We start from the raw sequence: 72,089 nt of genomic DNA, 5'->3' as shown, positions 1-72,089 counted from the left end.
CTTCTACAGGAGGCAGGGCCAACCACCCAATGGCTGATGCACAAAGTGGAGCCACACACTCACAGAGTAGGGTTGCCAGGTCCCTCTTACCCTCCCAGCAGGGCAGGCACCTGGCGCTCACCTTGAGGAGATCTTTGCATGTGTGCTTTACGTGCATGTGCTCTTGATGGAGATGCAATGATGTCACTTCTGGGAGTGATGCCATCACTCAGGATCCGGGAACACTCCTGCGCTTCACATCCAGCCAATTCTCAAAGAACCAGCCCATGAGAGGCCCAAATCATCCCAGTGTGAAGTGCAGGAACGTTTCTGAGGCCTGCACAATTATGTCACTCCTGGGAATGACATCATCGAACTGCACTGGAAGTGCACCCCAGGAGGCCCATTCCCTTGCCTCCCCCCCTCCAGTGGCCAGGTGGGTTGTAGTGGGGGGTGGGAGGTGGGAGCGAGGGATCCCCTGCCCCCACTTGGGGACCCCTCTGCACAGGGGCCATGCTAATCTTCTCTGTATTGTTCCAAATAATTGAAGTGTTCCATATTTTTTCGCTCCGGCCCACTGGGGGACCAGTAACTTTATCACAGTGAGAAAGGCCGCATGTAGAGGAGAAGGGAGGTTAATCAAAATATATATACTGGGGGGAAGGAATGAGAGAATAAAACCAACACTATGGTGACAGGTGCCACAGGAATATCAGTCAATCAGATCTCCAATGACCAATCAGAACTCTTCCTGGGCAAGAGCCCCACCTGATCCCACCCACTTTCTAAAACACTTGGTGGACACCCAAAATGGCATTGGTGGGCCACATGGTGTCCATAGGCAGCACGTTCAGGACTCCCAGTATAGAGAGTTGTTCCCCTCATGAGACACCCACAACAGATACTTGCTGAACTAATGCTATCGGATCTCTTTCATTTATATAAAAGTATGCCACTGAATGGGAACAGCAGCAGTCAGAACACCTGCAAGCTTTCTCCAAATATTTACGTATCTCTTTAACTCCCTAATCTTATCCTTGAGGCACTGTTTAGTTGTGTAATTGAAAGAAAAGAACAGCTGCCTGTAGGGTTCATATTACTTAACGAACAGAGTTATCCAAAGTGTGGCCCTTGAGTAATTTGGAACGGATGACAGCCATTACAGTCCACTGGATGTATTTTGTCTCTTCTTAAATTGCAATCCAAGAATCCCTAATGGTTCCTGTGGTCTTGCAAGACATAACAAGACTCAGCAGACACTGCTGAAAAACAATACTGGGAGTCCCATTCAAGTTTTCACTCCATGCTATAGAGGCGAGCTGACTTTTTCAAAATTTAAAGTATAAAGGTTTGCCTAATTGTGATGGCCTTTGGCCGCACGCAATCAAACATCGTTCCGATTCTCATTTCTGAAATTATAAAGCGCCTTGTCTCTTCTGCTATGCAGTTAGGTTTATGGGAAACTTCAGAGAGCAGCAGAGTAATGAATGGACCCATATGGAGAAAACTGGATTCCTCAATGAAAAGCCACTGGGCAAGGTATCTGAGCTAAACTGTTAAGAAAGCAAGAGATCTTTAGGAATCTGAAATTAACTGAGCGCATGGCAAATATCTCAGTGACACAGAATCTGTAACTAACAACACCGACCCAGAGTGTGATAATGATGCCCTTTCTTTTCACTGTTTATACACTGTTTATAACATAGTGCACTTGCACTGGACCGCCAAAGGACCTGAGTTTTAATTGACAAGTGTTTCAAGAATCCTGCCACATGGCAGTCTTAGACAATGATGTGATCTGCAAAGAACAAGCAAGGAGAATAATTAGTGACCCTCAGGAGCAGTTGAAGAGAAACTTCAGCTCAAACGCTAATTTACCTATCTATTTATATAAAAGATTATTACCACACCTTTCCACCTAATATGGCTTTTGAGGCAGTTTATAAATCACTAAAAACAATGAGACAAGTTAGACAGACATGGGAAGGGAGAGAAAGGGGAAGATGGAGTGTCGCAGTCCAATTCTCAAGGTCTTCATCAGAAGTGGGCACGAACCAGGAAAATACCGAACCGTGCAATTCATGGTTTGTCGCATTTTACGAACCATGAACTTTCCCTGGGCCCTTTTCACACTACTTACTTGGTTCCGAAACATCGCGAAATGTAGCGCAAAAAACGCGGAAGATAACATCTTCTCGCGAGAGTTTTGCACGATGTTGCATGAGTTTTGCGCGATGTTGTGCAAAACTCTCACGAGAAGACACTATCTTCCGTGTTTTTTGTGCTACATTTTGCGATTTTCAGAACCAAGTAAGTAGTGCAAAAAGGGCCCTGGTTTGCAAAACAGTTCATTGAGTTTGTGAAAATATCACTTCCAGGGCAACAGAAGATCACTTCCAGGGCTGCCCCATTGCCTAGGAAACTGATTGATCAGCACCAGGCTATCTGCAGTGACGAGCTGAAAAACGAACCAAATGAACCGGCCTGAAGTTCATGGTAGTTTGTCAGAAATGGGCTCTGACAAACCGCTGGTTCACGAACCATGAACTGGCCCAGTTTGTGATGAATTTTGGTTCGTATTTCAGTTTGTGCCTGTCTCTAGTCTTCATTTCACTTCTGTTCCTTGTTTAAGCTGTGGCAGCTATGGTGGTGCAGCAATATGGAAAAGGCTGGTTATACTGTAATTCCTCTTAGTTTCTCTTCAGTTGGGCCTGAGCACAGCGAGAGGAGGCACAGGCTCAGACCGCTCTCATGCCAATCAGAACCGAAACATAACCCGATGCTCTCTACGTCGGCCAGAAGGCAAGAACCAATCCAGTCACTGATAGAAGTTGAATGCACACTTTCTTCACTTTTGGGACAGAAACAATGGTGTAGGTATATTTGCCCTAGATATTTCTGCTGAGGAAGCATCCTGTCAGAGAGCAGACCTTTCACATTGTAATGCTTTCAAATTGTGTATGTCTCTTAGGGGGAGAAAATGAATTTTACTACTATTTTGAGATGGGTTCTCAGCAATTTAAAAAAAAAATCAGCAAAAGGTCGTTTCTGTATTGGGAAGCAAATCTAAGGCTGCAATTGCCGCTCATATGCATTTTTACACATTTTGAGGGAGTAAGTTCTCCTCTTCAGTGAAAAATGGCAAACGTGGTTCCCCTTTTCTTTCTGTTTTATTTTCTGCCAGTTACATTGGAGGTGTGTGTATGTGTAAGGATTTAATCAGGCGCAGTTGTCACGCATACCTCCTTCTGCCCATCTTATGAAACACTTTTCATAGATAACATCCCCCTCTAGTTTATTTATTTATTTATTTATTTATTTATTTATTTATTTATTTATTTATTTATAGTCTGCCTTGCTCACTGAGACTCAAGGCGGATTACACAGTATGAGGTTAATACAATCAGTATCAAGTACATTTCAATACAATACCATAAGGTAAACAGATACAAGTTTAAAAGACATAGCATTAGCAAGGATCCAAGAAAGAGCAGAAAAAATACTGGTGCAAAACATAATAAATTCTAGGACTAACATTTGACAACATGGAGCGCTGGTTGTGCATAGAAGTACATATTTAAAGCAGCAGATAATATATGAGGCAAAAATGGTGATGAAGTCTATGGTCCCCAACTTGTTAGTGAAGCACCTGAGACCCCATCCCTACAATGCAGCCCTCCCATTTGAGTAAAAAGCCTTTTTGAATAGTTCGGTTTTGCATCGCTTACGGAAAGCCAGGAGAGTGGGGGCTCTTCTGACTTCCTCAGGCAGGTCATTCCACAGGATGGGGGCCACCACAGAGAAAGCCCTTGTCTACCCATCTGTCACTTTGGTATGGTAACAAAAATAAGTGAGGGAAGGCAGACTAGAAATGCTTTATATGAAATCAAATAACTTTCTCACAAAGGAAAAGACAAAATCGTCATGGGGATATTTTGAACCAATCAGCCAAATTTCCAAATTCAGTTGTGTCTTTATTGGTATCACCTTGGATGAAGAGCTTTTCCATGGAAGAAGTTCATACATTAGGAGGTACAGCCTGAGATATCCATCCCAATATCCGTGCCTGTCAGCCAGCTAGTACAAGCAAAGCATCTCCCTTGGTTAATAAGATTTAATCCCAGGCAACAAATCTTTTGCAAACTGGAAGAAAATGGAATCTTTTTAGAAGAGAGGCAATGGAGTTTTATGGCTCCCCCTGTTATGTCTCCAAAATTGACATATTATTTTTTTTCTTTGTGCAAACTGGACTTATGAATCTTCATTTATTCTGCCACAATTTTTATTCCCATGCACCAGATGTTCCCCGCTAAATTGACACAGCTGTTAATTTTAATTTTTCTTCTTCTTCAAAATGCAGAACAATGTTGGAAAAAATGGTGAAATGAAATAAACAAATCAGGAAAATGAGCAACAAAAAATGGCTGAAATGAAAAGACTTAACAATGACTTCTAAAAGTAATGGAAATGATATTTATGTAGGCTTGCCATTTGCCAGCACATGCCTGGCAAACCTGTGCCCTCAAGAAACTGAGGAGCAAGAGGGGGGAAATTGCCAGAAAATGGCCTCCATGGTGACATGCCAGGAATTTCCCACCATTTCTATGGTCTTTGCCATAGAGATTAGTGGAAATTCCTAGAGTGTCACCTAGAAGTGACATTGCATCCTCTAAACTCTGCCTTCCCCACCCTCAAAATCTCCCAGCATTTGCCAAAGCAGTGCAAGAAATTCTGTATCTACAGCCTAACTTTTGATGTGTCCTCTTAAACATTTCATTTAGGTATGTGGGAGAAGTTAGGTTAATAAAGTGGTGGCATGGAACTTGCAAGCCAAGCTTAAATGGGAGGGAGTTATGGAGCTGCTTTTGTGTCCCCAAAGTACAAAAGAAACAAACAATCCTCATTGGAAAGCAGAGCGCTCAGATGAAGTGTTGTGAATCTTGCAACTATATTTCCACTGCCAGAAAAGTGGCTTTCAAAGGAGTCTGCTGGGAGACAAGGAGAACAATGAATTATATATAATATAATGGCTGTGCTTCCACTTGAGGAAAAACACATAACCAAGGGCAAATTGATGCCTTCCTGCCAACAATGTAGATAGGATGATTCCAGCGGATAGACTGAGGCACAAAATTCTGTCCAGCCATTGGCTCGCAAACCCCAGAATTATGTTGTTTTGTGCCTATACTATTTCTTGCCCTCATTTAATGTAGGTATGAGCGAATTATCTCCAATTTCATTTCTTTTGATAATTCAGAACACTTTTGTTGTTCAGGGTTTGGGTCCACATTACACTGTTGGTTTTGTAGATTCATTTGTATGGCACAGAGGTAGGGTTACCAGCTCCCCAGAGGACTCCATCCTCTGCCACCACTCACTTGGCCAATGGGGAGGGCATCAAGAATGGGCCCAGTAGCTACAGAGCACATGAGAACGCTCACATACATGAGGTAAGTTCCCCCCACAAACTGCCGTGACTCCCTGTCTCCCAGGTTGGGCTCCAGAGAACCTGGCAATTCTACACGAATGCCTAAAAACATTGAAATTCACATACTTAAGGGGTGGGATGCAGCAGAAGGAAACAGAAAATGCTATACAAACAAAGAATTACAGATGTGTTTAATTCACAAGAGGGAGAAATAAAATTGAAATGGGTGGATATTAGGATTGAAAGATGAAGGATGAGAAGTCCAAACTCAGTCCTGATTTCCTGAGGATTTTTTCAGAGATGCCAACCTGCCCAGGAATAGCTGGCATCTCAGCTGCATGTCACCTGAAGGGCATGATTCTCCAGATACCAACCGTCTCTACGTTCCAGGGACAGACTCATTTTCTGTTCCCTGGTCTCTGAAAGATCAGTGTCCCTTTTCAATTTTGGAAGGCTCCTTGTTAAAATGTATAATGTAAATTATTTAATCTTTCAGTGTTCAGTCCATGCCCCACACTTTCTAAGTTAAGTTTTGGAGAGGATACACAGTCAGTAATATCAGTCAGTAGTTTTTTTTTTATTACAACTTTCTTTGATATAACAATAAACATAGAAACAGACACACTGTTAACAAACTTGTGTTTTTTTTGAGTAGGCATTTTCCCAGACCGTACATTTTGGTCCATAATTCGGAACCATTGTTCGGAAAAGCAAGATTTATGTCTTGGATTGGCCTAGTGAACTAAACGATCAGCTATTTTCTCCATTATAAAATAGTCCCAAATTCGGTTGTACCAGTCGGCGAGTGATGGAGGTGTCATCTGTTTCCATTTTGATGCAACTACTGACTTTGCTGTAGACAAAAGTATCCAAATTAATCCTGACTTTTGGTATTTCATTTTCTGACCAATGATTTAACAGTATAATTTCAGGGTTTAGAGGAATGTCATAATGCAATATGGATTTTATTTTCTTCGCTACTGACTCCCAGAATTTTCGAATATGTACACAGTCCTATGACCCCTTTTCACCGCAATGTTTCCAGCATTTAGGTGAGTTTGTTTTGTTTATGTGGTGCAACTTAATTGGTGTCATGTACCAGCGTGTCAATAACGTTATCATTTGTTGTTTTATGTTTATTATTTTTGTTGTGAAGCTGTAAGATTGCCAAATTTCCATCCAGTCGTCATCTGTTAAGTTTTAGTAATCAGTAAGTCAGAGACAGCTTGGTGTAGTGGTTAAACTGGGACCCAAAAGACCCTGATTTGAATCTCTTTTCTGCCATGGAAGCTTGCTGGGTGATCTTGAGTGACTCAGAGCGGGACCACAAGTGACGCCTGACACAGGTTGGACCCTTTTCAGCTTCCCTCAAGTTTTGATGGGAAATGTAGGCAGCTTGGCGGAATGTTGGACAAGTGACAGTTGAAAAGTCCCTTGGACAGCAGCAGTCAGAGAGCGAAGCTGCGAGACCAGGATGCCTACATTTCCCATCAAAACTTGAGGGAAGCTGACAAGTGTCCAACCTGTGTCAGGCGTCACTTGTGGTCCCGCTCTCATTCTCAGCCTGATCTGCCTCACTGGGTTGTGGTGAGGAGAATATAGAGAGGAGAACAACTTTGAGTGCCCACTGGGCAGAAAAGCAGGGTATGGATGAAGCACATGAGCACTAAGGCAGTAAAGAAGACAAGAAGCTCCAGGTCAGAGAAAGGACTTCATGGAGAGGTGAAGGATAGTAGATGCTCCCACCAAACTTGTCCTGCTATCCCTTTCATTCCTTCCGCTTCCACACAGAATATGTTAGGGTCCTATAGCCTGGCCATAACCTGCTATAGGACCTTTTCGAGGGGTTTTAATTCAGCAGTAGGGCACACAAATCCTCGGCATCTCCTGTTAAAGGACTAGCTAATGATAATGATAACAAAAATAAAGGGAAAGTAGGCCTCTGTGCAAGAAACGAGTCATTACTAACCCATGGGGGGACGTCGCATCACAACGTTTTCTTGGCAGACTTTTCCCGGGTTGGCTTGCCATTGCCTTCCCCAGTCATCTACTCTTTACCCCCAGGAAACTGGGTACTCCTTTTACCGACCTCGGAAGGTTAGAAGGCTGAGTCAACCTTGAGCCGGTTATCTGAACCCGGCTTCCACCAGGATCAAACTCAGGTCGTGAGCAGAGCTTAGGCTGCAGTACTGCAGCTTACCACTCTGCGCCATGGAGCTCCATGAATAACGATAACAATAACAATAACAAGTGATGTGAAAGATCTACATCTGAAACTCTGGAGAGATGTTGCCAATTGGAGCAGACAATACAGACCTGGGTAGACGATGGGACTGATTCAGTATAGGACATTTTCATGTGTTCATTTTGTTTTCCTCCATTGCATAAAGGAAAGCATTTCACTTGTATCATACTGATCCTTTCTCCACTCTGTGGGTTTATTGGCTTGTGTCCACCTTTTTTTGCCTTCCCGACTGTGATATATACTTTTCTACATCAGCATTTGATAACACTCTTTCCAGTATGGGTTACATTCTTCTGGCGATCATGTTCGGGAACCCTGGGGATACGGATTGGCGTAGTATTTTATTGTCCTTGCAAGTTCCTGTATCACTATTATCTACTTGTCCAACCTTTGAACCCTCCTTCCTAGAAACTCGAGAGAGGTAACCGCATGTCGGCATACATATACATCATTAGTTTAGAGAGAGATCGCAGAGAGAAGGGCTCAGAATGTCACACACTCCTGTGCCCTGTGCTTACACACTGACACCCTGATAGATAGAATCAGCTTGCAGGCAACTTTTAACCTGCTATTCGCAACAATGAAGTGTGACGTGCAAATTCCCTCCCTGACCGAGCATATCTTTTTTTGCTAAGGCAGAGAAGGCCTAGGGGTTGTAACCCTGAAAAGAACAGACAAAAGGCACAAAAGAAATGAACAGCTATTTCATCTTCCCCTAAAGAGCCCTTCTTTCCCCTGCGGACCAAGATGGCTCGGTTCAGGATTAGCTTCTGTGAACATTTCTCAGTTCTTGCTGTTCCTTGGCAAGGAAGAGCAGAAGATGTCTTGGTGAAAATATATGCGCTGAAAATCAGTGACAGGTCGTGCGGGGAATATTAAGAGTTATTAAACCACAGCAAATGGTAAATAGGGGTCAAACTAGCGTATGAAGTGTAATCTTCAGGTGCATGTGGCCCAAATCCAGGTTGAACTCTGAAGGGAGGGGAAAGGAGAGTTAATTATTCCAGTCCCACATGGGATTCCTTTACCTAATCACCATCTCAGCCCCGGAAGGGAAATAGGGTTGCCAATCTCCAGGTAAGGCCTGGACATTTCCTGGACTACACGGTCTCCAGACTACAGGGATTGGTTCCCCTGGAGAAAATGGCTGCTGTGGAGAATGGACTCTTTGGCATTATACTCCTGTTGAGCTTCCTCCTCCCCAAATCTCTCCCTCCCCAGGCTTCACCCCAAATCTTCAGGAATTTTCCAACCCATAGTTGACAACCCAAAAGGGAAAAGAGATTGATGCTCAGATTTTCTTCCTCTGAGGATTGGTAACAGCCCCAGTTGTGTGTGTTTATTTCAACTGGCAAATTGTCTTAGGGAAAAGAGCTCTTTTCCCCTTCAAGGCCCTGATCCTAACAGAGCCATCATGTGGCTCATACTTCCATTTTTATAACAATAACAACAAAAAAAATATTTGATTTATAACAACAACATTAGATTTATATACTGCCCTTCAGGACAACTTAACACGCACTCAGGGCGGTTTACAAAGTGTGTCATTATTATCCCCACAACAATCCCTCTGTGAGGTAAGTGGGGCTGAGAGAGCTCTGAGAGAGCCGTGACTGACCCAAGGTCACCCAGCTGGCTTCAAGCGTTGGAGTGGGGAATCAAACCCAGTTGTCCAGATTAGAGTCCTGCCACTCTTAACCACTCTTGCCACTCTTAACCACTACTCCAAACTGTTGCAAGTATCCAACCACAATGTTCCTTCTGTTTTGACCTTTAGATCAACCAACCATTCCATCATATTTTTATCCATACATGGTTCTTGCCCCCTTCAATTTTATCCTTACAATAACCCTGTGAGGTTAGCCAGGATCTGAGACACAGAGAGACTTAGTTCAAAGGATTTCATGGAGCCTGGGTCTCTCTAAGGCCACTGCAACAACCTAAGCATTACACCATACTGGCTGTCCAATGATGAGCAAATGTTTAGGAGACTAGAATGGAGGGCGTTGGTGTCTTGGTCAAAACACAGTAAAACAGAGCGAAGGCAAACAAGCAAGTAGCCTAGACTCTAATCCCACAATAATCAAAGAGATATGAAGGGAGAGAGAGGGGTATGCTATGATCTTGGCCTGCTCCCTGCTAAATAAGTAAGCCTGGTGCCGTGCATTCCATTAACGCTTACAGGACTTTGGACGTGCCTGCAGCTGCCTCTGCAATATGAATTGGCATGGGAGGAACGGGGCCAGGAACTGAGAAGATTTCTGGGGGGGTGTTGTCCATAGCTGAGGAGGCCAGGAGGAAGAAATCCTTGGGACCACAAGAGAAAGGAAGCAGAGTCCCTGAAGGTTGTCCCCCCAATCCTGCAGATGTCCATGGAGGCGGGTCTGGCAGCCGCCTCAAGCACTGAGGCATCGGAGGGGTTGCCAGGAGTGGTGGCGTGCGCTGCGGAGTTGGCAGTGGTAGCACTGGTGGCTGAGCAGAAGGGCTGGGAAGCCACCCGTGCACCACCCCGGCTGCCTGCCACGCCTGTCCCGCAGCTGCTGCGCCCAGCTGAGAGCGCATGCTGGCGATGGCAGTGTGGGGCACTCTGAGCAGGCAGCCTCCCAGCCCTCCTACTCGGTTGCCCTGTTCCGCCGCTGCTGCCTGCACACAGCTGCGGGCCCGGCACAGCGGGGCAAATGAGTGGGAGAGCTGGGAAGCCCCCCACATGCTGTCACAGCTGCCTGCCATGCCAATGGGGCTGGTTCGCAGTGGCATGCTGTGTGATGACGTCACATGCAGTGACATCATCATGAAGTCCACGTGCGCACGCGTAGTTGTGCGTGTGTGTGGCGGTGGCCACAGCACTGAAGTTGCCCCTGGCCTCAGGCACCAGAAACTCTGGCACTGGCCCTGTGTCTATGCAAGTGACTGTTTCTTAAGATGGTCCAAAGAGAGGGACTCGTTTGCCCTCAGACATCCCAAGACGCCTCCAATGCAGAGAGTTTGCATTTGCTACCCTATGCCAGGGGTGGGCAATTGTTTTGGCTCGGGGGCCACTTTGTGGGAGCAGAGGTTAGTGGAGGGCCGCACCTTTTAAAATGATTGCAATCATTAGTTAACTTTGCATTTCAGAAAAGGTATAAATTGTATCATGAAAATCAATAAATATAAATTAAATAAAATAGCGGTAGTTTTATTCAATTTATTTATTGTGCTAATTTCTTATCATCTATAGCTGCAAGCACATTTAATTTTAGAATCAGTTTAATCTCGGTTCAAGGCAGATTTTTCTGACTGTCTTGGTGGGCCACAAAAAAAACTGTAGCGGGCCGCATGTGGCCCGCGGGCCGCAATTTGCCCACCCCTGCCCTATGCCATTTTGGTATGTTTGGCAGCTATTAGAACATAAGAGGTGCCTTGATGGAGCAGAACAATGTCCAGCATCCTGTTTCACACAGTGGCCCACCAGACAGCCAGTTTGGTGTAGCTGTTAAGAGCGGCAGGACTCTAATCTGGAGAGCCAGGTTTGATCCCCCACTCCTCCTCTTGAAGCCATCTGGGTGACCTTGGGTCAGTCACAGCTTCTCAGAGCTCACCTCACAGGGTGATTGTTGTGGGAATAATAATAGCATACTTTGTAAACCGCTCTGAGTGGGCGTTAAGTTGTCCTGAAGGGCGGTATATAAATAGAATGTTGTTGTTGTTATTAACCAGGTGCCGCGGAGGGTCAACAAACAAGGTACAGAGTCCGCGGCCTTCCCCACTGTGTTACCTCTTAATACTGGGTTTCAAAGATTGATTGCCTCTGAATATGGAAGTTCCCTTTAGAGACCGTGGCAAGTTGAATTTTATATCTCCCATACAGGGCCGTCTAGTAGCCTTGAAGTCATCTGTCTATCTCTTCTCCTCTATAACAGTTTACTAACATTTTAACATTATAGGTTCAGATTGGAGAGTCACGCAGCTGGGCCTTACAGACGGTGCATAATTATGATTTCATTAGCCGTGCTCAGTGGATTTGTTGCCTGTCTTTACATTTTACAGCCCTGCAGAGACTAATGGCTGCAATAAATACAGCCACCTCCTGTCTTCGTGGCACTTCATTATCCTCTCTAGGAAACGGTGCTGTTGAAATGAAAGAGGAGGTCTTATTGGCCTCTCCCCTATGCAAAGACATAAAGAGAAGAGTGAAAGTTAGAGCTGCATTCAGACGTCACTTGTAAGTGTGATGTGCACAGAGCTGGCTCACTGGCAAGTGTGTGAGTAGAAAGTGAGATACTTGTGAACTCACCATTGAGTCCAACCCCTGGGCTACACTTGCATTTGTACACGATGGGTAACTAGAGACAGTTTCTAGCTGGGATTCTCTGTGGAAGAAGGAAGGAGGGAAGGAGGAATGAGTAAGACTGTGCGATGGGCTATGGCTTGGTGATACATCATCTGCTTGGCATGCCAAAGGTCACTGGTTCAATCCCTGGCTCATCCAGTTGAAAAGGCCAGATGCATGGTGAAGCAAAGAACCTTGTTCTGAGAGCTAAGCTACAAGACGAGGAGGAGCATGTGAAGGGAGTCGCACTCGCAATGTTAGCTGGGGAGCTGAGTTTTAAAAGAGATCGGAAGGCTTTGTCAATTTCCCCTCTCTACAGATCCCAGGAGATGGTTGCTCAGAGGGTTTATTTCCTCTTTGCCTCTTAGAAGGGGAGGTGAAACTGACAGAGCCTTGGGAGGCAAAGAGGAAATCAACAAAGCCGATCTCTTTTAAAACTCAGCTTCCCAGCTAACATTGCGACTCCCTTCACGTGCTCCTCCTCGTGTAATTCGTCTCTTGTAATTTGGCTCTGAGACTCCGAAGAGCCAGTCTGAGTAGACAATACTGACCTTGATAGGCCAAAGGTCTGATTCAGTATAAGCTGGCTTCATATGTTCAAGGTGCCCATAGGAGCCAGGTGGTTGTTTAATTAACTACTGGCTTTTTCTATTCAAGAAAGGGAGGGTGTCATTTTTTTCTCCTCCTTCCCAGAAGCCTTTAAAGCCACCTGAATATCATTTTCATACTCAGCACCCTCTAAGCCCATCAAATTTGCAGCCCGTCCCATATTTCTGCAGGGTGCATTGCAGACTAGGGGCATTTCCACCATGCTCTGAACCCTCTTTTGTACTGAACTTCCACCCCAAGGAAGGACTCAAAAGGTTTGCTCATTACTTCTGATCGTTTGACGGGTCCTAAGGAAAAAAAAAATGTCATGACTTCCCTCTTCAGAATTCTGTGGATCAACAAGCCTGCCCTATCATCTTTGACTACATGGTCAGCTTTCCCGCCGTAAGCCGCCCGAGGAAGCAGCTGCCGCGCCTCGCTCCGCCATGCCTCCCGAGGACGACAAGAAGAAGAAGGACACGGGCAAGTTGACCAAGAAGGACAAGGACCCTGTCAACAAGTCCGGCAGCAAAGCCAAGAAGAAGAAGTGTTCAAAGGGGAAGGTGAGGGACACACTCAACAACCTCGTGCTCTTCAACAAAGCCACGTACGACAAGCTGTGCAAGGAGGTGCCCAACTACAAGCTCATCATGCTGGCCGTTGTCTCCGAGAGGCTCAAGATCCACAGCTCCCTGGCCCGAGCGGCGCTCCAAGAGCTGCTCAGCAAAGGTCTAATCAAGCTGGTGTCCAGGCACAGAGCCCAGGTGATCTATACCTGCAACACCAAGGGAGAGGATGCACCAGTTGCTGGGGAGGATGTATGAAAAGGGTCACAAGTGCTGCTGAAACCCTGTATGTTCATTAATAAAAATAAGAAAATTGAATTGACTACACGGTCAGTCTTGCCATCTTTGACCACTATTAGGTCACTGCGGCTTCAGTTCAGAAAGTTCCTGATTTGAGTTGCTCGGGATGGGTTCACTGCCTAAGCAATGCAAGCAGTAGAATGGGGTGGACCAATCAGGAGGTGCCAAATGGGCTTGATTTTATCTAAGGCAGAATCTGTTCTTATTCTGAAGTTTTCATCTTGTCCAGACTTGAGTGTGTTGCTAAATTTGGTTCTGCCAGTCTTCTTCTTTTCTGGCCGAGCTGAAAGCACACAGCTGCGTATGGGGAGGGGCTGGGACTCTGCGGTAGAAGAACAGAAGGTCTTGAGTTCAGTCCCACTCGTCTCCAGTGAAAGGGCACCAGCTAGCCAGATCCTGAAGAGCCATGGCAATGCTGATAGGAGCAGACAAGTCCGAGCCAGATAAGGTCAATGGTTTGACTAGGAATGGCAGCTTCATGCATTTATATAGGGAAGAGATCAATAGCGGAAGACTTGGTTTGCGTGCGGAAGGTCCCAGGTTCAATTGTTAGCATCTCCAGTTAAAGGATTTCGGGTAGTTTGGGGAAGGATAATCTCTTCCATCCTGACTCTGAGCCCTGGGAGAGCTGCTGCTGTCAAAGTAGACAATACTAGGTCAGTCATTTATCTGACCTAGTAAAAGACAGTGAATGGAAGTACACAGGGGTTATCTCGTAGAAAAAGAGCTGGAGGAACTCATTAGCATAACCCATTAGCATAACTCATCATCATACGGCACATCCCTTGACATCACCGGAAGTGTGTCATTAGCATAACTGATTTGCACGTGCCACGCCCCCTGACATCACCTATCCTGGCTGTTTTGGACCCAATCCTGGCCATTCAGGGCTGGAATTGGGCCCAAAATGGTCAGGATTGGGCTGCTGAGTGGAAGACTGATCCACCACCTGTCAGAGGCCCGATCCAGGCCGTTTTGGCGCCAATCCAGGCTATAATGGGCCCAAAATGGCTGAGTCAGGTGGGCGGGGCCACCTGTCATATGACCTCTTTGGGAAACTGTTGGAACTGCAGTATGAGCGAGTGTATGGGAAGTTGGAGCAGGAACACTTGAAATGAGGTTCACTTGAGCATCTCTAGGTAATTAGAGCCAAGCTACAAGTGATACCTGACACCGATTGGACACTTGTCAGCTTCCCTCAAGTTTTGATGGAAAATGTAGGTGTCCTGGTCTTGCAGCTTGGCTCTCCATTTAATTGAAGTTTACAGAGTGGCAATCTATGGGAGGGAGAACATGCGGTTGGGAGGGGAGTGCAGGCATCGGGCTCTCGCTGGGCGCCCCCCTTCCCCTCCACTGGGTGTGTGTGGGGGGGCTTCTGTAAACTTCAATTAAATGGAGAGCCAAGCTGTAAGACCAGGATGCCTAAATTTCCCATCAAAACTTGAGGGAAGCTGACAAGAGTCCAACCTGTGTCAGGCGTCACTTGTAGCTTGGCTCTTAGTAACATGTATTTCCACCAAGTGTCACGCTCTAGAAGAAGGGACTCTGACTCGGCGGACGAGCACATGACTTGTCCGTGGAAGATCACAGTTTCAATCTTTGGCATCTCCAATTAATAGAATCTAAGGCAGTACAAACCTTTATATTTTTAATTCTTTAATATTATTCTTTAATTATTTAATACTATTCTTTATAATTTTAATTGTACTGTTTTTAATTTTACTATTGTAAACACCACGTAATAAATATTTTGAATATATTTTATCTGCTGTAGCTTGACCCTTGTAGCATCTTCTTTATTAAAACTATGCAACAGGTCCTGTCACACACATCCAAATGTACGCCCATAGGGCTCTTTCCATGTGACTCTCTGCAGAACAAGTGCCTGAAAATAGCTTCACCTTCCAATCTTAGTGATAAGAAATCCAGGGAAAGAGTTACCTATGACTAGACAAAAAGAGAAGGGAAACCAGGGTTATACCTAAGCCGTGAAGAAAGATAGTGGCTAATGCATCCATACATTGGGAAATGCTCTGATTTACACGAGGCTCTTGGCTGACCTTGTCAAATGTCTCAGGATAAAATCCAAATTGGGAAAAATTTTGGTTAGTCTCGCCGAGGCTTCAATACTCACTGAGTTCATTTTCATGCAAATTATTCATGCAAATTATTCATACTCTTCCTATGCATGCCCGAGGCTCCCATTATAAATACATATATAATTTTAGAAGAAATGATCCATCATTTTTTTTTAAATCTGAGGCAAAACAAGGGTTGCCAACTCCAAGCTGGGAAATTCCTGGAGATTTGGGAGTGGATCCTGGGGAGGGCGGAGTTTGGGAAGGGGAGGGGCCTCAGTGGGGTAAAATGCCATAGAATTCTCCCTACAAAGCAACCATTTTCTCCAGGGGAACTGATATTTGTAGTCTGGAAATCGATTGTAATTCCAGATCTCCAGCCTCCACCAGGGTGTAGGGAATCCTAGGCAAAGCACATGGTTTACATGCAGGGATTGGTCCCTGGCAGCTCCAGTTAAAGAATAATGGGATGAAGGTGATCGGTGAGGCCATTTCTGCTTGAGAATCCTACTGTCCATCAGAGTAGACAACAAGGAACAATATAGACAAATGCTTGGGCTTAGTACGACAACTTCGTACATCCAACTATTTTGAAAAAACAGTTTCAGAGCCAGAGGAGTTAGCTGTGTTAGTCTGTAGTTGCAAATCAGTAAAGAGCCCAGTAGCACCTTTAAGACTAACCAACTTTATCGTAACATAAGCTTTCGAGAACCACAGCTCTCTTCATCAGTTTTAAAGCAACGTCTTCGTATGCAGAAGATCCTTAGTTGGTTTCTTCAATTAAAGGCTCTCAGCAAGGGGTTTTTTTTCTGGGAAAAGAGGTGGAGGAACTCTCAAGGGGGAAATTTGGAAGAAGTACCCAGGATTCTTTGAAATAATATTATTGTCACGCACTACTGCCGAGTATTTCCAAGAGGTGTCGGAACTCTGTTCCACCGCATTTCCGCTGAAAAAAAGCCCTGGCTCTCAGATTGCAGGGGTTGGGGAATACCTTTCTCCACCTGAGATCCAAGAGAACATCTGCCAGTTAGGACAAGCAACACTGAGCTAGACAGACCAACAGTCTGACTTTGGTTCGGCAGCTTCAGATCTTGAGGGGCTCCTACATGTGTTTTGATGCTGCTGCTTCTTTGGGTGCTTATTGAAATCCCCTCGAGGTTTCTTAAGCTGATTCAACGAGAGAATCGGGAGGGGGAGGGGGTCCTTCACTCCAGTCAAACCTCTTGCACCGTATTTTGCAAATCCAATGATTTTTTTTTTCATTTTAGTCAAATCTAAGCCCCTTGGCTGAACCCAAAGCTATGTGTTGTTGTTGCTTTAAAGTCTTTGCTTGTGAATAAGATTCATCCTTGGTCAACATAAATTACATTTACAAGACATCTGACTCAAATCAGGACTTTCTACCAAGCCCTGCGTTTGCATATTAATGCTGCAATCAGCGCTCTGCACATTAATCTCCCCAGGATATGGATCATTCATATATAATTGCCTAATGTATCTAGTTTCAGGGCAAGCTAGATTTTTTTTAAAAAGGAAAGCAATGCTTAAGTAGCGTAATTGCCCTGTGATGGTTGTACAGTGTTATCACATGCAAACCAGGTCAAAGTGTCTACATTAATATCAAGATGAATGCCACTGTCTCACTATTTGACCTTGAGCCACCTCCTGAAGGACAGTAGCAAGGTTAATATGTCTCATGAGCAGGGCTTTTTTTCAGCTGGAATGCAGTGGAATGGAGTTCTGGCACCTCTTGAAAATGATCACATGGCTGGAGGCCCCGCCCTCTGATCTCCCAACAGAGGGGAGTTTAGATTGCCCTCCATGCTCGCTGGCGCAGAGGGCGATCTAAACTCCCCTCTGTCTGGAGATCAGGGGGCAGGGCCACAGGCCATGTGACCATTTTCTCCGAGGTCAACCCACTGAGTTCCACCACCTCTTTTCCCAGAAAAAAAGCTCTGCTCATGAGTATCAGTTCCCTGTGGACCAATCAGACATGGTTGTTTGCTAGACTTGTCTGCTCTCTTTTCTTTCCCCATAAGTTGTCTAGCTTCTTTCCCTCTTCTTCTCCTGTCCATCAAAGTCTGTTTATACTTCCTCTTCTGGCATTACAATTTTAACTTTTTTCTGGATTCACGTTCTCCCCTTCCCCTCTCCAGCAAATTCTTTCATCTTAATGGCAGGAACCAGAGAGAAGCAGTCTTCCCAGGGAATGTTGGAACATACACAATAAAAGAAAACACAATAAAAAAGCCCATGAGGATCTAAATGCCATATTTCATCCACATTTTTAGAAAAACAACATGTTGAAAAGCATTTATACAAACAGCCTTCCATGTGAAAATAATGAGCGGATGCACATTTGTGTGTTTGTGTGTTTGTTTGTTTGTTAGATTTCTGTGCTATCTCTCCAGAATAGCTGCTTGAGGTGTCTTGCAAGATAAAACATAAAACAGCAGAAAAGCTGTTAACAATTAATATGCTATTAAAATCCCAGCCAGAGGATAAAGTCAGCATAAAACACTGAGGGGCGTAAAATGAATCTCAGGGAACAGTTCTCAGACTAGAAGCAGAGTAGCAGACTATAAGAAATCATGTGAAAAGATCAACCCTTTAATTAAAAACCTGAATAAAAATAAATGTTTTAGTTCAGTGTCTGAAAGAATAGGATCCAAGTGGGCCTTAGGCCTGCTAGGTTGCCTGTTTATGGTGGACATCCTCCAGCCCTCAACCTGGGATTCCATCTGCTCCTTGCTGGAGTAGCTGGAGCAAAGAATGGGGAACAACTAGCATCAGGTGATGCTCTAGGAATTTCCTGAACCTCAATGGTAAATTTCTATAGAGATTTGGGGAATTCCTAGAGTGTTGCCCAATGCCATGACATAATTTCTATGAAACAGGAAGTGAGATCATGGCATCGTCAACACCACTTTCCGCAATCCCCATTTCCCAATAGTCTTGGGGGCAACCAGACAAGGGATGGCACCCTAGAAGGAACTTTGGCTGAGTGCCAGCGGGTGTCCCCCTTCTTCCATCTAAGACCACCACTTTTTCTGGGGCTGCCCTCGGCCATCTACTATGCCCATATACGGACTCCCAAATATTTATTTAAATAGCCTGTGCCTGGACTATTTTAATGACTTTTTAAAGATTATTATTGATTTTATGATTTTGTGATTAATTCACTGTGTTTTATGAACGTTATTAGCCGCCCTGAGCCCATTTGTGGGGAGGGCGGGATATAAATAAAATAAAATAAATATATCAATAATCCTACAGGTCTGGTGCCACTATCAAAAAAGCTGCCTCTAGATGCTTACCACATAAGCCTTATCTTGGGTTGTCAAAACTGGGTTGGGAAATTCCTGGAGATGTAGGGGAATGGTGCCTGGAGAGGGCAGGGTTTGGGGAGTGGAAGAGCCTCAATGAGGTTTAATGCCATAGCATTCACTCTCCAAAGCAGCCATTTTCTCCAGGAGATCTGGAGATCAGTTGCAATTCCAGGAGATCACCAGCCACCACCTGGAGGTTGGAAATGTACTTCTAAAGGGCTCATGTGGAAGATCTAAGCTAACCATCTGTACGCTATGAGAGAAGATTAGTTTGAACTAGAGATGGCCACGAACAGCAACACGAACCAAAAAAAAGCCACCAACAGCCCAATCTGCTGTTCGAGAACAAGCTGTTCGTGAGGCCCCATTCTAAACGAACAGGTGGTCGTTGCAAGCCTCCTTCACTGCTGTTTGTCAAGCCAGACAGTCTGGCACTTGCAATCAATTCCCTTGGCAACTGAGGCAGGGATTGTCTGAACTCTTTCTGAACTCATGCTGTTGCCCTGGAAACCCCAATCTAAGCCCAATTTAGCTTGATAGGCAGGTCTTCCTTCCAAGTGTGGAGCTCCAAATTTGTTACAAGAGAGCAAAGACCATAGGGGAGGGGGGGTGCTCCCCGCTCTGGCTAGTCTTTGCAGATAGTGGAGAGGGAGAGAGACAGCTGCTGTTGGCATTTTGATAGAGAGACAGGGAGAGTGCATTGGAGCTTGAATTTTCTTTGTGTGTGTGGTGGGATAGGGATCTACCCCATAACATTCCAGGGCTGCTGCCAGGCTCCGGGGCCAAGCTATTATTTACTATTGGTACCTTTCCTGCTGCCTGCTCAAGTACGGTTTCTGGGAGTGGTGCAGTAGGAATCTACCCCTTCACATTCCAGGGCTGCTGTCAGGCTCTGGGCCAAGCTGTTATTTATTATTAGTACCTTTTCTGGTGCCTGCTCAGGTCAGGTTTCTGGGAGTGGTGCAGTAGGGATCTTGACCAAACTTGGATGATGGCTGGAGGAGAGCCTGCTGGTCCCTACAAACAGACAACCATGAACATGTTCGTGAACAGGGTCATGTTCGTGGTTGTTCATGGATGGCAACGAACAACGGACATCATGTTCATTTCCCCCCCTGTTCGTGCCCATCTCTAGTTTTAACGTGTAAAATTACTTTCAATCAGACCTTCTTCTCAAGGCCAGCCTAGCCTGATACCTTCTTCCTGAGTGCCATTTTGAACTTTGAGCTCCTTTGGAATTCTGGCCAGTCCAAGGCCAGGCACAAACGGCCATGTCTCCTTCTCCTATAGAGGAGGCCTCAGTTCTGACAGTCCTTCCTCATGTCACATTGAATAGTCCTCTGTTCGCCCAGCTACCTCCTCGAAAATGTTTCTGCGCTCTTGTTAGCCTCATTCTGTCAGCGTTCAATCTAAGCCCCACGAGACTGATCCTGAGAATTGCTCATTTGATTTGCATGAGGAGGCCTCATTGGCTAGCAACCATTTTAAATCCAATTACTTTAGTTTAACTCCGTTGTGGATTAGGCTGCCCATATAGTATGGATTTTTCATTTTATCAAATTTGTGAGGTACTTTTTGTGTGTGTGGTGGTATGCAAGTAAACACAGCCTGAAGTAATTTATTTCCTGAAATAAAAAGGCCCCCCTAGAGAGATTTGTCTACCCTGGAGCAACCATGGCTGAATTATTATGGTAGCATAGTTTAACTTAAAGTTAGGCCTATTTTGCATCATGTCACACAAGTGTGGAATTTGGCATCGGGTACGAAATTCTGTCAAGCAGAATTTTTCACGGGTTAAACACAGTGCTTACATACTCACGACAAAAGGTGCCAGCACCTAAGAATTACTTTGTCCAAAGTTTACCTAGTTTTGCATTGCATTTCCTAGAGGAGAGGCCAACATCCAGTCTAGCTGTGTTAGTTTGTTGGAGCAAATATACAACAAGCCCCCAACTTACTTAATGGCATCAAAGCCCTAAAGTTCTCAGAGTGGCAGAAAACTAAAATGCAATCAGGCCCAATTCTTTCACCAAACCATCCAGACCATTGTTTGTAGTGGCACGGGGGCGGGGGTGGGGAGGGAATGCCAATACAGGAATGTGACTTGGCTTGTTCTCAGTCATTGGTGGTGTGGCAGGAAGTGGGTGTGTCCCCCTGAATAGAGTTGCCAGCGCTGCCTCAGCAGATTTGGGGGAGGGGGGTTGAAAGTACTGTCTGGAGATGGTGGAGTTTGGGGGAAGATGCAACGTCACTTCCAGGTGACACTCTAGGAATGTCCCCATATCTTTATGGTAAAGAACACAGCTCTTGTGGCCCCTTCTTACATGGCCAGGGAAATGCTGATCACCACTTTAGGGTCAGGAAGCAATTTTCCCCAGGCCAGTTTGGCTAGGGATCCTGACGGTGTTTTGCCATCTTCTGGGCATGGAGCAGGGGTCACTGGGGGTCTGGGAGGGAGGTAGTTGTGAATATCCTACATTGCGCAGGGGGTTGGACTAAAAGACCCCAGAGGTCCCTTCCAACCCTATGATTATTTGATTCTATTATAGAGACCTGCCCTGACCTGGATAACCTAGATGAGCCTGATCTCATCAGATCTTGGAAGCTAAGCAGTCGTGCACAATCACGGGAGTATAATTATGTCATTCTGTCAATGTGGTGGTCTGGGATTCAACCAAACTCTTCTGCATGAATTCTAGAGCGTCGCCCTGACACCAGGGTTTTTTTTAGCAGGAACGCGGTGGAACGGCGTTCCGGAACCTCTTGAAAATGGTCACATGGCTGCTGGCCCCACCCCCTGATCTCCAGACAGAGGGGAGTTTAGATTGCCCCTCTGTCTCAAGATCAGGGGGCGGAGCCCGCAGCCATGTGACCATTTTCTCCGAGGGCAACCCACTGAGTTCCACTACCTCTTTTCCCTGAAAAAACCCCTGCCTGACACAATGACGTCATTTCCATTTTTGCAGCAGAAGTGACATCGCACGTAGTTGTGATGAGGAAAAGATTGTCCCCATCCCACCAAATTGTCCCATTAGGTTGCCAGTTATGGCTGGCAACCCTCTTGGGGAAAAAAGCAGGAAGAAAAAAAGTTTAGCCAACCCTATAAAAGTTTATTTTTTTTTAGTTCCCTCCCACCACTTACTTACTTACTAACTTACTTACACTGCATTAACCCTGGCTTTGATAGCCCAGGTGAGCCAGATCTCGTCAGATTTCAGAAGCTAAGCAGGGTCAGGGGACTTGGTTTGTAATTGGATGGGAGACCTCCAATGAAGACCGAGGTTGCAGAGGCAAACCACATTTGCTAGTCTCTTGCCATGAAAACCCCACCAGGGGTCACCATAAGTTAGCTATGACTTGAGGGCATTCTCCATCACCACCACTTGACAGAGACATAGTGAAATTCCTTGAATGTTATTATGGAGGCTATTTCCTGGGCATTTTTCATCCTGCTCCTCCGTTTCTCATTGGTGTTGGAATTGCAGCTGAGGGTGGGAGCTTAACCACCATGGATGAGCAAATGGCAAGCCTGCCCCTGAATGTAGACCATCATTGACTGACTGGTTAAAGTTGAGTCTCTACAGTGGCACTCAGAATGGACCCATCTCATGGTGGATCAGGGGGAAGCAATGGGTGTACCTTGTTTGGACTGACGAAACACCTTGAACTGGTCCTCCTGGTAATAAAAACAGTCTGCAATAGTAATAAAATACAATATTTTATTACAATAGCAATAAAAACAGACTTTAAAAAAGACTATAAAGGCTGCACTTAATTAATTCAAAACAGACCAACGGAGCAGCCAGTGGCGTAGCGTGGGGTGTGTGTGTGTGCAGGAGCCCCAGGCGCATTATTTTTAGGGGGCGCTGTGCCAAGGAGAGCCTGTGCGGCACCCGGGGGAGGGTGCCCATGGCCCCCTGGCCACCTCCTGCACTGATGGGATGGCCGGCTCACTGGGCGCTGAGCTGGCTGGCCGTCCTGCAGCTGAGAAGCGCCCTGAGCTGGCAGTGGCGGTGCAGGTGGCTGCCGCGGAGGGCTGCCTGGTAAGGGGTGGAGAGGCGAGCAGCCCGAATCGCGGGAGTACTCCCAGGGGGAGGGCCGTGCCCTGCGCAATGAAGTGACGGCATTGCACAGTCTCAGGAGCACGTGCGCAGGGCAACTCCTGCCAGGAGTTGCCCAGGCGCTGCCAACCCACGCTACACCACTGGGAACAGCAAGCCCTGATCCATCCAACAGCTTTAAAAGTAATGGAGAGATTGAAGTGAGGAAGTGAAACCGCCAGAAATAAAACTAAGCACTAAATTATGCCACTTAAATGTGAACAGTACCAAACGTCTAGTACCAGGTGTCTAGTGATGGGAGAAACACTGCACAAATGTGGTGCCACAACAGAGAAGACCCTGTCCATCTTAAGTACCTGCCTCACTGCAGGAAATGGCCATGCACTCAATGGCACTTAGGAGATTGATCTGAATGTTTGAGCAGGTTTGTACTGAAACAGATGATCCTTAAGGAATTCAAGTCGATCGACGAGTTTGAAGATAAGCTCTAACACTTATATAAGTGTTAGATAAGATGAGCTCTGAAGAGGGCAGGGTTTGGAGTGGAGGAAGGGCCTTAGGTATAATGCCATAGAAGCCACTCCCCCAGAGCTTTTTTTCTGGGAAAAGAGGTGGTGAAACTCAGTGGTGGAACTTTGGGTCAGCTGGAACAAGGGGGGAGTTTTTTAAAGTTTAAATCGCCCTCGGCGGAAATGGTCACATGGCCACCAGTCACGTGACCATTTTCAAGAGGTGCTGGAACTCCCTTCCACCACGTTCCAGCGGAAAAAAAGCCCCGCACTTTCCAAAGCAGCCATTTTCTCCAGGGGAACTGATCTCTGATGTCTGGAGATCATTTGTAATTCCAGGAGATCTCCAGTCCCCACCTGAAGGTTGGCAACCCTACCATTATAGTATGGGCACCTGTTTGCCCTGATAGGCTCATGCAGATCAGGCCCTGGCCCTTATAAAAGCTCCGAGGATGGCTCTTTAAGCCATTAGGAGGCCTATTCCTGCTTCACAAGAAAGGGCTATTCCAGTGGCTATTTCAGTTTGGTACGAGACACAATTATTTATAGATTAATTCAGAGAATGATCTGATTCAGTGAATAAAACAGCAATACTTTCTATCTAGTAGATAAGACACCAGCATTTCAAATCAAGACCTCCTTTGTCCTTCATGGCTTTCTGAAACATCCGGGAGAGGTTTTTTCGAACAGGTATTTTTACTCATTTGTTTGACGTGCTGCCATATTTGCCAGCCTTTTATCTCCTCTCGCTGCCTGTTGCTCTGGCTTCCCAACTGTTAATTTCTGTCCATATGTCTGAGCGTTTTTGAAGGCCTGCCAATATCCCTCAAGCTCCATATTCCACTTGTGGCCTCCCAGCTTTGTGCTGGTTTCCTGCCAGCAATCTGAGGCCGCTTGCTTAAGGCGGATCCCATCTGCCTCGTATGGGTCCTTTAGCACAAGCCAGGTGCTCTTCCCAGAAGTTCGTGGGGTTAATGCCTGGCCTGGCCAGAGATCAGCTGACTAATAATGGTATTTTAGTTCTGCCATGATAGCACGGGCGTCTGACAGGTTGCTGCCAGCCAGAGGTCATGAGTTCCTGGCTCAGATGCACAAACTTTTGAGGACAGATGAGAATGTTTAAATGAGACTGAAATGTCGCATTTACTGTCCCTCGGAGATTGACAGATGGCTAGTTAGTAATCCCTTCTCCGAAGGACTGGAATCGGAGAGTTTGTTTTTTTCCAGATCCTTTGGCTTACAAGCTCTTCAATAGCAGCTAGTTTGGGCAACCATCAGCACTTCTTCCCCTGCAACTAAAGCATCTTGTTCAGGATAAACAAACTAAAACTCTCATCAGTGTTATCAACTTTGGGCCAAGCTAGATGTGCAGGTTTTTAAAGAGTTGGGACTGGGCTTCCCAAACCCGGCTCAAGTTCCCTGCAGCTACACAGCAGCTTTGGGGAGTAGCCGTTAAAAATAAATGAGACCGTAAACAGCCTCAGAATGCCTCTGAAGGGGAGGAAGGGGCTCCTCCCTCACCCCTCAAGCCATTTCCCCACGTCAAAATAGCAGGGGGAGGAGTTTCTTCCCGTTTTTTAAGCTCCTCGTGGAGTATTCTGTGTATGTACAGCAGTAAAGACGGGGGCGGGGGGCGCCTCCAGTGCTATTGTGACACAGGAAAATGGCTTGAGAAAGGGAGGAGGAGCTCCTCTTCCCCCCATGGATCCATTCTGAGGCCATTTGGGCTCTCTTTTATTTTTTAACAGCCATTTACCTTTTAACTGCTGGGGAACCCGGACCCAACTCTTTAAAAACCTGCATGTCTAGTTTGGCCATTTGGCTCCAAAGATTCAAGCCCATTCCATCTTAGAGCCAAGCTAAAAGAGATAAATTACAGGAGGAGGAGCACGTGAAGGGAGTCGCGATGTTAGCCAGGAAGCTGAGTTTTAAAAGAGATTGGAAGGCTTTGTCAGTTTCCCCTCTTTACAGAGCCAGGGAGATCCCTGCTCAGAGGGTTTGTTCATTTCCTCTTTGCCACTTAGAAGGGGAGGTGAAACTGACAGAGACTTCTGGAGGCAAAGAGGAAATAAAAAAACCCTCTGAGCAGTCATCTCTCTGGCTCTGTAAAGAGGGGAAACTGACAAAGTCTTCTGATCTCTTTTAAAACTCCGCTTCCCGGCTAACATTGCGACTCCCTTCACGTGCTCCTCCTTGTGCAATTCGTCTCTTACAGCTTGGCTCTTAGTCAACTTAGTAAACATCTTTTATTTCTTGGGTAGGGATAAGTGTTTGCTATCCTGTTTCTTTTTCTAGCCATTCAAATATTTCAAAACAGGCTGTTTTGATGCCCGCCATTGTGTTTGTAGGTTCATCAGTACTATGCACACAAGTTGCAGAGCTTTCATTTGCGATTTATACAACGTTTACACATGCAACGTGCATCATTTATACATATAATGATGATTTATTGGTGCACAAAGAACACTGAAAGAGGTGTACATTTTAGGGGGGGGGACAGACACAGACAACGGGGTGAAAATAAAGAACCACAGGTTTGGATTTTCAGCCTGAATGAGGAATTTAAAATCGCTCCTATCCCTAGGATCCTTCTTATGGCTTCCTTCCTATGCCCTTCCCTTTTTAAATGTTTGCCTTGGATCTCTGCCTGTCGGAAGAGTGTGCGTTGCCAGCTGAGCCATATTTGATTTGTGTGAGATCAGCTTGGCAAGGTTCAAGCAATTTGTTTCTCCGCTGGGGGAAGCTCAACTGTGACAACATTTCAGAACCCCTTCCAAAGACCTTTCTGCAACAAGCGCAATTGACATCTTTTAAACATTTCTGAGGCCTGTCTAAGTGAAGCGAGCTCTTGACCTGCAGAAAGCTTGTGTGTTCCTGTAAGCTCGCAAATGGAGTTGCAGTTCTCATAGTGGAGCATTCTACAGTTGCAGAGTAGATGGTATGTTCTGGACCTGCAACGATTAACCCATTGCCATGGGCCTTATAAAAAGAGAGAGAGATTTGTGTATTTTCTGAGATAATTCCTATCCTATCTTATTCCTGCTTTGGGCGGGAGGTTGGACTAGATGGTCTGTAAGACCCCTTCCAACTCCGTGATTCTATGATTCTACCCTGGGCTTTTTTTCAGCTGGAACGCGGTGGAACAGAGTTTTAACACCTCTTGAAAATGGTCACATGGCCGGTGGCCCTGCCCCCCTGATCTCCAGACACTCCCCTCTGTCTGAAGATCAGGGGGCAGGGCCACCGGCCATGTGACCATTTTCGCCAGGGGCGATTTAAACTTAAGAAAACCTGTTCCAGCTGACCCAAAGTGACGTCATTGTGTGGTCCTGAGTTCCACCACTGAGTTCCACCACCTCTTTTCCCAGAAAGAAAGCCCTGATTTATCCTTTCCTATCCTCTCCACCAGAAGACCTGGGCCAACTACCATCTGGAACCAAAATGTCAAGACTTGGCACCAGGTAAATAACTAAGGAAAGAGGTGTCCATGGTGGGGATGTCATAAGCAAGAAGTCCCTGCTTCTTCTACCATCCCTCCTCATCTGGAAAGAGGGGGAAAGGGGGGAGGGGGCCTCTGAAAAGCTCAACTGGTGAATAGGTACCTACTGGGGTAAGTGGGCCATCAAGTACCTTGCTCCAAAGTCATTTAATAACACAATATTCGATTTATATACTGCCCTTCGGGAAAACTTAACATCCACTCAGAGTGGTTTACAAAGTATGTTATTGTTATCCCCACAACAATCACCCTGTGGGGGCTGAGAGAGCTCTGAGAAGATGTGACGGACCCAAGGTCACCCAGCTTGCTTCAAGCAGAGGAGTGGGGAATCAAACCTGGCTATCCAGATTCAAGTCCTGCCGCTCTTAACCACTACACCAAACTGGCTTGAAAGTCACTCACCAGGACTTTGCACTGGTCCAGAAGCAAATCAGCAGACAGCACAATTGTCTTTACAATAAAGGAAATCCTGATCAGCCTGCAAGGTGCCACACCCCCTCTATATACGCCATAAATCATATTTGTCATGAATATCATGGTGCTTTCTCCGGCAAAGTGTAAAAGTGACCTGATGTGCATCTTTAAACACTTATGGACACCCATCTAGAACTCTTGTCCAATGCTTTGCTTGAAAAATTTACCCCCAACTTAAGCACCTGTGTAGCCAAGAGCTTTAGAATGTGTGCCCAGTTTTTGTATTGGTTTCTTTTCCCTAGCCTGGTTGGAGGCTAAATCTCACCAACCAGGGCTGACCTCATCACCAAGATACTTACCGTGAAACAACCCTCTTGTATATCCTTTGACCAACCGTGTCCAAAGTCCATGCGGTGCATTTGTAGATCAGCTGATTGGGTCATGTGACGCCAGCTGACCTTCTGTTGAGTCCCTCAATGCTACTCCGGGTCAACTACTCTCATGACTTATTAGATCAGGTGACCACCTATAAGTATTTAGGGATCAATTTCTATCAATCAGCATCGTGGACAACTCACATTGATTTAACAAGACAGAAACTTAATAAAGTATTATCTGGATTATACACATTTCATAGAACAAAAGGTGGTTCATTAGTATCCCCCACCTTAGAAATATTTAAATCTAAACTACTCTCCCAAATGTTGTATGGTGCACCAATCTGGGGATTTGGAAATTTATATTCGCTGGAAGTAATACAAAATAAATTCGCATGTATAATGTTGGGAGCTCCAACATCATCAGTTATGGTAAGATCAGAGTTGGCTTTGCAACCAGTAACGACAGTAGTGCATAAACTTGTTATACTCTCATGACTACAACATAGCAGGATTTTTGCCTAAATTTCATTATGATCTTGTACAGGTTGCTGTGTACTAAGTCATATTCAGTCTGTCTATTCAGTATAAAAGGCAGAAGTTCTTGAGACTCACGAGCAGAGAATGGTCTTTCCCACCTCTTGGACACGTGATTCATTAACTGGCAATGCCCGGGATTGAACCTGTGGCCTTCTGCATGCAAAGCAGGTGCTATACCCCCTAGCCATGACCCCTCACTCATCTCAAGCCATTTGCAAATCCAGCCCAAATGTCTACTTTGACTAGCACCCGTTCTTGAAGGTATTTCCAAGCCCTGATATTCGAGAGAGTAAAGTACACATTTGAGACTGAATCTGGGACCTTGTGCATGCAAAGCATGTGCAGTGCCGCTGAGCTGTGGCTCTTCTCCAATATGGCAAATTAGCTATCTGCATAATTCAGCATGAGCATGGGTTACAGTGGGGGCATGTGCAATATCTCAAGTCAATTTGTGCTCATGGAAATGACTCAGATAACTCATTCGCTGCAAGGTGGTGCAATCGGCCAAGAAGGAAACACTTGGCTGCATGCAGAGTAGTCATGTGACCTACCCTTTGACCTCTATGGTACACAAAAGTATTTTCTGGGTACATACTTAAAATGACTTAATGCTGATTAGCTGCACACTAAAACTAGGGATGCAATGTTAATTGACCAAACCCCTTTTGACGGGCTAAAAAAGAACACAGATTCATCTTATGCATGTAAAGGGCAACCAAGTAGCAGCTGACTTATGATGACCCCAAAGAGTCTTCAAGGCCAGAGATGAACAGAGGTGGTTTGCCATTGCCTGCCTCTGCAAAGCAACCCTGGACTTCCTTGCTTCTACCCAGAGCCAATCCTGCTTAGCTTCTGAGATCTGACCAAATTGGGCTACCATGGGCCATTCAGGTCAGGGCACCTATTAACCAGGCAGATATTATTTTACGGAAATAAAGTAGGGGTGTGTGGTGGAAGTTATTACCAAAACTTTGGTTGGTGGAAGCCGTCGTGGAAGTGGTGATGCCCTTTTGCATTCACACCAGAGGTGGTGGAAAGTGCTCTCAAGTCATAGTTGACTTATGGCGACCCCTGGCAGAGTTTTCCTGGCAAGAGACTACCAGAGGTGGTTTGCCATTGCCTGCCTCTGCAACCCTGGCCTTCGTTGGAGGTCTCCCATCCAATTACTAACCAAGGCTGACCCTGCTTAGCTTCTGAGATCTGACAAGATCAGACTCACCTGGGCTATTCACGTCACACCAGAAAATGTGCCTACATCATCTAAAGACAAAGTAGGCATTTTCCCTTCATGGTGTTGGTTTTTATTCAGAAGCAAACACATGCAGATTTAGTCAATTAAAGCTGATACGATTAAATGACTAAAATTTGTTTAATTGCCGCACTTAACAGCCTCAGAATATCTTGTCATAATCACCGTCACAGTGGTAAAGGGTGGACTTCTACCCTTGCAATTCATGGATGAGACTGAGGTCTGGGATTCTGGACCATTATGTGATTTATGTCACCGGTCCCCAACCTTTTTGGCACCAGGGACCGGTTTCGTGGAAGACGAATGGGGGGGGGGGGAATGGTTTCGGGATGCTAGCAATTGTGCACTTTATTTCTATTATTACATTATAATATATAATGAAATAATTATACATCTCACCACAATGCAGAATCAGTGGGAGCCCTGAATTTGTTTTCCTGCAACTAGATGGTTCCTACCTCGCCTGCTCCCTGGAGCCAGCTCTGCATTCACCCACCACTTACCTCCTGTGTGGCCCAGTTGCTAACAGGCCACGGACCGGGACTGGTCCACGGCCTGGGGGTTGGGGACCCCTGATTTATGTAATCAAGGGCTGATTGGATTCTTTTCGAATAAATAACAAAAAGCACAATGCCTGTTGTGTATGCTTAGGCTAATTATTTCCAGCAGAAAGACTTCCTTCCATCCTAAACTAAGAAAAATCTAAAGTGATATATGCTGCAATCCCAAGGACACTTCCCTGAGTGTATGTCCCAATGAGTAACATGGGACTTACTTCTGAGTAGACCTGATGAGGCTTGCTCCCCATATACTGCTCCCTTCCTACCCCCCTTTGAAAGCCTTCGCTTTAATGCCAGGATTACAACACATGTGAAAAGAGACACTCTCTATGTCTCTATGGGGCATTTTCTGTTTGCCTGAAATAGGTTGTCAGGCTAGATGAGCCAATGTTCTCCGTTTCATTTCTTTTTTTATATTCCTTAATGCTTTTATCAACAGTTTTGGTAAATTCATTCGTAACAGCAACTCCACCTCCAAATGAAGTCCCCACTTTCATTTATAAAGTAATCACACATTAGTTCTTTCCAGGGCTTTTTTTCTGGGAAAAGAGGTGGTGGAACTCAGTGGGTTGCCCTCGGAGAAAATGGTCACATGGCCGGTGGCCCCGCCCCCTGATCTCCAGACAGAGGGGAGTTGAGATTGCCGTACGCGCCGCTGAGCGGCGCGTAGGGCAATCTAAACTCCCCTCTGTCTGGAGATCAGGGGGTGGGGCCACCGGCCATGTGACCATTTTCAAGAGGTTCCGGAACTCCGTTCCCTCGCATTCCCGCTGAAAAAAAGCCCTGGTTCTTTCTTACAAACAGATGCATGCATGTACTGGTAGGATGTCCATACATTCATTGCAACATGTGAACAGAGCTATTGAATCAAACCATTGGTCTATTTTATTTTATTTGTATTTATTTACAGCAACTGCATGCCACCTTTCTATCTGAAATATGGTCCCCAAGGAGACGAACATTCAAATGCTAACAATTAAAAACCACATTTTCGAACAATTTAAATTTAAACCCACATTGAAAATAGTATTTAAAAATTCAGCATGCAGAAACACATAACACAAAGTTATTGGGGACTGGACAGACAAAATACAAAGCCTTCGCCCACTAGCAGAAGGCAGCCATAGGGGGGGACAGACAAGTCCTCCTGGGGAGGGAGTTCCAAAGTTTTGGTGCCATGACTAAAAGGGCCCTTCAGATGCCAGCAACCCCACCCCCAAATGAAGTCCCCAGTTTCATTTATAAAGTAATCATCACACACTGGCTCTTTCTTACAAACAGGCATATGCACGTACAGTTGGATATCAGTGCATTCATTGTAACATCTGAAGCAGGGTGTCTGAAGGTGACTGGAGGGACTGGGTAGGTTCATATGGGAGGAAGTATCAAGCCAGTACTATCTACGCCAACTGTCAGGGGCAGGGGTCCCATTCCCCTAATGGAGGTGGGCAATCCCCCTCCCCCAGTTTCCATTGCCACATCTCAGAGCATTGATGGGAGAACATTTTTTAAAAAAACACAGTCAAGTGTAGCATCACATCACTTCCAGGGGAAAAAACCAACAATGATATAGAATAGTTCTAGAAATCATTGGAAACTTTGATTTTACTGTACAGTTTCCAGTGATACCTAGAACTACTCTAGGCCGCTCCCCTTTTTTTAACCATAAGTGGTTTGACACCGCACCTGCTTCTGATTTCACAGATAACTCCTTAGCTGCTGAACTACTGTGGTTGAAAATACAAGCAAAATTAGGTTTGAAGCATTTTTCTAACCTTTAGTTTCCGCCTCCCCGGGTGGAATCTGACAGGTCTTAAAAGAAAAGTTGCAAGATCGCTGGGGGAGAGGAACTTTGCAATTCCACCCAGAGAGGGGAGGGGAGGAAGAGACCTGGCAGATTCCACTGGAGATGGGGCTGAGGGAACTAAAGGCTTGTGCCCATAAACTACACTAGAAAAATGCTTCAAACCTAATTTTGCTTGTAATTTCAACCATCCTCTCCACAGAAATCCCAAGGGGCTCTTTTAAAACTACATTTCCCACAAAACATTGTGTCACCCAATACTTGAAGAACACATGCCATGTGTCACTTGTAGTTTGACTCTGAGGGCCAAACTACAAGTGACGAATGACACAGGTTGGACACTTGTCAGCTTCTCTCAAGTTTTGATGGGAAATGTAGGCAGCTTGGCGGAATGTTGGACAAGTGACAGTTGAAAAATTCATTAGACAGCAGTCAGAGAGCCAAGCTGCAAGACCAGGATGCCTACATTTCCCATCAAAACTTGAGGGAAGCTGACAAGTGTCCAACCTGTGTCAGGCGTCACTTGTAGCTTGGCCCTGAGACTCCCCATTTTTTTTTACTTTCTCCCTTGGTATTGTTGGAGCAGGAGGTCCTTCAAAAGCGATAAATGAAAACGAAAACATTAGAAATGTAAGTATTCTTATAGACAGGCTAAAAATCCTCTGCAGAGATGGATTCAACAGACCACATTCCCCCGCTGCATTATTTTCAATCTGCTTTCTGACCTTAGGTGAATCACTTTACATTCACTGTATGTATACATTTCTCGCTAAAGGACCTTTTAACAAAACAAATATATACCTTCTCATACCCTCAACCCTCAGTAGAACAACCTTCTGTGTGTGCTTTTGGCTTCAATATTAATGGGAGTTAGACTTGCGTGTCTAGAAAATACAGTCTCTTGTCAGACTCTGAAAGGGCTTATTACCTTCTGATCTACAATTGACGGACTGGAGATTCTCCAGCGAGGACAGCAAAGCTGATTGCAAATGCAGATCAGGCGCTAAATTGAGAAGCTAAGCTATGCATACCGGGAACACCTGTGAGAAGGCTCTGGTGTTTCTTGCTGTCAGAATTGGTTTCGAAATGAACAGAAGCTTCAACACAGGGGAAACGAAAGAATATCCAATGTACAAACGCAATGTGTTCCAGCTATGATTTACCTGCATTTGAATAAAGAGAATCCTGGAAGGTCTTACACCTGTTGAGCATAATACCAAAGCACTGCTACCTCCATCTCTGGGTAGGACAGTGTTTCAGGGTTTTCAAAATCAGACATCCATTTGCGATTGCTGTAGTTGATCAGGGTGACCACCAGCTGTCTGGATAGGTTTGCCAACCTCAAGGTGCTGTCTGGAGATCTCCCGGAATTACAACTGGTCTCCAGGATACAGAGATCAGTTCCCCTGGGGGAAATGGCTGCTTTGGAGGGTGGAATCTAAATAGAGTTGACCGTCTGCAGGTGTTCAGTAATCGAATACAATAGGACCATGGTGTGAGCATTAGAAGTACTTCTAAAGTCTCCAGGTGGTAGCTGGAATTCTCCCAGAATTGCAACTGATCTCCAGGCCATAGAGATCAGTTCTCTTGAAGAAAACGGCTGCTTTGGAGGGGGGACTCTGTGGAGGCCCCTCCCTTTCACAACTCCCCTCCCCGGGCTCCACTCCCAAAATCTCCAGATATTTCCCAGCCCAGAACTGTCAACCCTAATTCTACAGCATCACATCATTACAGAGCTCCCTTCCCTTTCCAAATGCCACCCTCCCCTAGACTGCACCTCCAATTCTCTAGGAATTTCCCAACCTGGACTTGGCATCTCTAGCACAGTCCCTGACAACTCGCATTAAATACTGGAATACTACATAGGGAGACAACTCCCATTAAATACATTCCAAGCACATGCAGCTCAAAAGGGATTCAAAAAACTTCCTGCCATGGTGGTTTGGGCTCCAGAAAACAACATGGAAGGGAAGAGACTAGCCCCTCCTCTCCCCATACTTCAGTTCTGAGCAGAATTGGACTCCCGAGGGCTTTAAACATACTTTTCCTTGCAGCTGCTCTGTGGCTGCAAAGAAAGCGAGGAGAGCCTGGGGAAGCCCTAATGGGCTCATCAGAAAAAAATGTATCGTGTAGTTTGGCCCTCAGGTTCCAGGTTCCTGGTTTAACCAACTAGGGAGAACACTCAAAGCCTGGTTCCCTTAATATCTATATGGGACTACCTCAATATCTTAAATTGTCCTGGGATATCCAGTTTCTTGTATGGAACAAGTGTCCTGTTTGAGAGGCAGTTAGCAAGTTGACTAACTTGCTAAGGAAGTAGATCAGATAAGAGGCTTTGGGAACACGTTTTTCAATTAGGCAGTGAGAACAAGCCAGAGGTGAGAGAGCTTAAAAACTTCTTGCTGGCTTTTAGGACTTATTTAGGCAAGGCAGCCTGTGTATGCCAAACATGAAGTAGGAAACTGACAGGTATCCCATCACTCAGCGTCCGCTTGGACATATCCCGTTACGTTAATGATCCTCAGAGGACTGGCTGCCCGTTGAATTAAAAGCGGCATTCCAGGTAAAGGGAGAAAATTAACATCGTTCGACTTTCAAAGGTGGCAAAGATGCCTGCAGTGCCTAATGAAATGTTGGAGCTCTGATGTTTGAAATTTGCAGGAACAAACAGCCAGATAGCAGTAGGTTTGTGTGGGTGGAAGACAAATTTGAGCCTAAATGAGTGATGTGGTTGTACTTAATGAGATGCAGCTGAGGCAAAAAAGAATGAGTCAGAGCTCATGCCGGGACGGATTGAAACATTAAGAATACACTCAGAAGGTACACTCACAAACACTAGGGATGCCGGGCCAAGCCTGGCAACTTGCAGGAGGGTTGGGGGCAGGGGAATGGAGGGTGCAATGTCACCAGCGTCACAAAGGGAGGTCTAGGAATTGTTGGAAACTATAGTAAAACATAGCAACTTCGGCAAGTCCCCTAGGTCCTAGATCAGGGGTCCCCAATATTTTTGAGTCTGTGGGCACCTTTGGAATTCTGACATAACATGGTAGGCATAATCTTCCAATGGCCAATTAGAAGCCCTCCTGGGCGAGAACCCCACCTGGCCCCATCCGCTTTCTAAAACACTTGGTGGGCAGATTCCATTGTGCACATGGGCACCATGTTGGGGACTCCTGGCCTAGATCAAAGCAAAGGTTCTTGCTTTCACTTATCTATCACAGTCTCAGCAAATGTGTCTCTCCTCTTCCTATTCAAACAGGAAAATACCATATATTTTCTTTCCAAATGTATTACTATTACAGAACTGTTTCCTATCTGAAATGAAGAGCAGAGTATCTGGGCAGAATCAAAGTAGAGACAGCTATATTCCATGTTCTACTGCAAAGCCAAACAATCCATTAGATACCTTCCAGCTCTATGAATATTAGTCCATTTACCTAATCTAGATAAATTTATCACCAGCATAAAACTGTAGCACAAAATGCAAAGTCTATCAGCGTCCTTTGTCTTAAAATCACCATAGCACTTGGGTACCTCCAACGGCAATTCCCCAAATTAGCAGGGTCCTTAATGCAATAAGTATCTTGATCAAATTCACAAAGCCAGATGGCAATGTTTGTGGGACCATCTTGATATCTGAATTTATTTATTCATCAGAATGGATCCCTTGGTGTATTCCCCAAAGCACTGCCGTGCGGTTTAGCAGCGCGTACAAAATTGGCTTTTGTTCATCTTTATTTTATGAAAGGAGAAAAATCCATGAAATGAGATAAAAGAAAAAAGAAAATGAGAACTCTCCTGTGGGCAAGGGGGGAGGAAAAAGCTGAAGTTCTAACACAGAGCCTGAAATCCACACGGAACAATTATAGGTTAAGAGGAAGGACGCCTGCAAAGCCCTGCGTAGGTCTATATTCTCAAAATCACTTAGCACCACTGAAATGTATTATTTAAAAAAATTATATCTTGCCTTTCTGCAATTCAAGTTACAATTGTTAGAAATACCAACATATTTATATAACACACAGCATAAAACATTAATTTAAACAATTACCTACCCCCAGTCAACAAGGCAGCAAGTGGCTTAACGAGAATAAAAACATAAAAGAAAAACTAAATACTCCATGCCAATACATTAACAAAAGCCCTACAGAAAGGATATATTTAATATGTGCTCTGGCTATGGTTGCCAGCATGGGTGGCAACCCAGGGGGAGCATTTGGAGGGGCGGGGACAAGGGGCATTAGATTCCTGGCATAGCCGCTTGCCAGTGGAATCAGCTCTTCGCATCAGATACAAAACATAACAATACAACACGGAAATAATTTAGGGGCCAATTCATTTCAGGACAATGAAACGAAGCTATAAGAAGGTGAAAATACAGATATTCTTCTCTGCTCAATTTATCTCTGTCATCTGCTCCTCAATTCCTGACAAGAGAAGATGGAATCTCCATTATTTTTTAAACTTCTAATTGCAGCTGCATGAGGGACCTGATCACGGTGCAGCGGGGTGAGGGTTATCTCTCTTCCCCTCTGTGCCACTGTAGTGATGTAAACTGCAAACTCAACTTAAAAATTATGGTGGATCCTTTCATGGATCACCTGTACCAAAATATCTGCCCCTAAGAGTTCCTAAGGCAGGGGCTTGATCATTGCATGATCAAGTGGAGTGCAAGTGAACTGGGAGGAATACAAGTGAGGGCCAAGCTACACATGACGAATGACACTTGAACAGCAAGTGTATTTCTCCCTGTTCACTTGCCCTCCACTCAATCCACTTGCCGTTCAAGTGTCATTCGTCATGTGTAGCTTGGCCCTCAGTCTCTTCACTTGCAGTTCAAGTGTCATTTGTCACTGGTAGCTTGGCTCTCAGTAAATTGTCATGTTAATGCAGTGATGGAGAATGCCCTCGAGTCATAGCTGGTGGGGTTTTCTGTTGGAAGAAGGGACTGGCAACGTCTCTTGCTCAGGCCTTTAGGACTGCCAGAAGAGAAGAAGGAAGGCAACAACCATAGAGACAGATAGATAGGCTGTTATCAGTCTCCTTCCTGCCAGGGGAACTTCCTTCCTTCCCTTCTTTCCTCTTCCTCCTCTCTCTTCTTCCCTGCATGTAGCAGGAGAGGCAGCACAGTGTCTCCTCCTGAGAGAGATGGCCTACTTATAATCTAATGCCATCCTAGCCAGTTAGTTCAGTTATTAGTTCTTTCTCTCCACTAAACTTATGTTAATATATTTCTTTAGATAAACAGTTATTGGTTCTCTAACTTGGATGAGAGCTTTCAGCGTGTAGTTTGTTTAGTTAACGTGCCTTAACTAAAACCCAATATTTTCATGGCAAGAGACTAGCAGAGGTGGTTTGCCATTGCCTGGCTCTACAACCCTGATCTTCATTGGAGGACTTCCGTCGAATTACTAACCAAGACTTACCCTGCTTAGCTTCGGAGATATGACGAGATCAGGCTCACCTGGGCTATCCAGGTCAGGGTTAATGCAATATAAATAAGCGAGTAAGTAGGTGGTGGGAGGGAACCAAAAAATAATAAACTTTTTTCTTCCTTTTTTTCTCTCAAGAGAATTGTCAGCCATAACTGGCAAGCTAATGGGACAATTTGGTGGGGTGGGGACAATCTTTTCTTCAGCACAACAAACTACGTGCGATGTCACTTCCGCTGCAAAAATGGAAATGATGTCATTGTGCCAGGGTGACACTCTAGAATTCATGCAGAAGGGTTTGGTGGAATCCCAGACCATCACTTTGACATAAAGCTGTCCCCAATTTCCTCCTACCAGCCTATTAAGTAGTGGAGGGGGCACAGGGGCACAGGCTGAGAGGTCTTCTGCTATACTGGCAGACTTGGCCCACCTATAACAGAAAGTTAGCCTTTTAAATGCTGCTGGGAAGTAGGAAGTGATTTTCTATTAGTTCCGAAAGGAAAATAAATTATAAATAATGCAGATTATGTAACCCTTTTTGCCCAGTGGCTAAAATCTCTGGAGAATATTTAGCCTCGGAGATGAATAGGGCTGTCACATTAAAAGTTGAATTCACACCAGAGGAGTTTGCCTATATAAATATCTGTCCAGCTTTTTTCTTTGTTAGATTGCTTTGAACAATGGTGATTGTGATGCGTCTGAGCAGAAAATTAGATTTCTCTTTGTTTTAAAAACTGATCAGCAAAGCTCCACTCATATGGATCAGATTAAAAAGTTAATTGCTCAACAAGGGCATGCTTAAAGGGGCTCTGTCAAACTGAAAGCGAAACAGTCAAAATCACACAGAAATGTATTACACTTTGTGGACTGAAGAGCTGTTTAAAGGTAACGTTTTTTGAATACATACATTTCTTTAAACTTTCTAAAACTGTAAAAAGAACTGTGATATTAAGGTCAAATAGGACCAAACTAAGTCACAGTTTCAGAAAGACAAATGATGTATTACAAAATGATTCCAATTTGATGGAAAACAAATATAAAATACTGCTAAAGATTTTTTAGAAATTGTATAATGGGACAATTATAGAATGGTGGTTTAGTGTTTATGATGACCCTACAGAAGGCGACAGAGGACAGAGCCCTGAAACCTTTCTCATGAAATTTGTTATGAGCTCAAAAAGATTTCCTGAAGCTATGGCTATTAAAATGATAAATTATGGAAGGGACAGCACCTCCTTATCTTTCCTGCAAACGTAGAATTTTCACTCATGTTTGGGTTTTGGAGACCCCCAACACATTTGATGTCCTGAGTTTCATTTCTCCTCATGGTTTTATTCCGGAAGGTATCTGGTGGAAGGTAAACGGTTGTGACAGACCTGGCTAAGCCTGATCACAGGGGCAGGGAGGCTAAACATGGACTTGCTATTCCCCCGCCTGGGGTGGGGGATCCCCTGCTATATAAATATAGCATCTCCCACCCCCACTTACTGTGCCAGCAGGGGGCACACTCCCAGGGGTGCCTCCCCTGGCGGCACAGGGATGCTTCCGCACCCTGCAGCGGCACACTCCTGCACCCCGCAGCAGGCCCATTTCGGGCTGAATCAGGCCCCTCGGGCTGAATCGGGTTATTCAGCACTTTGGCGAGTGCAGGAGTGCTCCAGGGCCACCCTTTGACTTGTGTGATGATGTCAATTCCTGGAAGTGATGTCATCACGCCAACCAGGAGTGCACACGCACTGCACACACATGCGAGATGAAGACAAGGGGAAGGAGGGGAGATAAGAGCCAGCGTCCCAATCTCCTGCCAGGACAGTGAAGGGACCTGGCAACCCTAGCAAAACAGAGGATAACCGGAACCTTTCCCCCTCTCCATCTGAGGTCAGCTCCCAGATATTCCTGAGAGGTTCCGGCCTCCTGAGCCAAGTTGGGACCTTTACAGGCAGGCAGGCTGGACAATTCGTTGTTTTTCTCTCACCAAAAGGAACCTCTCTTCTACTCCATCCTGCTGTGGTCTCTGTCAATCAGTTGCGGATGGCCTCTTGTCACTGTAATAATCTCCCGTGGCAAGAAAAAGGAGAGTGATCTTGAGGCTGTCAGAATGACTTGCTTCAGATTTTTAATGAAACGCTCAGTTTGGATTTGTTTAATCAAAGCCCGGGATCGATAAGCGCCGAGCCGTTGCTCGCAGAGTTAAAAGGGCACTCCCCAGAGGAATGCCTCAAGGCTTTTCCTTGCTGGATTTCAGCGCGGATGAGAAATTAGCAGGACAAATATATAGCATGCATAATTCTGTAATGCAAAGGCTAAGAGTTTATACTTCAATCCCTCCTCCGCTAGATATCTTTTAAAAAAAAGTTCTTCCCTTGATCCATAGCGTAAATAATAGCATCCATTTAAGTCTATGGACCAGGAGAGTGCCACGGCAAGAAACAAATGGAAGTGAGTGTGATACTATTTGCAAGGACGTTATTAGCAGCTGCAAACTTTGTCTCTGGTATGACAACCGGCCTTGGCGAACAGTCAACAATCAATGGAAGGGGCATGGAATAAATGTCACACTGGGGATGAGAGAGAGAAAAGAGCGTAAGTCAAGGTAAAAGCTTCATGTTGCAAACTCTCCTTGAATTCTCTGTTCTATAAAGACAAGATGAAACAACTTGGGAAAGTAGTATCGTAGCAAAGGGAGAGATGCCATGGAACATTTGCCCATAACCTTTGGTAAAACCTGAGATCTTTTTGCTCCTTGCCCATTGATAACCAGTGTGGTGTTCACGGGAGCCAAGATGCCTGCTGGTGTGTTTCTTGGTGCCCACTTGCTTCCCTACCTTTGCAACGGTTGTGGCGTGTGCTTGAATTTTCTTTGTGTGTGGTGGGATAGAGATATACCCCTTCACATTCCAGGGCTGCTGCCAGGCTCTGGGCCAAGCTATTATTTATTATTGGTACCTTTCCTGCTGCCTGCTCAGGTAAGGTTTCTGGGAGTGGTGCGGTAGGGATCTACCCCTTCAAGTTCCAGGGCTTCCCTCTTATTGCTTTTCCTACTCCTGCCTATAAATGTTGTTTGCATTTTGTTGGTGTTTCTTTGGGAGAAGAGAAAGTTAGCTGGGGGAAACTACATGCAAATGCTAAATAACCTGCCTGCCAGACATGCACAAAACATTATAATGGAAGTCATTCTTGGAAATGGAGCACGTTGAGTCCCAACCTGGGAGAAAGAATAAAAAGGGTGGTGATGGAGGAGGAGCAAGACAGAGAAGTGCTTGCTACAATATGAGCTGGAAGCACCTCAGGCAGCCATTTTCTGATTGGGCTTGCCTTCTTAGCAGCCATTTTGTGATTGGACTCTTCCCTGTGGCAGCCATTTTGGAGCAATGCCTACTACATTTATTTTCTCAAAACTGCCTGCAGGCTCAATGATGAATAACAAAGAACGCATGAAGCTGCCCATAGGTCCATCTATCTCAGTATTGTCTACTCTGACAGTTGTGTGGCAGAGTTTACATCACCCTCCACTTGCTTCACTGTTTTAAAAAGATATCTAGCAGTGCAATCCTGTGCTGAGTGACTCCAACCTAAACCAACTGAAATCAATGGGCTTAGGCTGGAGTAACTCTACATAGGATTGCGCTGAAAATGGAGGTTTTTCCAAGTGTATTTCTCTTTCACCAATTTAGTTGATCAATTATTCAATTATGACCATGAATCAACAACAATTCTTTAATTGCTTGACAGTCCTGTTCTTTTTTATATAGAACAGAAAGTCATCAATAGCGGCTAACCATCTGTGGGAATTCATGCTTGGTTATAATGAAAGGGAACAGTTAAAATATCTCGTTACCTAAACAAACATTCCGTTTACGTAAATGCACAATGTTACATTTATTTACATCATTGTGGATGACATCTGCAGTCGCTGGAGACACAACACACTCTCTCTATCCACTGGAACATGGGCATAAATTATCATTAGCAAACACCCTCCAGCCTTACACGAGAAACGGTTTTGTTGCTATCTCATCCCATTTCTATGTTCTGTACAGTTTACTCATCTTTTAGTTAAAATTGCCCAAGTGTTTTCAAACAACTCTATGTCCTCAGACTCTAGATTTTTCAAATGAAGATCAATGTTTTAATATGCCCCTCCTCTGTTTACCCAGCTGTTTCATCCTCCTACGGTTGCCAGGCTAGCAAGTACTGGGAGACTTAGTTGGGGGGGGGAGGCTCCCCAGAAATACGGTAATATCGCTGGCAACACAGTGACATCATTTCTGGTTCAACCTCCAGAAGTGATGTCATCATGTATGGACAATGCTCTAGCACTCACTCCAAATTCCGTGGTTTAAACATAGAGTTTGGGGCGGATGCTAGATTGCTGCCAGATGTGGTGATGTCATTTCCAGATCATGCCAGTAGTGACTTCATGGCATTGGAGCAACACCAATCACCCCCCCATTTCCCCCAGAAGTTTTTTCTAGCTGCCCAGCTGAGTGGCAGGGACAGAGCCAATAGGGACAAGAATTCTCCTGCTTACTCCCTCCCCATTATGTCTTGTACAGCCTTGCTTCGAAAATAAGAATGTTTGGGACAGGCAAGCAATCAGAAAGCAGCACATGTTGCAAAGCAAGGCCATGAGGAGACGACTGTTTCTAAGCGCCTGGTCAAAATAAAAAAGGTGTCATATTCACCTCAGCAGACCTCCCAGAAACGTCTGGTCCATTTCATTTACGTGAGCCTGTCAACCAGCGGCACTGCAAAAAGCAGCTCCCGATTTGATGGCTGCGCCCGTGACAATAAGAAAGTGGCCTGCGGTCTGGAGATCGTTCTGCAATTGAGTAAATGGCTATTCCCCAAGGTGACTGTGTTACAGATGGACACTCTGCCTAATGTTATTGGATGGAGTGTAAGGCCTTCCTTTCCCTTGCTAGTGGGAAAAGGAAGGAGGGGGGGGAATGTCATTTGTCAATATTTGTGAGCATTTAGCTTCCAATTTTCTGCAGTCATCAATCTGATTTTTCTTAATAAGCTTTGCCAAACTGCGGGCTGGCGTGGTGGAAACTAGAAGAAAGTCACAGGGAAAAGTAATTTGCAGGATCAGTTTTGCTTACTATCGGTGAGTTATTTTCCAATAAAGCAACGGCCCCACATATCTTTCAAGCCACATCCAGGAGGAAAACAATTTCAGCTCTGAGAAATATGGGTGAGTCTCATGCCCTCTGATGTTCAGTGCCCAAGAGCCACTCTGTGACAAGGAGGATCCCGATAAAGGTCTAAATTGTATTTAGATCTATAATGTGCATTATTTTTTTTCTTCTAAAAATGCAAATGCAACTCTTTAGACCTGGCTGGTTTTCCACCCTATCCAGTGGAAAACCTGGCTTAATGAGGTTTGGCAAGCAGTTTTTAAGACACGGCTAAACCAAAAAGCACTCAGTACTAGACATGGGCATGAACCCCAAAAAATTAAGGAACCTGTGTTTCGTGGTTCAGTGCTGCCGACGAACCCAAACAAAGGAACCATAATGAACATTTCCAGTTACCAAACCAGTTTGCGGTTCGTGAGCGTCAGAACAGCCCCCGTTGCACTTAGAGAGCCCATATTCACAGGGAATGTTTAGCAGGCTCTCTTCCAGCCAGCATCCAAGTTTGGTCAAGATTGCAAGAGGGATCTTGGAGTTATACCCTCTCCAATCTGAGGCCCCCAGGAAACTCCCACTCGAAACAATTAGAGCCACCAGTTGACGTTGGCCCAGTGTAGATGATGCCATGTAGATGATGCCACCTCGATACAGGCCACGGACCTGGTGTCAGCCATGGCAACACTGGGACTCTCCCAATTTGTATCGGCACCCACACATGAAGCAGGCCACACGCTAGATCTGATCTTCGGGATGGGATTGGATGTGGTTCTGGATAAAGTAGAGTTGGTGCCATGGTCAGACCACGCGGTTGTGAAGGCCCGGCTGGGCGTGCCACCCCCCTCCTGCAAGGGCGGTGAGCAAATTTATGCTCGCCCGCGGAGACTGATGGACCCAATTGGGTTCCAGAATGCTCTGCGGGAACCAATGCTCCACGGTGGTTCATTAGATGAGCTAGTGGAGGGCTGGCAAGTCCGGCTCTCTGAGGCCATCGATGAAATCGCCCCCCGTCGTCCTCTTCGCTGCCGGAATCGCCGGGCTCCTTGGTATACGGAGGAGCTGCGGCAACAGAAACGGGAGCTAAGACGACTTGAGCGCGTGTGGCGGCGATCTCGTGACGAGGAAGCAAGAACATCTTATAGGCTGTTTATGAAGTCCTATGAGATGGCGGTGAAAGCTGTGAAGAAAGAGTATTATGCAGCTTCCATCGCATCAGCTAGCTCTCGCCCAGCTAAATTATTTAATGTGGTCCGTTCATTGGTCTCCCAATCAGGTGGAGACCATCAAAAGTTGAATTTGGAGATAAGCTGTGAGGCTTTTGCGAGCTTTTTTACTGATAAGATCTTGCTTCTCCGCCGCGACTTACCAGCCACAGTTGATACAGTAAATGAACTAGAGGCCCCTTGGCCATCTTCGGGACCCATATTAGATCATTTCAGCCCTCTTTTCGGGGAAGAGGTGGACAGGATTCTGCAGGTGGTACGGCCTACCACGTGCCCCTTGGACCCGTGCCCGTCATGGCTGGTGAAAGCCAGTGTTGACGGGCTTCGGAATTCCTTGGAGGCGATTATAAACCTGTCCTTGAGCTCTGGGGTTTTTCCCAAGGCGCTGAAGGAAGCTGTGGTACGGCCTCTTCTGAAGAAATCATCATTAGATCCTGCTGACCTGCTCAATTACCGACCAGTTTCCAACCTTCCGTTTTTGGGGAAGGTGATTGAGCGGGCGGCAGAGAAGCAACTGCAGAATTTCCTGAAGGAGACCTCAGCCCTAGACCCCTTCCAGTCTGGTTTCCGCCCGGGACATGGTGTCGAGACATTGTTGGTCGCCCTCACAGACGATCTCCGCAGACATCTGGATCAGGGCGGATCAGCACTGCTGATTTTGCTGGATCTGTCAGCAGCGTTTGATACGGTCGATCATGAGCTTTTGACCCACCGCCTTGCCGATGTGGGGATTCAGGGGACAGCACTGCAGTGGCTGGTCTCCTTTCTCCACGATCGGGGACAGAGGGTGGCGCTCGGGGAGAGGGTGTCATCTCGTAGGCCACTGGTTTGTGGTGTGCCACAGGGAGCGATACTCTCTCCATTATTATTTAATATCTATATGCGCCCCCTCGCCCAGCTGGTGCGGAGTTTCGGGCTTGGGTGTCACCAATACGCGGATGACACCCAGCTTTATCTGTTGTTGGACGGGCAGCCTGGATCGGCCCCTGATGCCCTGGAGCGTGCTTTTGAGGCTGTGGCTGGTTGGTTGAGACAAAGTCGGCTGAAATTGAACCCCACGAAGACGGAGGTCCTGTATGTGGGTCGTGGGGAGATGGCTTTGGGACCCCAGCTTCCTACACTTGATGGGGCAGCACTTACACTGGCCCCGAGGGTTAGGAGCCTGGGGGTGATTCTGGATTCCTCCTTGAAGATGGAGGACCAGATCACTGCAGTTGCCAGGTCTTCCTTTTATTATCTTCGGCAGGCCAGGCAGCTTGCCCCTTATTTGTCTCCCCGTGACATGACTACAGTGGTCCAAGCAATGGTCACCTCTAGGTTGGATTACTGTAACGCGCTCTACGCTGGGCTTCCCATGGGCCTGATCCGGCGGTTACAGCTGGTACAGAATGCAGCAGCGCGGGTCATTGCTGGAGCACCGGTGTGGGAGCATATTACACCGGTGCTACGCCAGCTGCATTGGCTGCCAGTGGAGTACCGAATCAGGTTCAAGGTTTTGGTGTTAACCTACAAAGCCCTACGCGGACTGGGACCGACGTATCTGAGGGACCGTCTCTCACCATATGAGCCCCGGAGGACTCTCCGCTCTGGCGGAAAACATCTTTTAAGTGTCCCTGGCCCTAGGGAGGCCCGCCTGGTGTCGACCAGGGCCAGGGCCTTTTCAGTCCTGGCCCCGACCTGGTGGAATGCTCTGTCTTGCGAGACAAGGGCCCGGCAAGATTTGCTTGCATTTCGCCGGGCCTGTAAGACAGAGCTATTCCGCCAGGCATATGGCTAACGCCGGGCAGTGCCCCCCCCGTGAAGGGGGGGTTAAACCATCACCCCTATGCAAACACAGAGGCATGTATGAACCACTGGGCAGCATGAATTGTTATATTTAATGTTTTTAAATGTTTTTAAATGTATTATTTAATGTTTTTAAATGTTTTTAAACATGTTTGTATTTGTTATCCGCCCTGAGCCTGCGAAAGCAGGGAGGGCGGAATATAAATATAATAAATTAAATTAAATTAAATTAGTGTACAAGGGGTTGGCCATCAGAACTGCCTATCAGGGTTTGCAGGGATGAGATTGGAGTACCCATGGCTACAGAACACCCCTCCCCCTCCCTCCCCCCGGGTGTCTTCTCCCATGTAACCAATTGTAACCAATTTGCAGCTCCATGGTTGGAAGGAAGACCTGCTGATCAAGGTAAGCTGGGCTTCAATTCAGGGCGACATAAGGAGTGCAGACAAAGTTCAGGCATTCCCCCAGCTCCATTTCTAAGGGAATTGATTGATGGTGCCTGACTGTCTGGCTTCATGAACCGTGGGCGAATGCAACGAACCGGGCTTCCAACGAATGCTGGTTCGTTAGCCATGGACCCTCACGAACCACCAGATCGTGAACAGATGATCAGGCGGGCCGTGGGTTGTTTTGGTTCGTAATGCGATTTGTGCCCATGTCTACTCAGTCCATCCTAGGGTTGCTAACACCGGGTTCGGAAATTCCTGGAGATTTAGGAATAATGCCTGAGGTGGGTAGGCTTCGGAAAAGATGGGAACCTCAGCAGGGTGAAGTGCCACAGAATCCACCCTCCAAAGCTGCCGTTTTCTTCAAGGGAACTGGTCTCTGTAGTCTAGAGATGAGTTGTAATTCTGGGAGAAGTACAGGTCTCAGCCGAAGGTTGCCAATCTAGTATATCCTCAAAGGCCCTCTTTTCTTATTTTCAAATGTTCTTGAGAAAATGTTCCCTAATTCATTTTTTTTAATTTGCTTATATTTTTGTTAACGGTTTTTCACTTTCCACAGTTGGTTTTGTCAATTCCTTTGTATTGTGTGTATGCAATCCCGCTGTACAATTTTAAGAGACAATTTGTATTGCATTTCTATGCTCCACATCTGTCATTTACACATATCTTATTTGTTGACACATGAGCATTTTTCAAAATAGCTTATGTTTTACAGTGGGAAATCTCTGCATGGTAGCAAAAAAATGGTGTGAAATAAAGTATCATGGATTCAGTTTGCATGAGAAAGAAGTAAAATCCAGGCAGGGATTGCCAAGTTAAAACATCAGAGATGAGAAATGTCAAGCATTTCACAGCAAGGTCCATCCAAGGCTGAACTCTGGAGATGCAACCAGACTTCTACAATTGCAGCTCACCAGCCACATACAATGGTCCATCAGGGACCTGGTAAACTTCAATTCCCCCCCCCCCCCGCCATACACACACACATCATTGCCTGCCTGGGCTTCAAAACTGGTTAAACATGTTGTTAAACACAAACGCTAATGTGGTGGAATGCTACTTGTTCCCCTCAACACTGCTTTTATAACTCCCAGAGCAGCAAGAGATAGGCAGTAATGGCTGCTGCCTCTTGAGCAATCGCCAGATTTGCCAACTGCCCTGGATAACCTTCACTAGCTGTGGCCAAAAGGTTTCCAGATATGCCACAACAATGGCTGAAGACTGTGGAACAGAGAACAGGGGCTGGAAGGGAATGTAAAGAGGAAAGGCTGTCTTTCCCCCATTTTGGACTGAGAGACAAAAAGGCTTCCACCTAGGAAAGAGAGGGCAACCATTGGTAATCATCTGGAGGCATCATCTTGATTTAACCTTCATCTGCGGAATAGAGAGGCAAATTCCTAGGTCTACCCAGTTTTAAGCAGGAAATCAACTCTGCGAGGTAGACCACTTTGCAGATTGAGTTCCACTTAACAATTATTTAGGTAGCTGTAACCAAAATGGGGCAACGGATTAAGATTGAAGCCTGCAAATTCTCAAAGAACACACAAGATTATACTCTAAAGAATTTATTAACAGAAGTGCAAAAGAACACAAATACAGAACTGAGCAGAGAGGAAAACAACAGAAGTAGCTAGTCTACCCTAGTACACTTAAACAGACTTTGAGGGCCAAACTACAAGTGATGCCTGACACTAGTTGGACACTTGTCAGTTTCCCTCAAATTTTGATGGGAAATGTAGGCATCCTGGTCTTGCAGCTTGGCTCTCCGACTGCTGTCCAATTGACTTTTCAACTGTCACTAGTCCAACATTCTGCCAAGCTGCCTACATTCCCCATCAAAACTTGAGGGAAGCTGTCAAGGGTCCAACTAGTGTCAGGCGTCACTTGTAGTTTGGCTTTCAGTCTCCCAGCCTGAGGTTACCTTTCAGGCTAAAACACCAGAGACCAAATGGGATTCTTTTCCTTTCCTTTCTTTAATCTGATTAAAGCTCCTTAACTAAAAGTCTTGAGCAGTCAAAACCTGTCTGTTGAATGGCATTCTATTGACATAACACTAAGCCAATTAAAGAATCTCACAACAGCAAGGGTAAAATGCAGAGATCTATCAGATAAAAGGACTAAAACTAACTCATATTGAGACAGAGCTGAATAATTATCTAGGTACTGAGTTAAAAACCTGTTTCCAAGGCTAATAAAAAGAGGCAGGGCTCATTTCGAGGGAGAATGCACAGGAATGCAGTTCTGGCAGTTCCCCAAAGAGGTCACATGTCAAGTGGCCCCACTCACCTGACTCTTGGCCATTTTGGGCCCGTTTCATCCTGGATTGGGGCCAAAATGGCCTGGATCGGGCCTCTGACGGGTGGTGGATCACTCTCCTGTTCAGCAGCAGCCTGATCCTGACCATTTTGGGCCCCTTTTCAGCCATTTTCAGCCCCTTTTGCCATTTTGGGCCCAATTTTGGCCCTGAATGGCATGGATTGGGTCCAAAACAGCCAGGATAGCTGATGTCAGGGGGTGTGGCGTATGCAAATCAGTTATGCTAATGAACCATTTCTGGTGGTGTCAAGCGGCGTGGCATATGCTGATGAGTTATGCTAATAAATTATGCTAATGAGTTCCTCCCGCTCTTTTTCTACGAAAGGACCCCTGTAAAGAGGACACTCCAACATAACCAAACAGGGTTCCAAAATCTCAAAATCTAAAGACAAAGATTCTGGGTTGGCAGCAATCCAGGGACGTAGGTCCAGAGCACAAAAGCAGGTAGCAGAAATCCTTCAGTGACCATAGAGGGTCCAAAAGGAATCGGGGTGCAAGCTGGAATGAGGACCCTTGTCTTTATCAAAAACTGTAGCACCTGGGCTGGTCCCAATTAGCCAGCCAAGTACAGGGCACACTCTTTCACCCAAGGTCCTTTGCTAGAATGCTGCAACGTACATGCAAGGCCCTGAAGCCATGGCCTCATTGCACATGTGCAGTTCAACCCCAGCTCTGAAATTATAGTTGTGATGACTTTACAGGCTTCTATCAGACTCAGAGTCTGAACTGAACCAAAAAATGAACTGGGACTGGGACAAGCCCCTACTGAGTTGATGACAGGGGCAAGATTCAGATCGCAGACTTCTTGATTACTGAGAGCCAAGCTACAAGTGATGCCTGACACAGGTTGGACACTTGTCAGCTTCTCAAGTTTTGATGGGAAATGTAGGCGTCTTGGTCTTGCAGCTTGGCTCTCCATTTAATTGAAGTTTACAGAGCAGAAGTCTATGGGAGGGAGAACATGCGGTCGGGAGGGGAGTGCAGGCATCGGGCTCTCACCAGGCACCCCCTTCTCCTCCACTGTGTGTGTGAGGGGTGTGTGTAAACTTCAATTAAATGGAGAGCCAAGCTGCAAGACCAGGATGCCTACATTTCCCATCAAAACTTGAGGGAAGCTGACGTGTCCAACCTGTGTCAGGCGTCACTTGTAGCTTGGCTCTGAGTTACTCACATAGCCACAAGTTGACATGTAATCACCTACCTTTTTTTTATTATTCCGATACATTTTCTGTCTTCTTCCCATAAATTCAAAGGTGCAACCAAACAAGAGCACCATTTAAAAACTGCATACCTGCTTAGCATTTATGCAGATACTAGCAACCCCCCCTTAAAATAAAGGTCTAAAACAGCTGCCCCCAGTCCTGGTTTTTTTCAGCCTCCAGTCTGATGAATTCTGAAGTTCTGAAAGCTTGTGCACTGTTCTGTGTCATTTGAGTTTGTCATAAGAAAAAGCGTTGTGTGGCTTTTTCTTTGGGGTTTTGGCTAGCTTCTAGTTAGCGTAGTGGTAAAGTTGCTGTGTTGGGAATCAGCACTCTGCTGGTTCAATTCCTGCTACCTCCATGAGCTCAGCAGGTGGCCTTGGGGAAGCCACTTCTCTCAGCCGCAGCTCCTCGGCTGCATTGTGCAGATAAGAATAACACTGACCTTCACCACGCTGAGTGGAGCACTAATCTGTCTAGAAGAGTGTTATATAAGAGCCGTTGTTATCAGTTAGACCAGCTTTTGAAATATTCAAAGACAGCCAGATAAAGAAGGTAAAGAATGTTATATACAGGTGATTCCTCCCTTCTCTCCACTATGCCTTCCCTGCCTCTCTACGAACACTTAGTATCATCGCTAATTTATGCCAGTGTTGCTCTTTAAATGACCCATTTAGAATTACGAGCATTGCTGTGTCTTCATCTTGCTGCCAACTTCAAGCCATACAACTCCCTGAGGGGTCAAGAAAGGCCTCCGGGCAACACAAAAAAGAGAAAAGACTTGGCCCATCCTGTGTGACATGCATAAACTTCCTCATTAGGGTCATGGCTGAGAGAAAATTAATCACCGCAGCTCTTTTTTTCCCAACAAAGATCTCATATGCACGACCTTCTTCAAACAGAAATTATTTACTTCACAAGTATTACACCTGTTATTCATTCCTGTCACTAATGGGCAGCTCACCAAGGCCCTCCAAAGAGCAGCCAAAACAATCCGATTCTCTGTGAGAAAAAGCAAAAGTCTTTAGTAGGACCGTATTTAGAGGGGGCAGGGGGGCCACTTGCCCTGGATGCTGCCAAAGAGAGGGCTCCCAGCGGGGCTCCTGGTCGGGAGTGCGTGGAACTGGTGGTGGCAGCGTGGGCAGCTGTGCAGGAGGACTGGGAGGCCATCTGTGCCGTCCTTGCCGCCTGCTGCACCGACGGGGCGGCCAGTTCACTGGGCGTTGAGCTGGCTCTCATGCAGCGGCTACTGGCTGGAGTGAGCAGCCCAAATCGTGGGAGTGCTCCAGGGGGCAGCCACCCTGCGTGATGACGTCACAAGTGACACCATCGCACGGTACTGGGAGCGCACGTGCACTTCACGTGCATGTGCATGTGTGGTAACGGGCACCACCTGCCAGGAGTTGCCCCGGGTGCTGGCAACCCACGCTATGCCACTGGACTTTAGACATGTTTCGTCTGGGAAATAAAGACAGTTTTTCAATTACACCTGGGCAGCATACATACACCACTGAGGATTCGGTACTCTTTCTTGCCCATTCTCTCTGGACAGCAAAAGGGGCTGTTGGCCTGGTTTTAAATCTTGCCAAAGCAGCCACCATAATTTCACTCCTCCCAGCCTGACTAAGCTTTGGCACCTAGTGATGACATCATTACTATGCTCCAAGTGTCACTCGGCTCTTGAGGTGGCTGGCTGTGTCCTTCCTCTCTTCCATTGGCGTCCTGCCCTGTATTATTGGACAGGATCTCAGACAATGGATCAGTCTGCTGAGTTAGAAGAATTCAGGATATTTGGTGCAGTATTAAGGAGGGGGGGATGTGGAGCCAAAGAGAGAGTCACCCGGATCTTAGGGCCAAACTCCAAGTGACGAATGACACAGGTTGGACACTTGTCAGCTTCCCTCAAGTTTTGATGGGAAATGTAGACAGCTTGGCGGAATGTTGGACAAATGACAGTTGAAAAGTCCGTTGGACAACAGTCAGAGAGCCAAGCTGCAAGACCAGGACACCTACATTTCCCATCAAAACTAGAGGGAAGCTGACAAGTGTCCAACCTGTGTCAGGCGTCACTTGTAGCTTGGCCCTCAGAGCCAAGCTACAAGTGACGCCTGACACAGGTGGGACCCTTTTCAGCTTCCCTCAAGTTTTGATGGGAAATGTAGGCAGCTTGGGGGAATGTTGGACAAGTGACAGTTGAAAAGTCCATTGGACAGCAGTTGGAGAGCCAGACTGCAAGACCAGGACGCCTACATTTCCCATCAAAACCTGAGGGAAGCTGACAAGCGTCCAACCTGTGTCATTCATCACTTGTAGCTTGGCCCTAAGATTTCTTGGGTTACATACCCCTAACTCTGTACAGGATCCAGGTGCCTGCAAATATTTATACCGTTTATGTTCCAACAGAAGCATGTTTCGGAAAACATAATTGAGCAAAGAGGCAGGGCTGATTAAGAAAATGAGCAGCATTTACATAAAATGATAGGTAATTCCATTTCTGTTGATTTTAATTAAAGGAAGTGCACCTTTTTAGTCAAATGTCACCGCTAATTAGATTTTCACTATGAGTTTCTTCTCAGATAGCATTTTATGGTGATCTTATATACAGGAGAGAACTATCAATTCAAAACCTAAAGCGAAATGATTGAAATAGATTGAGTGAAACGGAGCCAATTCGTGCAAGGAGAGTTCCATTTTCAAGCTGCTTGAGAAACAACCGAGTTTGCCTTTTGGCTCCTGTCCTCACCGATTCCTGGTGCTTTTCTGGTTTTTTTCCCTAGACAACTTGAGTGTGGTATCATGTGCCTGGAGGAGCTTTAATTAATCCGTATTTGTCTTCTTGTCTGGTAGGATTTCTCTTTGAGGTTATTTGGCCATTTTGTTTGTTTCAGAATCAACACTGAGCAAAAAATTACACATGTTCAGAGCAAACCTGGGGTCTTGCTTCCCTAACCTTCTCTTTCCCTTGTTACTCTAATGCAGAAATGGGGAGGACATTTGCAGAGGGAAATTGATAGGTGGGAGGTGATTCTTCTCTGCAAATGTTGCTTGTGTTCCCTTTCCCATAGCCAAGAACAGAAGAAGCCATCTCAGGAGATCCAGAGGAGTTAGCCATGTTAGTCTGTAGTCACAAAATGTAAGAGACCAGTAGCACCTTTAAGATTAACCAACTTTATTGTAGCATAAGCTTTCGAGAACCACAGCTCTCTTTGTCAGATGCATCGTCAGCTTTCGAGAACCACAGCTCTCTTCATCAGATGCATCATCAGCTTTCGAGAACCACAGCTCTCTTCGTCAGATACATCGTCAGCTCTCTTCAAATGCATTGGAGAGCTGTGGTTTTCGAAAGCTGGCAATGCATCAGACAAAGAGAGCTGTGGCTCTTGAAAACTTATGCTACAATAAAGTTGGTTAGTCTTCAAGGTGCTACTGGACTCTTTACCATTTTGCATCTCAAGAGAGAAACAGCTGGGGAGGGAGGAATTTTGCAAGAGAGAATTATTTTGCATAAGAAAAGATAAATAACTTCATTCACCTGCCTTTTCTCACATGCAAATATGCCCCTCCCCACCATCCTTGAATTTTCATTAGCTGACTAACTGAGCAAACTGTGTGCCTCTAGGCACAATTCAAGGTGCTGTTTTTTGAGCTTCAAAGCCCTAAACAGTTTTGGGGAACCAAACGAGATTACTCTCTGGCAGTGTTTTGCACACACGTGTGGGCAGTGGAGGAAACTTCATCCTCAGTCATAGATCCAGAGGAGTTAGCCGTGTTAGTCTGTAGTCGCAAAATGGTAAAGAGTCCAGCAGCACCTTTAAGATTAACCAACTTTATTGTAGCATAACCTTTCGAGAACCACAGCTCTCTTCATCAGATGCATCGTCAGCTTCCGAGAACCACAGCTCTCTTCATCAGATGCATCGTCAGCTTCCGAGAACCACAGCTCTCTTCGTCAGATGCATCGTCAGCTTTTGAGAACCACAGCTCTCTTCGTCAGATGCATCGTCAGCTTCCGAGAACCACAGTTCTCTTCGTCAGATACATCATCAGCTTTTGAGAACCACAGCTCTCCTCATCAGATGCATCATGCATTGGGGGAAACGCGCTGCAAGAATGAGCTTTTCATCTCGATGTATGGCACAGCTTGCTGCATATGTCTCATTTTCAGAAATTGCTGTTACTTTTGTGGCCATCAAGACAAATATTTGTGGACGTCCGCTGTTTAGATGCGATTTTGATATGTTGCCAACTGTCATCAGTTATCTTGCTGCTACCAAGTGTGGGGATGGTCTCTAGTTTAGATGGCTTTAAAACAAGGTTAGACAAATTCAGAGAGGATAGGCCTATCGGTCACTGTTAACCATGTTGTCTAAATGGAACGCCCATGTCCAGAAGCTGTGAACTTCTGGATGCCGGTTACTTAGGGGCAACAGCAGGAGAGATTTTCAGTACAATCCTAAACAGAATCTGATCTTCCTAAATCCACTGGTGTAGAAGAATGTAAATCTTTTCTGGATCGTGCAGTTTGGCTTCCATGACCTGTTCGTAGTCTTTCTGAGATCACTTTGTAGGCTCCTATACCGCCCAATAATTGATCTGATCCAATATTGTTCTTATCTCACAAGGACATCTTGATTAAGCCCTCCATAAATATCATACACATATAATAAATCTTCTCAACAAGATGATCCATCAGTGAGATAGGTGGTCTTCTGGGATTCCTGCCAACTGACTCCTACAGGGTAATGCCAACCAGTGTCAACAATTGCTGCTTAATTGGGGCAATGTTAATAAACATCTTGCTTAATGGAAGCTCATTGAGTTTAGGCCATGAGGTTAAGTAGCCTATTTAATCTAACATTAGAAATTAAACTGAAAGTCCCCAAATCAGAATTTATTACAGCCGATGTTGCTGATTTAAGGGGAAAGCTGATAGATAATCAAGTTTTTGCATTGATCTAGCAAAATGTTACATGCATGCTTTCTGATTTAAATGAAGTTTCGTAGAGGATTAAGTTTCAGATGAAAACAGGTAACCGCTTAGCAGTTTACTGGTCCCATTAAAATTTCCTTGTCAACATCTCTTTTTTAAGAAAAAGTATATACCCCAAAGGAGAGCCAATTTGGTGTAGTGGTTAAGAGTGCGGGACTCTAATCTGGAGAGCCGGGTTTGATTCCCTACTCCTCTGCTTGATGCCAGCTGGGTGACCTTGGGTCAGTCACGGCTCTCTCAGAGATCTCTCAGCCCCACCCACCTCACAGGGTGGTTGTCGTGGGGATAATAATGACATACTTTGTAAACCGCTGAGTGGGTGTTAAGTCATCCTGAAGTATATAAGTCAAATGCTGTTGTTATTGTTGTTGTTGTTGTTGTTAGCACAACCTATCAAAATGGATCTCACACTGCTTTTTTTCTTTTTGCCTTTGGGATGATTATTTGTTACGTAATCAATTAGAGGGGTTGTCATCTCTTGCCTAGAACAACCCATGGTTGGGGTCATCAAGACTCATGAGTCAGTTGTCACTGGACAGCACATTCTTCTTCTTCTTCTTCATTTAAATAAATAATAAACAAAACAGTTGACATAATCTTAAATGATTATAAAAGAGAGAGCCAGTTTAGTGTAGTGGTTAAGAGCACGGGACTCTAATCTGGAGAGCTAGGTTTGATTCCCCACTCCTCCACTTGAAGCCATCTTGGTGACCTTGGGTCAGTCACAGCTCTCTCAGAGCTCTCTCAGCCCCACCCACCTCACAGGGTGTTTTGTTGTGGGGTTAATGATAGCATACTTTGTAAACCGCTCTGAGTGGGCATTAAGTTGTCCTGAAGGGCAGTATATAAATCGAATGTTATTATTATGAGCAAAATTCATTATTTGTTTATTTACCTTATTTATACCCCACCTTTTCACCTAATGGGGACCCTAAGCAGCTTGTATTCTTCGCCTCTCTTCCAACAACCTTGTAAGGTAAGTGAGGTTGAAAGAGTGTGACTGGCCCAAGGTCACTCAGTGAGCGTCCATGGCAGAGTTTGGATTTGAACCTTACCTGGGTCTCCCAATATCCTAGTCCAACTCTCCAACCATTACACCACACTGGCTGTCCACTTTAGATCACATCAAATGTATGGTGATAGACCAAAGTTTTTTTTTATTACTCTATATAATTGCAACAACTTGTATGCAGATTTAAAATGATCCTCCTCTATTTTTTTTTTGATAGCACAAAATAGATTTTAAATTTTAACATGAAAATGTGTATTTTTTATTCATCCCTCATACATTTGTTAGGACTTGATGGACATTAAAAAATTACAAATTTGCCACATAATGAGAGAGGGACCTCTGTGTCCAGAGCTTTCATTCCCTATCAAACTCTCAAAAATATTCAATAGGTATTTGCAATGCAATACCTATTTGCAAAGTTGGACAATGAAGAAAGCTGACAGGAAGAAAATGGATTCATTTGAAATGTGGTGCTGGAGGGCAAAGGAAAGGGAGAAAAATGGCTCGAGTTGGTTTAGGCTGTGCGGGTCTAATCCTATCACACAGGAGTGGAAGACTATACAAAAATGAGAAGATTGGTGAAGGAACATACAGCATTGTGTATAAAGTCAAATACAGAGCTACGAGCCAAGCAGCCACCATGAAAAAGATACAATTAGGGAGTGAAGAAGAAGGCCTTCCCAGCACTGCCATCCGTGAAGTTTCCTTAATGAAAGAGCTTCATCACGACTTTTCCATAATTTTGAATTTCATTCTATGGATCTTAAGAAATACTTGAACTGTATCCCACCTGGACTAAAGGTGGGCACGAACCGGGTTGGGGGGGGAAATGAACCGTATAGTACATGGTTTGTCCAGTTTCACAAACCATGAACTTTCACGAACTTGCCCCAGTTTGCGAACCAGTTCATGGTTCGTGGGGTTTAAATGCCCCTTTCCATGCTGCTGCAAAGTGGCATGGAAAGGGGCATTTCACCCCCGATGGCTTGGATCAGCTGCTAGGTGAGGAGATCCCCAACAAGCAGCTGATCCGGGGGTGGAAATACGCCTTTCCATGCCACTTCGCAGTGGCATGGAAAGGGGCATTTCACTCCCACAGGCTTGGATCAGCTGCTTGTCGGGGATCTCCCCGACAAGCAGCTGATCCAGGGTGGAAATGCCCCTTTCCATGCCGCTTCACAGTAGCAAGGAAAAGTAGCAAAGGCTTGGATCAGCTGCTTGTCAGGGATCTTCCCAACAAGCAGTGGATTCAAGCCTGCCAGGGTGAAATGCCCCTTTCCCTGCTGCTGCGAAGTGTCACGGAAAGAGACCTTTTACCCCAGCAGGCTTGGATCAACTGCTTTTTGGGGAGATCCCTGACAAGCAGCTGATCTGGGGGTTGATATGCTCCTTTCCATGCTGCTTCGCAGTAGCACGGAAAAGGACATTTCACCCTGGCAGGCTTGAATCAGCTGCTTGTCGGGAAGATCCCCGACAAGCAGCTGATCCAGGGGTGGAAATGCCCCTTTCCCTGACACTTAGCAGCAGCACAGAAAGGGGTATTGGGGTTTAACACGAACCAAATGAACTGGCATACCAGTTCATGGAAGCATGAACCAGGCCAATTCATGATGAACCTTAGTTCATCTTGCAGTTCGTGCCCATCTCTAGTCTCGACAGTATTTAGACTGTATGCTTGTTAGGAGTTACTTGTACCAAATCTTACTAGGTATTCTATTCTGTCATTCAAGAAGCTACAGAGATTTGAAGTCTCAGAACTTGTTAATAGATGACAATGGAATAGTCAAACTTCCTGACTTTGGGATGACTCAAACTTTTGGTATTCCTGTACGGGTCTACGTGCTTGAGGTAGTAGCTTTCTGGTTTAGATCCCCAGAAGTGCTACTAGACTCCGCATGTTACACAACGCCTGTAGATATATGGAGCATAGGTACAATCTTTGCTGAAATGGCAACCAAGAAATCTCTCTTCCATGGGGACTCTGAAATTGACCAGCTCTTCAGAACTTTCAGAACTTTGAGGATGCCCAACAATGACACGTGGCCTGAAGTCGAATCTTTGCAAGATTAAAAGAACACTTTCTCCAAGTGGAAACCCAGTAGCCTGGCATCTCATGTGAAAGACCTGAATAAAGATTAGCTGGATGTGCTTTCTACTATGTTAATCTATGACCTTGCAAAGAGAATTTCTGGTCACATGGCCTTGAACCCCCCCATAATTTGATGATGTAGAGAAATCTAAACTTCCAGACAGTCAGATCAAGAAATGTTAATTGCCCTAAAACCGCCCAGATGGGTTTGGGGTAAAGATGGGCACGGACTGGAAAATGGACCAAAATTTTGCACAGACTAAGCCAGTTCGGCATTCATGAACTGGTGGATCACGGGACACCCATTTTCACAGACCACAGACTTTTTACTGGTCCATGGCCTGTTAAAACCTCTCGGTACCACTGGCAAGTGGCGCTGGGAGCACTTTAACATTTAAATTGGGGCAAGAATACTAAAACTTGTAGTATTTTCACTGTCACAGTTCCTCTGACTTTTGTTTTATATGTGTCTGTCTTTGTCACATTCTATCACTGTAGCCCTGTTTTATAGAGTGCACTGGTTTAAGTGCAAATATTAACCTATTCATTATCAAATAAAGTTGTACACTGTGAATGTATATTATATAAATGGTTTAAAGATAGCAAAAAAGAAAGAAATGTGGTGCTGGAGGAGAGTTTTGTGGATACCATGGACTCCAAAAAGACAAATATGTGGATACTAGATCAAATCAAGCCTGAATTCTCCTTAGAAGCTAAAATGACAAGACTAAGGCTATCGTAGTTTCGGCACATCAGAAGAGAACATTCTCTGGAAAAGTCAATAATGCTAGGAAATGGGGAAGGCAGTAGGAAAAGAGGAAGACCCAAAATGAGATGGCTTGACTCAATAAAAGAAGCCACGCCCTCCAGTTTGCAGGATCTCAGCAAGTCTGTTAAAGATAGGAAATTTTGGTGGTCTTTCACTCATAGGGTCGCCGTAGGTCGGAGGCAACTTGATGGCACATAACACATACAGGAGGTATTTGCAAACGTTAGTAGAATGCTTGCCAAATGCACATGTGGATGCACAAAAGACAGGTGTTACACCAAACCACGAACTTCACTATTTCATGGGGGGGGGGGTCAGCGTAACCTACCATAAGGGATAGCTCTTTACCTGGAGAACAGTCCATGGCTGGGGGCTAATTTCTTGTTCATCACGCCTCCCTATTTTCCCTAGTATGATTCCCCACTAGATTGTAATTGGGAATTGTAATTTGCACAACTCCCAATTCACGACTGGGCGGCTGTGAAATCCTCCAACCCCGATTAACCCCAGCTATTCAGTAATTTCTGAGCCCGTGTGAGCAGCCAGCTGCCTATGCAATGCTGAATGTCGCCAACTGTACAATGAGGGATGCAGAACATTTTTGCATGGTCACGGCGTCAACTTGAACTTCTTTTGAGCTGAAAGACAAGCACACAGCCGGCGAGGGTGTTCAACTTAGAGATGAACTTGGAAAGGGGGAGAAAAAGCATTTATGGCTATTTGGGGACTCTACAGCTCTTTGCTATCAGATCATTCCTTTGTTATGTTGATAGCTCAGGATGACTGGCCAGTGGCCAACATTTCAATGGCTGTAAATTAGCAGATAAGTACTGGAGGCTACAGGAAGGGAAGGGTCGAAGAGTGTGGAATTATTTGGAAAATATTCTGCAGGCAGGTTGGGGTTTTCTATCTTCCAAATAATGTGTTTTTGCCCACAGACTCGGCTGTTTTGCTGTTTCTCCTGGCTGTTTATGAGGAATGTAACCAGCATTGATCCCACAGTAAATACCTGGAGCATCGCCCGTTGACATCCCCTGTGAAAATTACTCATTTATTTGTTTCGTGACCCCCTCTCCTGGGCCAGATGCAGATTCAGGAATAGAGTCCTTGGAGGATGAACAGCAAGAGCTAGGAACCATTGTGGGGGAAGACTGGGGGCTCAGGTGATGCAGAGCATCACCAGACTGGACCCTGACCCAGAACTCCTGGAATCCAAGTCTCAGCCCAGGGGCCTGCTCCTGAACGAGGCCTTATTTTAAGAGGAAGCTGCCAGCTCACCAGATCCTCTTGAGGCACCTCTATTCTCTATAAAGCTAGACCTCAAACCACCAGCCTTAGGCTTTCTCTACATGGCTCCGCCTCTCACGGCAGCCATTTTGTGAATGACTGTGGATATCTGGAGGGTGGAGCCTGGGGTGGGTGGAGTTTGGGGGGAGCACTGCCAGAATGTAATACCAATGAGCCCACTCTCCAATGCAGCCATTTTCTCCAGGGGAACTGACTTCTGTAGTCTGGAGGTCAGTTATAATACTGGCCCCACCTGGAGATCGGGAGCCCTAAGTCAGTGGATTTGGGGAGATGTACGTCCTCAGTTAGTCCATTACGCTATTAATTTATTATTTATTAATTTATTATTTCTAAAGCAGTACAGCGGATATTCCCCGCAGGGCCTTGTGCTCTGCGGATAAGCAGCTCTTGGTGATCCCTGGCCCACATCTGGCCTCGATCAAGGCCAGGCCTTTTCGGCCCCAGCCCTAGCCTAGTAAAACACACTCCCAATTGAGATCCAGGCCCTGTGGGACATGTTACAGTTCTGCAGGGCTTGCAAAACAGAGAGCCAAGCCACAAGTGACTTTTTTCACGCAGAGAACACTTGATTGTTTTCACAAGTTTTCCCGGGAACTGAAGTCCGAGTGTCCTTCCCCTCTCTGTTAGAATTACTGCCTGAAGAGCCAGAGAAAGCTGGCGGTAGCAGCAGCTTTTGCAAATTGTTCCTTCAGTCACAAGCCTGCTGGACAAGAGGGCTCTCAACGATCGCTTGGGGGCAGCTGCTACTTTCTCCCTGGGCGTCCTGCTCCCAGAGAGCTGCTCTGGAGAAAGCTGCCGTGTCGGTGAAGCTCCAGCTGCAGCGACAGCGGAAGAATCTCCAGAGCAGCTCCCCAGGAGAAGGACACCCAGGGAGAAAGTAGCAGCTGCCCGCCCCAAAATGATCATTGAGAGCCTTCTTGTCCAGCAGGCTTGTGACTGGAGGAACAATTTGCAAAAGCTGCTGCTGCCGCCAGCTTTCTCTGGCTCTTCAGGCAGCAATTCTATCAGAGAGGGGAAGGACACTCGGACTTCAGTTCCCAGGAAAACTTGTGTAAACAATCAAGCGTTCTCCACGTGAAAAAAGTCACTTGTCGCTTGGCTCAGAGATGTTCAGCCTTTGGTTGAGAGCCAGCAAATTGTCCCCCTGCCTACCTGCCTTCCTGTGCTCTGCCAATGGCTGCCCTGGGCTTGCGGCACAGCCTTATCCATGGTTTTCTAGCTATCTATTAGATCAAGATGGATAGCCATGTTAGTCTCCCTGTAGCAGTAGAAAAGAGCTAGAGTCCAGTAGCTCCTATAAGACTAACACAATTTGTGATAGGGAATGAGCTTATGGTGTAATAATAATCATATCAGTATCATGGACATTTCCATACAGTGGATGTCATAGGATAAATAAATACAAGTTTACAAAGACATAACATGAGCAAGGATCCAATACTGTGCTGAAGAATTTTCTGAAACAGACCATAATCTGAAGAAGTGAGTAAATAAATAAATAAATAAATAATATGCCTCTACTGGTATAAAGCAGTAGCACAGATATACCTCAAGATTCTAGGATTCATATGAATTAGCTTCAAAAGAACTGAATAGTCTTTGTTCTTGCGTCGAAATATGCTGGACAAGTAGCAGAGATCATTTTTCAAATAAGAAGAGTTAGGTTTCAATTTGATGGTATTTATTCTATAGCTTTTAACATTAATAAAGATTATTTCCAAAGAACAATAACATTATTGTTGCAAAATCTTCAGGCTACAATGAAAATTGTCTTCGTGCATCATTCGGCTCAGGCATCAACAGCAACTCTTGTGGAATGGTTTATTAAAATTTTAGAGGCTGCCAAAATGGATTCATTAATAGACTAAGTACAACAACGGCTTGTTGTCTCTGATGAGCCTGTTGAAATATGAGATCCTTTATTGTGCAGTGGAATTCCAGTTATAATGATATCCAAACGGAGAGACATTTGTTTTTGTAATGGAACGTTAAATAATACAAATTAAATCAAAGAAAAAATGTATGTTTTCTTTATTCTGTGTGAAATGCATAACATTAATTAGCTTCCCCAATTTAGGTGCAGGAAAAGCCTTTCACTTTTCAGGTTTGGGAATTTGCCCTGAAGTCCAGATAACAACGAGGGTTGCCAACTCTGGGTTGGAAAATTCCTGGAGATTTGTGGGATGGAGCCTGCAGGGGCAGGGTTTGCAATGGGATCTCAGCGAGTGTAAAGCTGTGGAGTCCACCGTCCAAAGTAGCCATTTTCTCCAGGGGAACTGATCTTTGTTGCTTGGAGATCAGTTGTAATTCTGGGAAATCTCTGTGCCCCACCTGGAGGCTGGCAACTGTAATAACATGGATCCCATTTTTTTTATATTGGTGAGGCCCTTCACTTCCTTTATCGGGAGACCAGATGGAAAAGCGGAGACACGATATCTTTTGGAAGGAATCTCTGATGTGCCCCACCAACCTAGTGGAATGGTCTGCCTGCCAAAGTCAGGAAGCTACTATCTTTCTATAAAATGTTCAAAACATAACTGTCTAGGACGGCATTTTTATAAAGGGAATATTGTTGCAGCTTTAATGTCTGCAGAAATTTTATCTTAGCGATGGAAATACGGGCTGAGATAACGTTCTGTGTACAAGTTCCTTTGAGAACTCCTAACCTTTTTCACTGCATGGCGAACTAGGATGAATGATAGAGCTCGAGACATGGCTGTAGGTTAGTTCATTAATTAACGTTTTGTTCTGCTTCTTGCATGGCTTGAAGACTATAATAAAAATTGACTGTCTAGATATTTTATTGCATTTATTGTATTTGTTGCTTTTTAAAAGATGGGTAATCCACCTAGAGCCTTTGAGAAAAAAGCAGACTATAAATGAAATAGGCAGATATATAAATTAGGCATGGCTTCTCTTGGAAGTGGAAGAAGAACTGGCCTATCCTAAATTCCCTCTTTTGCCTCCCTGTTTTAACAATAGAGTCTTGGTCTCATTTGCGGCTCCTCTCCCTCTGTCTTTTATAGGGACACTTCTGAAATTCTCCTTATCCAGATGGAGGGTTGGCAGGTCCTCTTAGCTTCCAGGTAGGGCAGTGGGCCTGGCACTTACCTCACCGGTTTCCTCATGAGCGCACAAAGCACACAAGTGCTGCCTGTGAAGGGCAGAAGCATACCCGCCACCGCCCTACTTCCTATTACCCGGGCTCATTTTGAGGGGGAACATGCAGGAACGCAGTTCTGGCAGTTCCCTAAAGAGGTCATATGTCAGGTGGCCCCGCCCACCTGACTCTCAGCCATTTTGGGCCCGTTTCGGTCTGGATTGGGGCTGAAATGGCCCGGATTAGGCCTCTGACGGGTGGTGGATCACTCTCCTGCTCAGCAGCAGCCTGATCCTGACCATTTTGGGCCTCTTTTCAGCCATTTTCAGCCCCCTTTTGCCATTTTGGGCCCAATTTTGGCCCTGAATGGCCAGGATTGGGTCCAAAACAGCCAGGATAGGTGATGGCAGGGGGTGTGGCATATGCAAATTAGTTATGCTAATGGCACACTTCTGGTGACGTCAGTGGGCGTGGCATATGCTAATGAGTTATGCTAATGAGTTCCTCCAGCTCTTTTTCTATGAAATGACCCCTGCCTATTACTGTTGTGCACATTTGCCTTGATGAAATGAAATCATGCCTTCAAGTCATAGTTGACTTATGGTGACTCCTGGTGAGGTTTCCATGGCAAGAGACTAACAGAGGTGGTTCGCCATTGCCTGCCTCTGCAACCCTGGTCTTCATTGGAGGTCTCCCATCCAAGTACTGGATCCCCAGTGTCTCAGGCAGAGAGCTTTCACGTCACCTGTTAACTGACCCTGCTCAGGAGATAGGCTTACCATTTGCCCACCCGGTGGCAGCAGGCAATCTCCAACCCTGCCCAGTTTTCTGCTCTCTATAATTTTGAACAACAAGAGATAAAATGGGAGGATGGAATAGTGTCAAGGGTGATGCTCTAGGACTTTCCCCTAATCTCCATGTTAAAGACTACAAGGTTTGAGGAATTCCTACAGTGTAACCCACAAGTGGTGTCACATCCTCCATGCCGCTCTAGGAATTCCCCCAAGAACATAAAGACTGGAGAAATTCCTAGTGCATCACCTGAACATGATGTTGCTATAGTGATTAAGAGTGGCAGGACTCTAATCTGGAGAGCTGGGTTTGATTCCCTACTCCCTCTGCTTAAAGCCAGCTGGTGACCTTGCGTCAGTCACAGCTCTCTCAGAGCTCTCTCAGCCCCATCAACCTCACAGGGTGATTGTCATTTGGATAATAATAATAACACACTTTGTAAAACGCTCTGAGGGGCCATTAAGTTGTCCTAAAGGGCCTGTACATAAATTGAATATTGTTGTTGCTGTTATGTCACATTCCCATAAAACCCAATTCTCTCAAGGCACCTTAACCCCCTCCCCATCTCTCTGAATTTGCTGGTACAGGACTGTAAATCTTAGCAGGAGCTTGTGTGTCTCATGTGTGTGTGTGTTATGTGCCATCAAGTCACCTCCAACCTACGGCAACCTTCAAAACATCCTATCATTAACAGACTTGCTCAGATCCTGCAAACTGGAGGACGTGGCTTCTTTTATTGAGTCAAGCTAATCTCTTACCTTGAAAACCCTATGATGAGACTGTGTCTCATGAAAGAACCATACTTAAAAAAAAATCTGTAGTATCTTACATACAATCACATCTAAACTGCTTTTGAGTGAAGTTTTACCTGTACAAACCTAGTTTGATACTCAAAGCATTACGACACCATGTGTCTGGCAAAGGGAGCTCTGACTCTCAAAAGCTCACACCCTGGATATCTAGTTGGTCTCTAAGGTGCTACTGGACCCAAAGCTTGCTCTTCTACTACAGACCAACACGGCTACCTGCCTGAAACAACACCAAATGGTCTCCCTGAACTGGGAGAACAGAATATGTTGGAAGCTGTGGGTCCAAATAAAGACAAAACAAGACAGAAGCCAGTGAAACGGAATGCTGAGAAGAATGAAGAGCGAGGTGTGACCTTGTGCAACCGCACAGCAGTAGTTTTACAAGAAAATGAGCATAAAATGGGAAAGTGCACAACAGACTGTGACCTTCAACATGTAAATTTGATTTTCTCTGGCTTGGGCGTTGTTAGGTTACCTGTTCAACCTGGCATAAAACTGAAGAATGGGCAGTTTGAATACCGTTAACTTCTCTGCTCTGAACTCTTTTCTGACAACGGATAGCATGGGACTCTTTCGATATCCTCATGTGAACATGATTGACCTATATTTTCTATCTAGTAATTTCAATCTGTCCTCTATTACGAACACTAGGCAGAACTAATTGTGATAGCTGCCGAAAATGAGAGCGCCTGGGTCTATGGAAGAGAAGAGTCCACTGGAGACCGATAGCTGAGCGTTCTATCATTGTATTTATGAAGCTAAAATCCCTCCTGTCTCATTTGTTGGAGCGGTTGCCGGAGAACAAAAACTAACAGCGATCATTTTAATCTTCCGATCCAAATGCGGGAGACACAGAGAGAGCGCAGATGTGATGTGTGCTGGCTCAGACTGTGTGGGACATCAACAGGCTGTGCCGGAAGCCACTGCGACTGGCCACGCACAGCAAAACAAGATTGCAGTGGCACTTTGAAGAGACAGAGGCATGCATGTAAGTCCAAACTCCACTGCTTTCTATCACTAGATGCTTCCTAACCGTCAGCAGAATTGGGGCACTCAGTTTCCACTTAAGATGCTTCAGAATGCCACAAGCACGTTCTATCAACTTTTTGCTGAAATATTCACTAGACAAAATCCTATTCCTTTCCCCTCCCCATCTAGTGGGCATACGGAGTGGGTAATCTTGCTGTATGGCCTAGGCAGGGCTTTTTTTCAGCAGGAACGCGGTGGAACGGAGTTCCGGCACCTCTTGAAAATGGTCATATTGCCGCTGCGCGGCATGGAGAGCAATCTAAACTCCCCTCTCTCTTGCGATCAGGGGGCGGGGCCACCGGCCATGTGACCATTTTCACCTAGGGTGATTTAAACTTTAAAAAACTCCCCCCTTGTTCCAGCTGACCCAAAGTGACATCATTGTGCAGTCCTGAGTTCCACCACTGAGTTTCACCACCACTTTTCCCAGGAAAAAAGCCCTGGGCCTAGATTTACCATTTGCCCAGCCACGGCAGGCAAATTCAGGACCACCACCCTCAGTCACCCACACTTAAGTGAATAGTGGGAGGAAAAAAGGGGAGTGGCATCAAGGATGCCCTGGAAGTGACATCACAGCATCTATGACACTCTAGGAATTTCACATTGGGGGAATTCCTAGAGTGCTGGGGGGCGGGGCGTGCTGTGATGTTCTGCCCCCAAAAGCTCCCAGACTTGCAGATGGGAGCTGGCAACCTTAGTATGGCCTTTGAATAACCAGGAGCAGCTGCCAAAGAGTTTAGTGGCAGTGCTGTTTACTTACCCTGTGCAAATTCACCAGTTTAAGACAAGCATCCTACTTCGGTGGCATGTAGCCCCCATCAACCCTCCCAGTATGAGAAGCATTGTTTAACTGATCATCCATGAGGGCTTGTAGAATTTCTTCCCCTATGACCCAAATTGGTTTTATTGGAGGGGGCAGTTACCTAACCCGCATAGTGGAGGCTTGTAATTAATGGTGATGTCATGTAGTGTAGTGTAATGAGAGCCAGTTAGGTGTAGAGGTTAAGAGCGGCAGGACTCTAATCTGGAGAACCCGGTTTGATTCCCCACTCCTCAGCTTGAAGCCAGCTGGGTGACCTTGGCTCAGTCACAGCTCTCTCAGAGCTCTCTCAGCCCCACCCACCTCACAGGGTGATTGTCATGAGGATAATAATAACACACCTTATAATCTGCTCTGAGAGGGCATTCAGTTGTCCTGAAGGGTGGTATATAAATAGAATGTTGTTGTTGCTGGGTCTTGTGCAGGGTCTTGTGATGTTATGGGATGCCCCCCTTAGCTCTAGTCGAGATCCATTGTGGCCCATGCAGCTGTTTGGGAGGTGCTACCCTCATATCCCTAGGAAAGCTTTGATTGCTGAAAAAGAATGCTAATCTAGTCTAGAGAGCCAGTGTGGTGCAGTAGTTGGGGTGTCAAACAAAGAACTGGGAGTCCTGAGTTCAAATCCCCACTCAGCCAGAGAGCTCAATGGGAGACCTCAAACCATTTACTTTAATTCCATCTAAACAATCTTATGCTTATGAGGATCAGGGATGCTGAAGGGGGTGGGGTGACAGGAGGCAAAGACATTCCATGGGGCCAGGTTGCTGTGAGGTAGAGGACAGGGAAGAGGGCAAGAGAGCCAGTTTGGTGTAGTGGTTAAGAGCAGCAGGACTCTAATCTGGAGAGCCAGGTTTGATTCCCCACTCCTCCGCTTGAAGCCTTGTGAGTTCTCCATAACTCTTCATCCTACAAAAGTGGAGAAGGAGATTTCAGTTCCTAGTCTGAAGGTCATGTCTCAGTGTAACCTCTAGTGAGCCAGTTTGGTGTAGTGGTTAAGAGCAGCAGGACTCTAATCTGGAGAGCTGGGTTTGATTCCCCACTCCTCTGCTTGAAGCCAGCTGTGTGATATAGGGTCAGTCACAGCTCTCTCAGAGCTCACCCACATCACAGGGTGATAGTTGTGGGGATAATAATGGCATACTTTGTAAACTGCTCTGAGTGGGCGTTAAGTTGTCCTGAAGGGCAGTATATAAATTGAATGTTTTTATGTTATAACAAATGGATTTCACCTGCCTCATCTTGCTGCCACCTATATATATATTTAGGTATGTATACCCTGCTTTGCTCCCTGATGACGACCCAATGCAACTTACGACACCATTCTCCCCTCCTCCATTTCCCCACAACAACCACCTTGTGAGGTAGGTTAGTCTAAGAGACAGTGCCTGACCCAAAGTCGTGCAGTAAGCTATCATGGCAGAGCAGGGCTCTGCACTCAGTTTTCCTAGATCTTAGCCCGATACTCTAACCGCTACACAGTGCTGCCTGTCAGGGACTCGGTGGCTTCACCTGGCACAGTTCTTGTAATCTGCACATTTCAGTGGCAGAAGTAGTTCTTTAAATGGAGCAGGCACAGGTAATCTCTTACAAGGAGCCTATGGTAGTTCTCAGAAGCCCTGAGGAGGATCAAAGTGGGAATAGAAGAGCCCAGGGCTTTTTTTCAGCTGGAACGCAGTGGAACGGAGTTCCGGAACCTCTTGAAAATGGTCACATGGCTGGTGGCCCCGCCCCCTGATCTCCAGACAGAGGGGAGTTTAGATTGCCCTGGAGCGGCGCGGAGGGCAATCTAAACTCCCCTCTGTCTGGCGATCAGGGGGCTGGGCAACCAGCCACGTGACCATTTTCTCTGAGGGCAACCCACCGAGTTCCACCACCTCTTTCCCCAGAAAAAAGGCCCCAGAAGAGCCACATATCTAGAAGAAAGGCGGGGGGGGGGGAGTGTGATGGCATTATTTCTGCCACTCATCTGCCTCCCATTCAATGAAGCCAGTAGGCAATTAATATTAAACAGCTGGTAGAAGAATCAGCCAATTCTCTTAAATGAGAGGGTGGTGATATGGATGAATTGTCCCTTCAGCTTTTCAGCTTTCTAGCAAAACAACACAAGTCCTTGATCTTTGTTATCAATGAAGCTGTAGAACTGTTAATGGAAATGAAGGAGGCAGAGCCTGACGGTGGTATATCTCCACAATGCTCGCTCGCTCAGAAAGGCTTTATACATAATTCAAAGCCTGAAATCGATGCTTTAAGGAAAGGCAAAGAGCTTCCCTTGAGATGTCATCAGGGTGAAAGGATTCCAGCCTCCTTCTCAGCAGGGAGGAGAGAGAAAATGGTGTCTGTGTGGACTGGGCTGCCTTGAGGCAGTGGCGTAGCATGGGGAGGGCAAGAGGGGCGGTCGCCCCGGGCGCAGAATTTGTGGGGGCCGCAAGAGACTGTGCCAGGCCTTCAGGGAGGCTGTCCGCGCCACCCATGTGCTGATGGGTCGGCCGGCTCGCTGGGCTCCAAGGCAAGCTTCCTGCAGGAGGCCACCCAGGACGCAGCCGCCCCCCTCCACAGCAGCTGCCCACGCCACCACAGCGATCTCAGCCCACTGCAGGAAGGCTGGCTCAGCGCCCAGCAATCCGGCTGCCCCATCAGCGCACGGGCAGCACGGATGGCCTCCCCAAGGGCGCCATGCAGTCTCCACTCTGCCACAGATGCCCACGCCCTTTCGGAGGCCACTTTCACTGCTCGTGGCTGATGGGGCAGCCGGCTTGGCACCCATCGAGTGCCTAGTGAGCTGGCAGCCCCAGCAGCCGCGAGCAGGAAAAGTGGCCTCCCAAAGAGCACAGGCAGCCGCAGCGGACGGGAGTGGCCACTGGAGGTGATGTCATCGCACAGACCCGGGAGTGTGCGCAAGCTTTGTGCGCATGTAAGGGCTTCCCTCACCTGGGCCCTCTAGAGGCACGCTACGCCACTGCCTTGAGGTACAGCTGAAATGTGTCTTGTCTTCAAATGTCCGCTTTTGCCTCTACTCCAGTATCTCCTAGGGATGAGTGGATTTTTTCCTCCATTCCACATCTTCATTATTAAACATGACACACAAAGAGCAGGGCTGGATCATACTTGTGGTTAAGCTCGTCCCACATCCTGTTTCACACAGTGGCTAACCAAATGACCCCAGCAGGCCTACAAACAGAGTTGCCAAACAGGGTATGGAAGTGAAACCGTGCCTTTTGTTGCCACCCTGGACTGGTATTCAGTAATCCTCCCATTTACCCAACGCAGATCAGGAATTACCAGCCCCAATTGCCCATATCCAAAGCAATTGAAGAGTGGGAGGAAAAAATGGCCTCCGTATAGTGACTCTCTAGGAATTTCCCCTAGCCTCCAAGTAAAGAACATAGAGACTGGGCAAGGCAGCCTAGAGCATCATCCGGAAGTGATGTCACATCTTCCCCAAATTCTGCTTCCCCAAGCTTAGACTTGCTGTCCCCTCTATACATGGGGTGGGGGATCCTCTGCCCCCAACTGCCGTCCCCTCGTCCAGCTCACGTGGCCAGTGGGATGGCGAAGCATGGGGAGAGCAAAGCGTGTGCATGCACTCCCTGCTGTAGGAGGATCCCAGTGCACGCTGAGTGCAAACCACCCCTTTGGAAGCAGTTTTCACTTTCAATGGGTATGCACCACAGCTCCTTCCTTCATCCTGTTGGAAGATGCGCGGGATGAAGAAGGAAGGCGTCTCTCTCTCCTCCATCCCGCTCATTATCCAACAGGATGGAGGAAGGAGCTGCACTGCATTGCCCATGTACTGAAAATGAAAACTACTTACCAAGGTGTAGTTTTCACTCGGTGCGCACCAGGATTCCTCTGCAGAAGGGGAGTACGGTAGCATGTGCATGCTATGCGCATGCACATGAGATAGGTGCCCCACTGTCCCCAGCTCCCTGTACTCCCTCTTTTTCAGAGGAGGAGGCGATTCGAAAAAAAACCCATCCATCAGCGGATATGTATCTGTGGAACCTCAATTGAGGACTTACCACACTATGTTTTAAATTGTCCCTTATACCAGGAACCAAGGGGAAAATTTCTCGCGAATATTGTATCTAGTCTCCATCTTCTGTCTGACTTTGATAAATTAAATTTTATTCTTTCAGATACAGACCCTTTTATTTCAAATAGGATGGCCCTCTATGCCCTGGCTGCTAGGAAAATAAGGGCAAATGTGGTAGCCAGGAAGGTAAACACCTGACATAGATGAGAAACTGTTTGGTTTAATGTTGTTTAATGCTTACATTTTAGGCAAAATGCATTTTATAGTAATTTTATTTATATCTATGTAACTATATCTGTATTCTTGTATTTTTTTGTTCTGTTTTTAATGAATGATTTTAGATTGTGAAGGCCTATGGCCACAGACAATAAATTCGCAATTCAATTCACTGGCACTGCCCTCTTTTTCAGAGGAGGATGTTGGAGAAATCCTGCTCGCTTGAGACAGCTGAATACCTCTGGGCTGAGTTTCCTTTTGCCTCTTTGCAGGCACTTAGCCAGGGCATCGCTAAAGATGTGAGCCTGTGGACAAGTCAAAGGGCTCTTGGCCCTTGGCTCATAGCTCATGGCTTGCAACCTGCGGCCTGCATTAGCCAGCCCCGTGAATCAGGCTCTACCCAAGATGTGTTTGTTATCTTGGTTTGGTTTCTTTAAATTATATTGTTTAAATTGTTTGTTTTGTGTTTTGGATATTTCGGTAGGCTGCTTCAGTTCTCTTTGGGGGAAAATAAATACAGAGATAGATAATTCTCATTTGAAACTCTGTCACAACACACACACCCTGGCAATCCCTTCCTTGCAATTAAATCTGTCACCCAAATTAATGAAGATAATATTTTGCCGTGTATTTCAGAGAGGGGGGAAGAAAGAGAACGTGTTTTAAATTGTAAAAGGAAGAATTATTCACGGACATTTGTGTCTACAGAAGCAGAGAGATACAGCAGATGATACATTTTTATTAAAGATACTTTTTAAAAGTTTAAGACATTCGTAGGGTGGGATGCCAAATCAATGTGACAATCATCAGACTAATACATTATTTTTCAAAAGAAAAGTTGTGTTTTGTTTGCGGTGGCAGGAGGAAAAAACGAGCGGAAGCTCTGAAAATTTGCGCCTAGATTGCTGAGCTCGGCCATTGGGCACATCACCAATCAATGAATAACAAGCTGTTTTGCGCATTGCTCCTTAAAAACAACCGATCGTGACCATGCGGCAGGAAACCTTTTCAGAGTGGTAACCAGCTTAAAGCTCCTCATTTGATCAAGTAACGTTCTTGGCTCCCCCCAAGTTAAATTCATTTGGGCAGTTTATATAAACTCTTGTAATTATGTGCACATCAAATAATTTACAGGAGAAGTGGATCCAGAGATTAGCATCTGTGGCATTGAAAATACAGTCCACGGTGAACTAACCAATGTTATTCAGTTGGCAAACAGTCCAGACATACCCTCCACATTGTATAAGTGTACCTAACATCCTTCTCTGAACCCTTGTTAAAACTGGTCCACAAATAACATTTCTAGCTGTGAAGAAGCACCTGTTTGCATAGGTATGGATTGTTTGGGTATACTTGCAAGTGAACCGGGGCAGCTTTCATGGGGAGTGTCATGGTCAGGGCTGGGGTTCCCGCTTGGGAGGACGCTGGGCTGAGCGGGAGGCAGAAAGCGAGAGTCCAAAACGCACCAGGGTCAAGAGCCAAGGAGTCCGTCCGTCAGGGGAGCAAGCAGAGGAGAGTCAGAGAGCTGAGCCGAGGTCTGAAAGCCGAATCGTCAGTTGCATGCAGAGACAGGCAAGAGGTGGTCGAGGGCGAAGCCGAGGGCAGGACACAGGCGGTCTATCCGAGCGAGGGCAGGGTACAAGGCAGGGGTGAAGCTTCCAGGAGCCGAACTGCTGGGCGCAAGGAGTGGTGAACGACGTTGCTCCCTTATAAGCTCAGTGCAGCATAAAGGAACGAGGCTCAGGTGTTTC

The 72,089-nt window shown here is 45.8% G+C and overlaps 1 protein-coding gene and 1 pseudogene across 1 annotated transcript; both read left to right on the top strand.

The window, feature by feature from the left end:
• The first annotated feature begins 12,995 nt into the window (after positions 1-12,995).
• LOC129341710 (40S ribosomal protein S25-like) lies at positions 12,996-13,420 on the top strand. The gene has a single exon (XM_054997042.1). It carries the CDS (start codon positions 12,996-12,998, stop codon positions 13,371-13,373), a length of 378 nt encoding a protein of 125 aa, XP_054853017.1. The 3' UTR covers positions 13,374-13,420.
• Positions 13,421-22,763: 9,343 nt separating this feature from the next.
• On the top strand, positions 22,764-57,596 carry LOC129341004 (cyclin-dependent kinase 1-like; annotated as a pseudogene).
• The last annotated feature ends 14,493 nt before the right edge of the window (positions 57,597-72,089 follow it).

Source organism: Eublepharis macularius, chromosome 13, assembly GCF_028583425.1.
Source record: "Eublepharis macularius isolate TG4126 chromosome 13, MPM_Emac_v1.0, whole genome shotgun sequence".
NCBI classification, from domain to species: domain Eukaryota; kingdom Metazoa; phylum Chordata; class Lepidosauria; order Squamata; family Eublepharidae; genus Eublepharis; species Eublepharis macularius.
This window is presented reverse-complemented; position numbering and strand designations above follow the sequence as displayed.

What these genes read in the sequence shown, in the direction of transcription:
- LOC129341710 (XM_054997042.1), top strand. Translation starts at nt 12,996, where the DNA reads ATGCCTCCCGAGGACGACAAGAAGAAGAAGGACACGGGCAAGTTGACC.